Source organism: Pinus tabuliformis, chromosome 2_2, assembly GCF_031772625.1.
Source record: "Pinus tabuliformis cultivar Carrire ecotype Pingquan chromosome 2_2, CPIR1, whole genome shotgun sequence".
NCBI classification, from domain to species: Eukaryota; Viridiplantae; Streptophyta; class Pinopsida; order Pinales; family Pinaceae; genus Pinus; species Pinus tabuliformis.
In genome coordinates, this window is record NC_142300.1 from 1,294,021,544 (window position 1) to 1,294,093,632 (window position 72,089).

The 72,089-nt window shown below is 38.2% G+C and overlaps 1 protein-coding gene and 1 pseudogene across 1 annotated transcript; both read left to right on the forward strand.

The window, feature by feature from the left end:
• The first annotated feature begins 35,323 nt into the window (after nucleotides 1–35,323).
• Nucleotides 35,324–36,547, forward strand: LOC149198241 (reticulon-like protein B12 pseudogene; annotated as a pseudogene).
• Nucleotides 36,548–59,109: 22,562 nt separating this feature from the next.
• On the forward strand, nucleotides 59,110–59,697 carry LOC149198242 (FRIGIDA-like protein 3). The gene has a single exon (XM_089408966.1). It carries the CDS (start codon nucleotides 59,110–59,112, stop codon nucleotides 59,695–59,697), a length of 588 nt encoding a protein of 195 aa, XP_089265092.1.
• Nucleotides 59,698–72,089: the final 12,392 nt, after the last annotated feature.

Consider the following 72,089-nt stretch of genomic DNA (forward strand, 5'->3'; position numbering starts at 1 on the left):
TTCATTAATCTGCTGTAATCGATTGATTTGTGCCTCACTCAGATCTAGGCCAACTTCCTGTGCAGTTCGTAGCGTTTGGATTTCGAATTCTATGGGGAAAATTGGCTGCTTTCCAAACACTAATTGATAAGGTGAATAGCCTGTAGTACTTCTCCATGTGGTTCTGTAGGCCCACAGTGCCTCGGGTAGTCGAGTAGCCCAATCACGCCTATGCGATGCAATGGTCTTTGTTAAAATTGATTCTATTACCTTATTACTACTTTCTACTTGCCCATTTTCCTGTGGATGGTATGGGGTAGTGATCTTATGTTGGACATGATAATTGTTAAGTGTTGCAGCTAATTTATTTCCAACAAATTGTGGTCCACCATCGGTGATTAGTTCTCTCGGAAGTCCATAACGTACAAACAAATGGAACAAGAATTGTATCACAGAGTCTTCTGTAGCCTTAGGTAATGATTCAGCCTCGACCCATTTAGTAACATAGTCTGTCGCCACCAGAATGTATGTCCTCTGATTTGATGATGGATTAATGGGCCCAACGAAGTCCAGAGCCCATCGTTCAAATGGCTCAATGACCAATTGTGGTCTCAGAGGCATTTCATCAGCTTGGCCAGGTCTTCTTGCTCGCTGGCAGCTGTCACAGGCTTGTGCAAATTTTTTCGCATCCTTGAAAATTGTAGGCCAATAGTATCCCGTCTGCAATACTTTATGTGCTGTTCTCTTTTCAGCGAAATGTCCCCCGCATGGTCCGTCATGGCAAGCTTTTAGAATGTCGAAGATTTCGTCTTCTCGAATACACCTTCTGATTTGCATGTCTGCCCCTGTATGGAACAAATGGCCTCCAATCCACGAAAAGCGAGTGCTCTTCTGAACAATCTGCTTACGTTCCTGAGGGGTTAAGTGTTTTGGTAGCTTACCGACTGTGAGGTAATTGGCGACATCAGCATACCAGGGTGTTCGAACAGCAACAACAAACAGGTGCTCGTCAGGAAATTGATCTTCCACTGCTGCTGTTTCAATTGCTTTCGGTATTCGTGAGAGGAAATCAGCTACAGGGTTCTCCTTGCCAGGTCGATCCTTGATTGTGATGTCGAACTCCTGCAATAAGATCAACCATCTGGTTATTCTAGCATTCGTAACAGGTTTATTTGCCAAATATTTGATAGCAGAATGATCTGTATATAACACAACGGGATAGCCTGTGATATAATGTCTAAATTTGTTAACAGCATGTATTACAGCCAGGAATTCCTTTTCAGTAACAGTATAATTGAGTTCGGCAGAGGATAAATTTTTGCTGATATAGTAGATAGCATATGGTCTCTTATCCTCTTCTTGCCCTAGGACTGCACCAATCGCTGTATCCGAGGCATCATATGAGATTTGGAATGGCAAATTCCAGTTTGGTCCTCGAAGGACTGGGGCTGTTGATACAAGCTTCTTCAATTCCTTAAAAGCCTGGTCGCATTTTTCTGTCCACAAGAAATCAACATTGCCAGTTAAAGCATATAGAGGTGCAGCAATACGTGAGTAATGTTCTATAAATCGTCTGTAACACCCAAAAAATCCAAGAAAACTGCGTACCTCCATTTGAGTAGTGGGCGTAGGAATAAGCAAAAGAATCTGGATTTTAGCCGGGTCTACCTGGATGCCAGCTGCTGAGATATAGTGCCCTAGAATGAGCCCTTCTGTCATCATCATGTAACATTTTTCGTGGCTCAGACAAAGTCTGGTAGCGATACAACGTTGTAGGACTTTTTCCAGGGTATCTAGAGCTGGGTCAAAATCATCTCTATATGGTGTAAAGTCATCCATATACACTTCAAGTCCATCATTTATTAGATCTGCGAAGATACTAAGGACAACCCTTTGGAATGTAGCAGGGGCATTACATAGGCCGAAGGGCAAAACTCGATAGGCAAACGTTCCCCAAGGGCAAGTAAAGGTAGTTTTATCCTGGTCTTCAGGGGCGATTTGGATTTGGTTATATCCGCTGAAGCCGTCCAGGAAAGAAAAGAATTTCTTTCCTGCCAAAGTGTCCAATACTTGATCTATAAACGGGAGAGGGAAGTGATCCTTCTGTGTGGCTTTATTTAACTCCCTGTAATCTACGCAAATCCTCCATTTCCCATTTTTCTTGGGTACCACTACCAGGGGAGAGACCCATTTACTGTCGGAGATGGGATAGATAAAATTAACATCTAAAAGTTTCTGAAGTTCGGCTTTTACTACCTCTTTTAGATGGGGGTTAAGTCTTCTTTGTGGCTGACGAACAGGTCTTGCATCTTTTTCTATATAGATGTGGTGGTTGCATAATTGGGGATCGATCCCTTTCATGTCAGGGTAATCCCACGCAAATGCTCCTTGATATTTTTGTAACAGATTTACAAGCTTTGTTTCTTGGTCTGGTGTAAGGTTGGCGTTGATATTTAGGGCCTTACCAGGTTCAATTTCCACGACTTTACTATTGGCAACAACAGTCACTGGTATTGTTTGGTCATGTGCGTCTTTCAAAGGGTCTTCCTCTAGCTCACTATCAAATGCTGCCTCTATCATAAAACACTGTGTGTGAGATCTAGATTCAGTTTGACTAATGAAGTTATTGATGGCATCATCTTCTATTTGATCTTTAAAATCTAAAGCCTTCTGTACAGTCAATGGGGATCTGATATTGTTAGTAAAGTATGACACAGGATACTGATTGGTTTTGATCATTGGCAGGCTTGGCTGTGCTGGAGGATATAGAACTAGATTTTTTACATCTGGTCCTTTAGTTATGGTCATGTTTCCCTGCCGGCAACCAATGTAGGCATCGGCAGTAGCAAGCCAAGGTCTTCCTAGTATTAGCGGATGTCCATCCAGTCAGGTTTTTGGATTAATTATCAGGAAATCAGTTGGATATTCCCAGGAGTCTACAGAAACCATGACATCGTATAGAGTGCCTTCTGGTCGAACTACAGATCGATCTGCCAATTCTAGCAAAGTAGAAGTAGGTTCTACTGATGTGATGCCAAGCTTTTGGCAGGTAGAGGTTGTCAAAATATTGATTGCAGCTCCTAGATCAACTAAAGCGTTAGTCAGGGTTTGGCCATAGATTTGGACAGTTACAATTGGATTTCCAGGATCTTCGTATTTGATAGGTGTCTCTTTTCCCGATAATAAGTCAGATAAGGTGCCGACTACTTGGACTCTTGGGTTAGTGGTTGTATTCCTCCTTGATTTTTTATGCACAGTTCTTTTATAGTTTTTGCGTATATAGGAATATCTTGAATGGCTTGGAGGAATGGAATTTTTATGTACAGGTTTTGTAACTCTCCCAGAATGTCAAAGTCTGGATGTTGTACTGGTCGTGGTATGACTAATCGTTCCGGGAAAGGAGGAGAGGATGTATTTACTTGTTGATGGGTCTGTTCTTTATTTACACCCTCTTGTTGTGGTGGTTGTTCTATTGGTAAGTGATCTTCAATGTGAACTGTTTTGTCTCCCTCTGTTTCTATGATACGTCCAGATCGTAACTGAAGGTCATTGCACTCCCTTAGGTCAGGTCCAGTTTCTGATGTTTCTATAATTTGGAGGGATTGGACTGGTCTATTATTAGGATTGGGATTGGGTTGGGCCGGGAGTTGCGGCCTTAGATTAGACTGGGGGTTTTGTTGTAAGGCTGGCAGAGTCGGTTGAGGGAGTGGAATAGTTCCTGTTGACTGATATGTCGATCTTGGCCAATTTGTCTGCCAGGGTGAACCTTGTGAAGTGGGGGGAATCCATTGTGGAGGGTATGAGTTATTCTGCCAATATGGTGGGGTGTAAGGAAAATTTGGCCAGCCGAATTGGCTTGTCTGATTCATCCATGGATTCGGAGAAGGAAACGGCTGTGATGACCAATTCGGGACTGGGGGTGTAGATTGGTTTTGCCACATACCATATTGCTGAGTATTATACTGCGGAGGCTGGAAAGAAGAAGTTGGGTCCGAAAACATACCAGATTGCCTAGGTTGCCATTGGCGATGTTGGTTAACAAAGTATGCTGGTTCTGATTCTTCTTCTGCTTCCTTGTATACTGCCTTCAATCCAGGAAGTGAGGGGCAGCTCTCAGTAAGGTGGTCTTTCGTACAGATAGCACATGTTTGAACTGTATCTAGCGGACATTCCTTGTGGCTGTGTTTTCTTCTGCATCGGGGGCAGAAAATTGCCAGATTTTGCTCCGCCTCCATTTGCTTTTGTTTAGCCTGCACAATATCAAGCTGTGTAGTTAATGTCCCCAGAATATCAGTTTTAAAATTTTCTAATAAATTCCCTAGTTCTACACGTGTTACTCCTTCTGTTGATATTTTGTTATCTCTAACAAACCTATCATATTCTGTTGATTTTATCCTTGTGCTGCCTCTTGAACTCCTGATGCATAAATTAATGATATCAGCAAAATTCTCTTGGTAAATATACCCTTTTCCCATGATATTCAATGTTTCAATCCACTGTTCTTTCATTCCTCTAATCAATGCAGTTTTCAACACATTATCAGGCAGAGGTAGTGATGCATAGGGGGATCTCTGTAAATTATACTGGAAACGTTCTACGTATTCTTCTAAAGTTTCATTTGGTTTGGCCGTCATTTGGAAAATTTCATCTTTTAGCTCTCTCGACCTACAATAATCCTGATATTTTTTGAGAAAGGATTCTTTCATTTGCTCCCAGTTGTTTATGACTCCACCACCTAAACCCATGAACCATCTCAGAGCTGCTCCTTTTAAAGTGGAGGGGAACAACTTTAATTTCTGGGGGTCAGTGGTGTAATCGTACCCTCTACATAGCACATCGAATTCAAATAAAAATGCATCGGGGTCTTCTGATGTAAGTCCATGAAACGTCGGGATGTGTTGAAGAGGTATTGCTTTCATGGGTGCATTTGCAGCAGAATCTACTATAGGATATTGCAATGTAGAAGTTTGAGTATTTGGCTGATTCTGCGCCATTGGATCAAATATGTGCCAATATCCTTCCGGAATTTCTAGGAGGGTGTTCCTAGGTTGAGAAGGGACGGCCTTGGCAGGAACTGTTTTAATGACACTTCCCTTATCTGGGATTTCTGTCTGAGGGAATGGGGTGCCTTCAATGTTAACTTTGGCCGCGCTCCCCCTATCTGGGCTGTTTAACAATTGGATTATCCTAGAAGGAGACCTTGGTTCCTCTATTTCCCCTGTTTCCCCTTCTCCTTCACAAAGATTGCTTAAATTCCCTTCTTGCAGCCGTTTTAACACAGAATTTTCAATTTCTTGGAAGTCCTGTTCATCAGTCTGCATTGCACCTCAGCGTAGGCTCCAGATGGTGATGCTGTATCCTGAAGGGAACTAGTAGGCTGCTTAGAATGAATCTTTCTGAGGCCTACTGACGGCTGAGATTCAGTTTTCTTATAAATTTCGTCTATGAAGGTTGTTCGGCCAAGGGTCACCGGTCCTTTGGCTTTTTCAGGTTTGACTGGAGGTTTGATATTCTTTTCTAGCTTTTTCTGCTTAGTCATGCACTCTAAAAACTACTAAATCCTATTCAACCAGCAATTCTGCTAAGAGAGCGGACGATGGAGCAGGGCTTTTACATGCTCCGTACGCAGGTTCTTACCTTCTGTTTTTAAAATCCAACTCCCTCCTAGCAGATTTGCGCACTACTCTACAAAGGGCAAATGGCTATACTCCTTCCCCGGCAACGGCGCCAAAATGTAGAGCTATAACTAGGGTCTCTCACACCGCTAATTATTCCACATTAATAAGTCAATCCGGGAACGTTTTGTTATTGCAAGAAGTAGCTCAATCTGAGGCTATTTGTCCGAGTAATGCTTAGTAGTACAGTGTTCAGAAGATTCAAAGGAAAACAGATGCTAAGCTGTAACTAAACTAACCCAAAATATGGAATCACACAAAACTGTTGATCAGTCAAGGGTACGGAAGCAATAACCCATCCCTCTAGAAACTGATTAAAGAAGGGAAATTAGAGCATGGACTTATAGGTCTGGGAGCTAAGCAGCGTCTTGCTGAGGCTCACTACAGCCTTAGGCCTTCTCTCACACCAAAACAACAAAGGCAGGTAAACAAATCAACGGAAAGTAAAATGGAACAGCAAAACGGAAATGGAACAGCAGTAAATGGAACAACAGTAAAATGGAATAGCAATAATCAAATGGAACAACAATAATCAAATGGAACAACAATCCTTAATGATTTATAGAACAACAACCATCACCTGTATGTACATGTTCTACACTAATATAGCAATCTGAGAATATTGAATGATATAACTATGTTTCTAAACAGAACGACGCTACTCTCAAATCCCACAAATATTGTTTCACATAAATCCAATAACAGTAACATTCATACCAGCACTCGGTTACAGAAATGGCTGAATAAAGATACAATTCGACCCTGTGTGAATCCAATTATACAGTGCAGAGTCCTTACATGGAGAAATCATTCATTCATTGATCATAACAGAGCATAGCGTATCATATAAAGAATTTATCAGATTGCTAAGTAATAAAGATAAACAAACCACACACAAATCACCGTATAATGATACAAAAGCAAGTGTCCTTCGGAGCCGGGCCCTTAGCTGCCAATGGTACACCGCCTTAGATTATTCTCAGACGCAGAGACGGAATAAACACCAAGTCTTTTATATTAATCGCATCCACAAAAGTATAACAAAATCAGGTCTCAGTGAGACTCAATGATTAAAGTTTGTTCTGGAACTGTAAAATTACAAAAACAGTCGTCCTCTTGCTTAATGATGCTGTGCCATTATATAAAAGAAATGACGGAGATATCTAGATAATCATAGATAAGTAAAGCAGCGATCCCTCAGGATCGAAGATCCTGAGGGATTCGCTAATCGTTCAATCTTTCTTGCGTTCGCCGAGCCGGTACCCCGCATTCTTTTCCTAGGCTATTCAATTCCGATTTTGCTTGATCGTGTCCGCATCCAGTTCCCCACTGGAGAAACAACAGTTATTTTTCCTCGGCTTCTCGCTTTTGGACGGGAACTCCTTGCTTGCACGTCTTCCTGCATAGAAAACGTCAATTATTAGCACTTGAGCTTCCTTTGTCTATTTTTGCACATTTTATCAAAATCCTTTATCTTCTTTGAATTCCTAATGCAGAAAAGGTTACAATTATTATTGAAAAACCACTAGATTTCTTGTCAAAAGCATACCTTCCAAGTGCTCCACAATTAGTTAGATTGTAGGGCCTATTTTAGGGGTAGTTTTTTATTGGTGATTTGGGGTTAGAAATCTTTCAGAGTCAATTTGAGGTATCAAATGACACTTTTAGGGGTAAAAAATTTGTGAGCACAACTTGAATCCCTTCATGTTGTTCTATAAATAGAATATTGTCCAATGATGTGACACTCACCTCAATTGGAGTTCATATAAGTTATATCTTTCGCAAGTTGACCTACCCTATTCATCACCATGATATTGAGTTGCCACATCAACCCCAATTACTTATACATTTGGGTCTAGTAATTTTTGTATTTTCAGGAAGATTCTAAAGATTCCAAAACCATAACCTTACATATGGTTAAGATAGGACAAACCCCTAAACCTAGTCCTAGATAAATATTAGGTTATGTTAAATAATGGACCATTAACAAGAAGATGGTTTCCTCAATTGGAGTTCATATAAGTTATATCTCTCGCAAGTGGACCTACCCTATTCACCACCATGATATTGAGTTGCCACATCAACCCCAATTACTTATACATTTGGGTCTAGTAATTTTTTTATTTTCAAGAAGATTTTAAAGATTCCAAAACCATAACCTTACCTATGGTTAAGGCATGCAAAACCCCTGAAGCTAGTCCTAGATAAATATCAAGTTATGTTAAATAATGGACCACTAGCAAGAAGATGGTTTCCATTCTTTTTCTATTCTTATTGTTCCATGGTCCAATAGTTATTGAAGCATAACAAAAATATAGTAGATTTTGTGACAATCATTCATACCATAGTGTTTAGGGAAACTATGTGAAGAGTGCCATATTCTTTGTACTTTCATTACTTAATTGAGGAAAAGATAGTAGTGTTGGATTCACAACTATACTAAGAGGCTCAGGTGGGGGTAGGGGTTGGGGGATGTGACTTAGTATAATGAAAATGTGTACTTATTTAAAAATTCAAACATCCTAAAACAACAATCTCATAAACTAGACAAGTAAGTACACAAGATATATGTGGAAACCCTTATGGAGAAAACCACAAAAATTATTTATATAAAATATCTTGTAGGAACCAACCTATTATTACATAAATTTGTAGGCACCAACCTACAACAACAGCAATCCCCTCTACTCCTTTGCAAGTGTCAACCTACAAGATACACCAATCCCCTTTGTTTCTTTATAGGAACCAACCTATAGGATATACCAATTTCATATGTTGATTTGTAGGCACCAACATATCGCAGACACCAATTGCCTCTGCTACAAGATTTGTAGGCAGCAACCTATAGGAAACACCTATCCCCTCTGATGGAAGGTTTGTAGGCACCAACCTACGGGAGACACCAATCCCTACTGTCTTCTTTCTAATTTTTCCTTCACTAAGTCTCTTAATTTTTTTTGCCTTAACCAAGTCTTTTTTTTTTTCCTTCACCAAGTCTACTTGCTACTTCTTGCTTCTCCAAGTTTGTTAGCTTCTCTTGCCTTCACCATGTCCAATTTCCACTTCTTCCTTCACCGAATATGCTTCTCAATCCTTTTTCTTTTGGATTCTTCCCAAGAATGATCTTACACAACATGTCATATATCTAATTTTGCAAATATGGTTCTAAATTTTTTACCACATGTACCTAGATATCTCTTATGTGTCACTTCTGGATTTCACATTATATGGTTCTAAAAATTTTACCACATGTACCTAGATATCTCTTCTCTGTCACTTCTGGATTTCACATTTTGAAACATTTCATAAACAAATTTATAGGAAAAATGGCAAGCTGGCCTTTTGAAATATGTATTAGGAGCATTCAAAAACACTCATTTACTAAAATCATATCTCCAAAATGACAGTGAAACAATGATTGAAATTTCTATCATAGGATATCATCTCAGCCTCCCCCATATTTTAGAATCCAAAACATCTTAGAAAGAAAGTTATATAAAAAATTTCAAGCTAACTTTTTTGAAGAACGTTTCTTCAGGAGCATTCGGAAACACTGAATTACTTAGATCATATCTCTGAAATTATAGCTAAACAAGGTACAAAAATTCTGTGACAGGTGCCTTGATATATTTCCTCTTTTTCCACCAAATTTCACAGTATAAAACATCAAATAAATAAAGTAGCTAAAATACCAATTCGACTTGTTTGAAGCAAATTTCACGAGCATTCAAGAAGCCTAACTTACTCACAACATATCTTTGAAACTATGGAAAAACAAGGTATGAAATTTTAACCATAGGTATGTGTAGATTTTATGTCTCAATCCTTCAAGTTTCATGGTATAATAGATCCAATAAGAAAATCTATAGAAAAAATGTCAAGCTACCATGTTTGAAGTAAATTTTGGGAGCATCAATCCTTCAAGTTTCATGGTATAATAGATCCAATAAGAAAATTTATAGAAAAAATGTCAAGCTACCATGTTTGAAGTAAATTTTAGGAGCATTAGGAAATCTAGCTTTGTGAGAGCACAATTGAGAAATTATAACAAACCAAGGTTTGAAATTTTAAACACATGTAAATGAATACATACTCTCTATAACCTCCAAGATGACTTGTTCACCCCATAAATCTGATTTTTTCTTCAACCTTTAAACTCCAAGAATCACACCAAAATATTCATGGGCTCATTTCAAAGAAGTTTTTTCTTAGATACCCTTCAAATGAACTCATCTATATCCATTTTACCATATACATTAAAATAATGATTTCATATGTATATATAAATTTAATTAATAAATACTTAAAAATTTATTACTTACAATATCACAAGATTCTTAACCATAAATATTCACCCCCACATACAACTTAATTTTATAACGTATTTTTAATTAAATCTAAAAACAAAAACTTCTAATTACTTTACAGATTTCTTAGATATTCCATAAAAATTAAATCAAGGTTTTAATAAGATTAAAAATTGAAATACTTTTATGAAGAAAGATGTGAAATTTCTCTAAAAAAATATAGAGATGTGAAATTTTATCAAATCTCCATTCACTTTATAAGATATTTATTGAGTCAGAGACTCATTCTACAACCGGGCATGAAGGGATGTGTAAGTTTGTTTGTCCATAATTAAAATTAAAAATTATGTTCTAAATAGAAAAATAATGTCAGCTATAATTAAACAAAAATGAATATGATGTAGTGTAATTAGAAGTAAAAAGATGTGTGAATAAGATGTTTAAATCTTATAATTTTCAAAAATATTTCAACAAGAAATTTAAATAAACTATTTGAAGATCTATGTTAACTAACTTATGTCGATATCAACTTCATATATATTTATATATAGAAGAAGAAAAAAATTAAGTTTTTATGGGTTAAATTTTTATTTGGTCCTATATATTCTATTTAGCTTTCAAAAATACAATTTAAATAATGAAAAATAACATATTAAATTTTGCACTCTAAAAAAGTTTGCAAGTGAAGAAATTTGATCCCTCATCTATGTTGGTTCTATAGCCCAGGATGTTTAAGTTTGTTCGTCCATCCTTCTCAATTTAAAATAAAAATAAAAATTAAGTTTTTATTGTTAAATTTTTTAATTAGTCTTATATATACTCTATTTAGCATTCAAAAATACAATTTAAACAATGAAAAATAACACTATATTTTGCACTCTAAAAAAATTTGCAGAATAAAATATACTTTGCATTCTAAAAATTTTTGCATAATTGAAATAGATGTATTAATAAAAAAATAAAAAAAAAAATTAAAAAAAAATCCATATATGAAAAAAAACACATTACCTAGAGAATTAACGCCATTTGTCGTGAACATGGGCTTCTCCCATTGTAAAACATAATATATACGCTGAAATGTCCTGTCATAGGGAAACTGGCATGTTTTCTACCACGTTATGAAAAGCAAATGGTAAAACCATAAATACCTTTTTTTCGAAGAATATGCTATAAAATGGAATATATAACGAATAAGTGATAATGAGACACTCTTCAACAATTAATATATAAATGAGATCATTTTATGATGCGAGTTTATATAGGAGTTTCTTTGTTACGTTTCTGTGTAGTAGTGTGATACTTTTTTTTTTTTCAAAAAGGTGGAAAAACTTATCAAATTTAGTTGTCAAACCAACAGTGAGGATAGCCATCTCTGGCCGCTATCCGCGAATGTCGATTGACGCATCACTGTTATCAAGGAAAACCACGCCACTTGGAATAACCCGCTGGTGGTCCGTAAGGGAGCAGGGTTTCACTCCTGCCAGATGCCTCTGGGTCTTGGGCCGTTAACCTGTTTCCTTACGTCCGAGGAAGACGAGCTCTTAGCCAAGCAGAAGCAGTTTTAGGGCATACTCCAGGCCCGTAGTAGCGTGATACTTAATCGTCAAGGAAAGCTGGAAAAAAACAATCCAGTAAATTGTATATTATTATTTATAATAATAAAATTATATTTTTTAATAAAATTATTATTATTATTTTAATTAATTTATTATTAATTTTGTAATATCTATATATATTTATTATTTTTTAATTATTTATTTTTATTTTAAGCTATGGTTCAGGGACTAACGGGTGGCGCTATCTGGGTTGATCGACCCGAAAGGAATTTGGTTGGGTGGGGTTTTGGATGGCGTTATCTACGCTGATCAACTCCGAAGGGAATCTGGGTGGGGGGCTCTGGGTGGGGCTATTTGGGCTGATCGACCCCGAAGGGAATCTAGCCCCGCAGGTGGGGGGCTCTAGGTGGGGCTATCTAGGCTATCAACCCCGAAGGGAATCTAGCCCCGCGGCCCACTAGCAAACCCTGACCCCAAGGGCTTGGGGAAATTGGACCCTGTGACCTCCCGATAGCAAGGCACTGATTTTAATCCAGTGAGCTAACCCTTGAAACTTATTTTTTAATTATTTTAAAGTAAAAGTAATTGAAATATTATATCAACACATACTATATTGTTATATAAAATCCCTTGGATGTGAAACTAAAAACAACCCACACTAAATTAAAACTCGTTTTCTTATAAAAAAAAATTTAATCAATAACTTAATTAATTAATTGGTGATCCCAATGACTTTTAATCGGTAGCTTTATTGGTGATCCCAATACTTCATGTAAACCATGAATATGAATGAGATTCAAGTTCTAATATTATGACGTTAGTATCAGGCTGCTACGCAGCAGCACACCTAAACAGCAAAGAGACTCACATCATAGGAAAAAATAATATGAACTATCGTCATGTCACACAAGCTGGGAGGAATGGAGGGTTCCATTTCTTGCCTGTTCCTTCCTGCACTGGAAAAGTCATAAACTCAAATGGCGGCGTTCAGGACTTTCAGAAGCGAATAACGGCGGCAGACCTGATGCTGGACAATCCTCAGCACTTTGTATGCCACGCCAATGGTTTGCACATTGGGCGTCGGATTAATCCTCTGACGGCAGACGAAGAACTAGAATTGGGGCATCTCTATTTTCTTCTGCCAATGCCCAAGCTGCACTCCGTGCTCTCTCGGACAGATATGGCCTCCCTGGCATTGAAGGCCAATTCCGCCATGAAAGCTGCAACCAGACATAACTCCTCCCTGGCATTGAAGGCCAATTCCGCCATGAAAGATGCAACCAGACGTATCTCCTCCCTGGCATTGAAGGCTAATTCCGCCATGAAGGCTACAACCAGACATAACTCCAGCGCCAGAATACCCTCCCGGCCATTTGGACACCTCATGCGTCCCCTCCAGTCAGGAATGAAACAGGACGTCTTATTATTAGAGGATGGTAAACAAATTAGTGGGGAACAGGAAGAGCAGTTGAATTGAGAGGACGATCCAGAGCTGTCAACGGCGTTTGCGCAACTGAGAATTAACGCAGGCAACTCTTGGAAACAAGCGATGGAGACCATTAACGAGTTGCCGACACTTCGGGAACTGGTGCAGGAGGAGGAGCTTTCGGTGCCGATGCTGAATTTGCAGGACGATCCATTGCAGTCAATGGTGTCTGCGCAGCTGAGAAAGAACGCAGTCAAATTTTGGACGGAGTGCTTATCTCGATTGCCGATTCCCCGAAGATTCGGCAATCGGATGGACATGGGCGCGGAAAATTTTTTACCGCGCCCATGTCCGTCGGATTGTCGAATATTCGGGGGAATCGGCACTGGAGATAAGCTCAGTGAATTTTGGAAGCCAAAGTTGGAGACCGTTAACGAGTTGCCGACACTTCGGGATGTGATGCAGGAGGAGGAGCTTGCAGTGCCGACGCTGAATTTGGAGGACCGTCCAGAGCTGTCAACGGCGTCGACGCAGGTGAGAATGAACGCAGGCAATTCTTAGAAACCAAAGTTGGAGACCTATAACAAGTTGCCGACACTTTGGGATCTGATGCGATTGAATATTGAGGAGCGCAAGAGATAACCAGCCTACCATAGGGTATTTAATGCCCGTATGGAGGCCCCACTTACCATGCATGCCCATGCCCTTCCATCTCGCATCATGCATTTTTCTGGGAGCCCCGACCCATCATGTCAAATTTTCTCCGGTAGCGGGTGACCCACCCCTTCCGCGCTGGCACCCGCCATGCTGGCGCATTTTCAAACCAAGAGATCGCGCCAAAAACTCATTTTCGTTGCTCTATTGCTCTATTCGCGCTCCCGTTGCATTTCTCCGGGAGCCCCGACCCATCCTGTCAAACTTTCTCCGGTAGCGGGTGACCCACCCCCTCCGCGCTGGCACCCGCCATGCTGGCGCATTTTCAAACCAAGAGATCGCGCCAAAAACTCATTTTCGTTGCTCTATTGCTCTATTCGCGCTCCCGTCGCATGTCCTCTGCAACCCTGATTAGCTCTTGCCCTGAAGAACGCATGTGTTGGATTTCGCTCGGAGACATTTCGGGAGGTTGCGGGATTGTAACGGTGAGAAGCCTTGCCATATAAGATTCCATTGTTGAACAACATTTTGATAAATTTATCCTGCGCTTGCTCCATCGCTTGCCCTGTTTGTTCGTCTGAACCAAAAGAATCAGTTTTCTGACTGCAAAATAGTGATTTTACTAGCGATTGTGCAGCGGCAGATTCGAGTTCGAAACTCCGGAAGAGGTATCTGTCTGTAATTTTGGGGGAGGGGCGAGGGCTAGCTGAGAAATTATGTGTGAATCGCAGCCTCGGGAAGTCTGGAGATCGTCCGGGGAGCACTGAGAGGCTCGACATTCTGGATCAGGAGCAGCATATTCTGAGCTTCAGCATCATTGGGGGAGATCACAGGGCTAAGCAATTATCGATCCATTACCAATCTGCAAGAAACGGTCATAAATGGAAAACCTTGAACCAGTGCCGCATGGGAATACCAATGAGGAGACATGTTTATTCGTGGACACCATCGTTAAATCCAATCTGCAGTCCCTGGCTCACGTCTCCAAGCACTTGAGCGCACAGCGTTGCTGAGCGCAGGATCGAATCTCATGCCGCAATGATCAAGCTTCGTTTTTTCCCTCTTGTTTGTGTTTCTGCTTTTGTTGGCTATACAGTTTGAGAATTTGTACAAAGGCAGTACCGATTGAAACTTGCAGAGGCATTCGTGATGTTTATTAATATTTGATTCTTTTGACGGATTTTTCAAGCTTCGAGATTAAATTTCTTCAGGAATTGATGCAGTACCAGGTTTTTCTGTGCCCGAGGCTTTGAGGCTGTGAAAGACAAAAGAGGGATGCAACTATCTCCGCTCGCCGGCAAACACCATAGTTTCATCATCACAATGTCCATATGTCATATGTAGGATTGGGCTTGCAATCTTTTCTTTCTAGACAATATTGCAGGATGGAAACTTTTTTGAGTGTGATTTTCCCAAACAGACACTTCTTGGAATTTTATTGTATGGAAATCGATCTCATGGCTGCTCTGTTGTGGTTGCACACTTTATCAACTCTTATACAATTCCTCCAATTTTATTTTGGTTTTCCATTTCAAATGGTTCATTGTGTTTAATCAGGTATCTGAGTTTTGTGCTACAAAATTTACAGCGGTCAAATGGGTCATTGTGTTTGCTCAAGATGCATAGGCTTGTGCTAAAGAATTTCAGTGTTAAAAGGGTTTGAGGTTGGATCTGAATTTTTAACAGCGTGAAGGGAATTCAGATGGATCTGATTTCATTGAGATTGATCTCTTTGGTTAATTTTTTCAAATTCAAAGTATGAATATGGTTAGATGTTGAGAAATAAATTTTGTCTTTAAATGATTATTTAAATTTTAAAATATAGAAAAAACTAGTAAATAAATAAACTTAAATTTTAAAATTTAGAAAGACCTAGTAAATAGATAAATCTAATTTTATTTTAATTTATGTAAGGACATTGTATGAATGGAATTTTGATTATGGAAGTTTGTTTTCACAAAAATTAAGCATGTTAATAAATGAATAAATTTAATATATGTTTTTGTTTTTTAAATTTAATAAGAACTTTGTGACAGAAGAATTTTTTAGAATTGAATTGTGTAAAAGAAAAATGTTGAATGTAAATATATAAAAAAGCCTCAAATGGTGGTTTAGAAATTAATAGTAGTAGATATTGAATTAAATTGGATGGTTGATTTTGAGACTATTTTAAAATTGGATTAGATTAATTGTTATCGGTCAGTAAAGTTTAAGTTTTATGGGTAGTGATGTAGGAATTGTCAATGTTTAATTATGAATTTTGCAGTAAAGTTTTATGGGTAGTGATGTAGTAATTGTCAATGTTTAATTATGAATTTTGCAGTGTGTTAGTCTCCGCCGATCAAGTTTTATGGGTAATGATACAGGGATTGTCAATGCTTAGTTTTGCACTATGTCAGTCTTGTGATTAAGTTGAAGTAAGAAGTCGTTTAATCCCGTTAAAATCAGATCTCATTAATTACAATTTAACAGTTCTAAAATTCATCTCATTCTTATTAGTTCAATGTTAAAATATTTTTAAAATTAACCATCAAAATAAAAATAATTGAATAAAACAAGCTGACAAAATTGACAATCAGTATAAAGAAGATGACACAAAAAGTTTAAGGGTTTCCTACCATCTTGTTTTTCATCGAAGGAGTAGACAAGAAGGCTATTGGTGAAAGAATAACAGAAACAATTGTTAGTTGGATCTAACAAAACATTGGACCTATTATACCCAATCTCACCACCAAATAGGATGAATAAACTTAATAGATTCAGGATCCACAGTCGTTGTGCTTCCAAAGTATTTTGGAGGACAAGGGTAAGAAATATCAAGATATAAAATTAAAAAGAACAAATTGGAATAACATTTTGCAACGATTATTTTAATGTGATATTTTGAGTTGTCTATGATAGTAGTCACTGGAAAAAGAACATAACATATTCATAAGTAATGTTGGCGATCTGAAAAATGAATATAACATATTCACAAGTAATGTTGGTGATCTTGTTTGATTAACATTACATGAATGGGTGGAATGGTGATGATTATTTCATGTGGGTGATTTTTGTTTGATTAACCATCAAATGTGACATTGTTGGGAAGAATGATGATGTTTGTTGAATGACAATGTTTGGTTGATGAACATGACATTATGAAAATGAATGTTGTATGTGGTAGGGAGTTGGTAATTTTTTTTTTTAATTTATTTGATTGGTTTATTAAAATAATGTAAAGTGAATAGTTAATGAATGCAAAATTTAATTTTCACATGTTTGATAAATGTTTACATTTGAAATAATTTGCAATTTTTTTTAATATTATAATTTTTTTATTATTTTCATAAGAGGATTATTTTAGACTTTATACATAAGTTGAAAATATGATAAGAAGTAGTTTTTATTCTTTTTCTTTAAAATTTATATATTTTTTATTATTTTCTTTAAAAGTGCTATTTTAGATCTCAAAATTTCTCCAATAATAGTGAGGATTTTTTTCACTTATGATGGACATAGGTTGAAAATGTGATAAAAAGTAGATTTGTTTCTTTCCTTTCTAAAAATTTATTACTATTTTATTATTTTTCTTTAATATATCTATTTTAGATGGTCATGGGATTTTTTCACATATCACAGACATAAGTTGAAAGCATGATAATAAGTACTTCTTTCTTTTTGAAAATTTACAACTCTTTTATTAATTTTTTTAAGAGGCCCATGTTAGATCTCAAAATTCTCTAATAGTTGTGAGGTCTTCTTCATATATTATGATTTAGAAGGTTGTTTGGTCATAAATAATGAAATCAAGTATGGAGAAGTGGAAGTTACAAAATGACATATTTCTAAGATGAAAAACTATATGGAGGAAGGCAATCAAAATTATTTATTTGCATCAAAGATACTAGATGTATGTAGGGAAATGCATTCCGGTTTAGCAAAGTTTAATGCTATCATAAAAGAACCTTGAGAATGTGATAACTCAAATAATCAACTAGAGTTGATGGAAAATGACAGAAGACTACAAAATGTAGAGAAAAGGAGTGGACTAGGTAATTCAAGACAATATGTTGCAGATAATAGTTTGACTATGTTGGAGGAAAGAAGTGAACAAAATGTATTTGTTAGTATGAATAGAAACGAAAGCTTGACGTTGAATTGCTATAGGGTCGTCTCCAACCATTGTCAAATATTTTTCTAAAGTCATAGATACTCATGGTCAAACTTTGGGGCATGACATCATTAATATATTTGGATTGAAGGATTGAGAAGATGGGATTGGTCAAACATAAAAAGAAGAAAGTCCAAATAAGATTTATAACTAGAAATTATGAGAGTGGTTCACATGGATTACTTAAAGAAATGTCTAGAGAATAGAGCTCTAAAAAGAAGAAGAAAAAAAGAGCATATTCAAGGAAGGTGATTCTAATAGTGACAATAAATAATGCAACTTGCTTGATGAGTTTGGGAGGGATTAGGAACTGACTTGACGAGACGCTATAACAAATTGTGGCAGAGAATCATAAGAAAAGAAATACGCAGTGAAACATTTTGCGAATATATTATTAGATAAAGAAAATGAAATCAATCATTAGAAAAAATAATAGTCAAACCTTACTTACAAAAGTAAAAAGAAATAAAAATGTAAGTTAAGTGGAGGAACCTATTGGAAGATGAAGCTATTTGGGAGTTTGGATCGACTCGACACTCATCCTTACTAATGCTTTGAGGTTGGATCATTTTAAGAAGCGATGCCTTGCACCATACTTAGATTAGGATACATGCTAATGTTGGCATTTAATTTAAGATAGTTAGATGTTATATCCTTTTGTAACAAGTCGATCTTTATGAGGAGCAACACTCATGAAGAGTCATGACTCTTAATTCTACATGTATTAATCTTGTGACCATGATCCATTGTAAATATGAATTTGAATTGATTTCACACACAGATAATTGATTCTTTTCAAACTTGTCTAATTTCCATATATAACATCTACACTCAGTGGTAATTAGTTTATGTTGGTTCTTTGCCTCCCTTTCTTTCTATACATTTGTTGGCATGATTTCCTTTATGTTGGAACTTGAAATATTTCACATGAGTTAAATCCTTCTTATCTTAGTTCAAATAAATTAATTCATGTTTCCCTTTCTTGAGCATTCCTTTGTTGCCTCCATTACACATCCTCCTAACGAGGAAAGATATTTTAATTTGATCTACTTCATTGAAATAGTCTTTGGCTTTGTTTCTTATTACACAACATAATCTCAAAGCCTTACAAAGGTGGGAAAATTATCATCAGCATGGATACCCTAGAGAAAGAGTTCCCATGATGCTATAAACCATTTGGTGTAACAAACACCAACTCTCCATCTTCATTCACCCTTATGGCAACAAATTGAGCTCCCAACTTTGTGATGTTCATCATGGAACTTGCCACAATGTTTGTGTTAGTCATGCAAATCACATAGACCTTATTTCTTAACATATTTAATAAGAAATGTTCACACTATTGTACAAAGCTATCAAAACATCATATATCTCTTTAATCGTATTCTTTCTAATGTGAGGGACAAAAAGGTTTTTCATTGAATCAAGAATGGTTCACTTTTCCTTGGCCACCTCATTCTTGTAATCAACCAATTTGAATAAGATTAGTAGAGACATTAAACTTTTTTTTAACAAACAACCAAAGCTCTACCTATTACACTCTCCAAGATTGAGACATCATCCTTGCAAATCTTGAAGAACACCTCAATCAACATGTCAAGGAACAAGCAGAGTAAATTAGAACGTATCCCCAATGAAAAATACAACTCCAATCTCTAGAGCAAATAAGGCAACAAATACAACTCCTTGTCATTGAAATATTGAACTTCCTCTTTCGTAAGAAGGGAATTTCAACATAATAAGCTTCAATACCATATAGAATTTCATAAAATCTCCCCATTTGAAATTTCCACATCATTTTTATGAGGCTATTGATATATTTCATAAAAGTTTCTAGTGTTAGTATTGAAGTTATTTTTTTCCAAACCCTTACAAAAACTGAATCTCGAAGCTTGAAAAACCCACCAAAATCTGTCAAAAGAATCAGATATTAATAAATATCACGAATGCCTCTACAAGTTTCAATCGGTACTGCCTTTGTACAAATTCTCAAACTGCATAGCCAACAAAAGCAGAAACACAAAAAAGAGGGAAAAAACGAAGCTTGATCATTGCGGCATGAGATTCGATTCTGCGCTCAGCAACGCTGTGCGCTCCAGTGCTTGGAGACGTGAGCCAGGGATTGCAAATTGGATTTAACGATGGTGTCCACGAATAAACATGTCCCCTCATTGGTATTCCCATGCGGCACTGGTTCCAGGTTTTCCATTTATGACCATTTCTTGCAGATTGGTAATGGATAGATAATTTCTCAGTCCTGTGATCTCCCCCAATGATGCTGAAGCTTAGAATATGCTGCTCCTCATCCAGAATGTCGAGCCTCTCAGTGTTGGTGGCCGCAGGGAGACCAGAGACGACTTGAACCTCTCTGAGGCAGCCAACCTTTACCTTCAGATCCCCTCACCTGAATCTGCCGCTGCACAATTGCTAGTAAAATCACTATTTTGCAGTCAGAAAACTGATTCTTTTGGTTCAGACGAACAAACAGGGCAAGCGATGGAGCAAGCGCAGGATAAATTTATCAAAATGTTGTTCAACAATGGAATCTTATATGGCAAGGCTTCTCACCGTTACGATCCCGCAACCTCCCGAAAAGTCTCCGAGCGAAATCCAACAGATGCGTTCCTCAGGGCAAGAGCTAATCGAGGGTTGCAGAGGACCTGCCATGGGAGCGCGAATGGAGCAATAGAGCAACGAAAATGAGTTTACGAAAATGAGTTTTTGGCGCGATCTCTTGGTTTGAAAATGCGCCAGCATGGCGGGTGCCAGCTCGGAGGGGGTGGGTCACCCGCTACCGGAGAAAGTTTGACGCGATGGGTCGGGGCTCCCGGAGAAATGCATGATGCGGGATGGAAGGGCATGGGCATGCATGGTAAGTGGGGCCTCCATACGGGCATTAAATACCCTATGGTAGGCTGGTTAGCTCTGCCATGGAGGAGGAGCTTGCAGCGCCGAAGCTGAATTTGGAGGACGATCCAGAGCTGTCAACGACGTTTGCGCAGCTGAGAGTGAACGTAGGCAAATGTTGGAAACCAGGCAAATCTTGGAAACCAAAGTTGGAGACCATCAACGAGTTGCCGACACTTCAGGATCTGATGCGGTCAAATATTCAGGAGGAGGAGGTTGGGCCAATCAGATATAAAGTAGTTTTCTTTTCATTTTAAAGCAGTTAATTGAATTATGTTACTGGATAAACAATCAAATATTTTATTTATGGCTCTGAGAGTGAGTAAAATATTTTATATGGGTTAATATTAACCATGAACCAAGTTATTATTAATAATGAATGTGGACTGCCCTCTGGGGGCAACTGAACAACATAGGCCTCTCAGAGCAATTCATATGGGATTGTAAAAAGTATTTTTTTAAGTGTATTTTCTTATTATTTTTATTAAGAATTTATTGAATTATATATGTTTTTTTTAAAATATCTTTTAGTGTATTTTTTTAATATTATATATTAATTTTATTAAGAATGGAATGAATTATATATATTTTTGTACGGCAAAATATATTTTTTGGTCTATGTTTTCTAAATGATATATTAATTTTATTAAGAATTGAGTGAATTATATATATCTTTTTTATTAAGAAGTAATTGAAGTTTTATTGTTTCAATTATCTTTATTTAGACATTAAAATATTTTGTTATGGTGTTCGTATAGTGGTAGTCTAAACATACTGCTTATTTGCCTTGAGAATCATTGAAATTTTCGCAAGATTTTGATCAAATTTGATAGGGATTTTTGTAAATCTAGGTTACACCCATCAAACTTCAAGATTTTGGGTGCCCCTGAGGTTTTTGATGGGGCTGAATCTATTTCCACCATCAAAAACATGATTCAACCACTGCTATGCAAGATTTTTTGAATTTCTTTTGACCAGATTCCGACCACTTTTGACCCTCCGGGCAATTCCTCTGCTTCGATATCCTTCTTCATGTATATATATATATTCTCTATATACATATATAGAGAATAATTTGTTTCTTTAGGTCCGATAGACCAAAGTTTGGTCTCAGTGGACGTTAACCATCATCATCATCATAAAAATTTGAATATTCAAATACTTTATTTCAATTTTATGATGATGATAATGATGATGGTTAACGTCCGCTGAGACCAAACATTGGTCTATCGGACCTAAAGAAACAAATTATTTATTTTGATTTAAGATTTTATTCCTATGCTCAAAAAGCTTGGAGAGAAGCCTCCCGAGCTCACTATAATTTTGACATTGTAAAAGGCTAGGAAGGTCAGTATTGTAACAAAGATTGTGAAACTGAGATCTAATGTGGTTGTACGCGGGGCACTCTAAGAGGAAGTGGTTTTCATCCTTGATGTTCCTATTCTCACATATATGGCAGATCCTTTCCATCCATGGTGTTTTAGGAACTGCCCAATGACCTGTTTCACTATGGAGCTCATGAGAATTCATTCTAATCTTTGCTATATTAGTTTTCTTCTTTGAGCTAGTTAAAATAGAAAGATACTTTTGATCTTCTAGGGTGGGGTTGATGACCTTCTTATAATAACTTAATTTTCTTTTAGCCGCTAAATCTTCACACCACATTTTTTCTTTGAACTTAGAAGTAACAATATCTTTAATGTTATTTATGTTTTGCAATGCATCATTCTCATTGATCTCCCAAATTTTCTTTTAGGCGCTAAATCTTTCTCACACCACATTTTTTTCTTTGAACTTAGAAGTAACAATATCTTTAATGTTATTTATGTTTTGCAATGCATCATTCTCATTGATCTCCCAATAGTTTAACTAGGCCTGTGTCTTTATGCCACCCCCGATTGAGCCTTAGGTGGTTTTGGATGGAATTTAAAGCTAGCTTAGGAAGTTTATGATCGTCTATGTTATTGAGTTTGTGCTTGTACAACAGAAACCTAATGATAGCTAGGCTCTCAATAGGGGAAAGACCTTCTTCTATAAGGAGAATAGGATAGGGTGTATTACTTTTAATTTTCAGGTTATAAGTTATAAAACACTTCTGGATTTGCTCAATCTTTCTCCATGATTGTCTAGAGATGATGCAACCCCAAACCTCACAGCCATATAAGATAACAAGAGTGACTAAAGTTTTAAAGAGGAACTTCTTTTTATCCCACATTACGAGTTTTGTTGTTTTACAATTATTTTCAAGACCAAAATAAGCTTTCCACCCCCCATTAATCCTTTTCTCAATGCTATGGTTCCAATTGAGCTTGTGATGAATATCAATTCCTAAGTACTTGTAAGAATACACTTCCTCCAAGTTATTATTGTCATACATAAAATTAGCGTAAGTGTCCTTCTTGGATTTGATAATCATAACTTTTGTTTTGTTAGTGTTAACAGTCATACCCATGGTAGAGCATAAATCCTTAAGAAGCTTGAGTTTCTTATCAAGATCAGATGGGCACCTTGCGAAAAGAACAATATTGTCAGCATAGAGAAGAAGGATGACGACTATCCCAGCTAAGATCGTGCCATCACATCCTGCTTCCTCTAAATAGCCTTCGAGCTTATCGATGTAAATGCCAAATAGGGTAGGGGAGAGGGGGCAACCTTGTTTAACTTTGATGTTACACTTAATATGTTTCGACCACCCCTCGTTGCTCTTTAGTTTGGCAATTACATTCTCGTATAACCTTATAGCGGCAGCTCTCAACTCGATAGGAACCTTTAGCTCTTCTAATCTATTCCAAAGGTTGTATCTAGGAACCATATCAAAAATATTTCTAAAGTCCACAAAGAAACAAAATAAATTGGATTTATCATTACGACATTCCTCCATAATGATCCTAAGTGTAACGAGGTGGTCTGTTGTTGAGTGATGCCTTCTAAACCCTGCTTGGCCTTTAGCCCGCTTACCTTCACTTTCAAGCCATATGCTTAACTTCTTTTCCAAAATACTACCATATAACTTGGCTAAGAGAGGGCTGATCATAATTGTCAGATAATTAGAGGGGTTATTTATATCCCCACTTTTAAAAATAGGGATAATGAGGTTCTCAGTCCAAGCTTTAGGGAACCCTTGCTTGACTGTTTGATTGAAAAGCTTGTGGCTGTGGGGGATGAGGACAGGACCTCCAATTTTTAAGATTTCCGCCTGGTAACCTTCAATGTCCTTAGCTTTCCCATTAGCGAGGCGATTAACCCCAAACTTAATGTCTTCTAAAGAGAAAACTTCTTTCGTTGTGAGCAGGGTTTCCAAATTATCCATGACATTTGGAGATTCATAAAGCTTTTTAAGATAGGAATTCCAATCGTGAAGAGAAATTTTATTATTATCTTTAGTCTTCCTAGTGAGAATCTACCTCCAAAATTTCTTAGGAGCTACCTTAGAGAGGTGTAAGAGCTTCTCCTATCTTTGAAATAACTAAGCAAATCTTCAAGGTTGATTCGATATAAATTATAATGATGTTGAAATTAGATATTACAAGTTTAAGAATTGCTAATGGAAAATGTAATGATGTTATAGGAAACTCCAACAAAATGGATTTCACTAAACATTAATACCAATTTTTTTAAAGTGTAAATACAAATTATTGGGAGGATGTTTTTGAAGGACATGATTTACACATTATTGGGTGGATGTTTTTGAAGGAGATCGTGTATTCTATATGTGAGTGTCCAAAATAAATAAATAAACCAATGTTATGGTATTTTTATTTTCCTTTAAATTTTATTTTTTTTCCTAGCTTCTAATTTTAGTGATAAAGGTTGGGTTTTTCCACTGATCATCAAAAATTTTGAAGATCTTTTCTATTGGCAAATATTATATTATTGAAATTTTAGTTGATTGTAAATTTTTTGGTATTATTTTTGTAAAAATAATTTAATTTCTAAGGATTTTGTGAATTTTTTTTGGTGATTTTTAGTTGTTTTTAGAGTAAAATATTTATTGAATTATTTTAGAAAAAAATGGAAATTAGTAAGTCTTTTTCCATAAAAGAATCTTCAAAATTAATTCAAAGTAGAAATTTAGTCCCCATATGATTCAAAATGGGCTTGTAAGGCCCAGTTTAGAGGCAATCTTTATTTGGTGATTTTGGGTGCAAAACCTTTCAGAGCCAATTTGAGGTATCAAATGCCACTTTTGGGGGTCAAAATTTTATGAGCACAATATTAATCTCTTCATTTTGTTCTATAAAGTAAAAAATATCTAATGATGTGAAAACCACCTCAATTGGAGTTCATGTAAGGAAGTTATACCTCTCTCAAGTTGACCTACACTATTCACCAACATGTATTGAATGGATGCCACATCAACCCCCATTACTCACTCAATTTGGTCAAGTGATTTTTGTATTTTAAAGAATATTTTAAAGCGTCCAAACCCATAACATTAGCTAATGGTTAAGGCATGCAAAAACGCCAACCTAGTCCCAAATAAATATCAAGCTACGTTAAACAATGGACCACTAGAAATAAGAGGGTTTCCATTCTTTTTGTATTCTTACTATTCCATCGTTGACTAGAGTATTTAAGAGTATATTATTGAAGCATAACAAAAAATAAAATAGTTTTCTAACAACTATTCATACCATAGTGTCTAGAGAAGCTACATGAAGGGTGCCCCATTCTTTGTACTTTCATTTTTTAATTGAGGAAAAGATAGTAGTGTTGGATTCATAATTATACTAAGAGGCAGGGGGTGGGGTACGAGTTGGGGGGATTTGAATCAATAAAAGGACAATTTTTGTTTATTTAAAAATTCAAGCATCAAAAAACAAATATCTCATAAAATGAACAAGTAACACAAGATATATGTGGAAACCCTTATCAGAGAAAACCATAAAAAATATTTATATGAAATATCTTGTAGGAACCAACCTATTATTAAATAAATTTGTAGGCACTAACCTATAGTACACACCAATCCCCTCTACTTATTTGCAAGCACCAACCTATAGGAGACATCAATCCCCTTTTCTACTTTGTAGGCACCAACCTATAGGATATACCAATCCCATATGCTACTTTATAGGCACCAACCTATAGGAAACATCAATTTTCTTTGCTACAAGATTTGTAGGCACCAACCTATAGGAGACACAAATCCTCTCTGTTGGAGGGTTTGTAGGCACCAACCTACAGAATACACCAATCTCTACTAATTTCATTCTAATTCTTCCTTCACCATGTCTGTTAGGTGCTTCTGCTTTCACCAAGTGTATTAATTTCTTTTGCTTTGACCAAGTAATTTTTTTTTTTTTCCTTCACTAGGTCTACTTGCTACTTCTTCTTTCACCAAGTCTAGTAGCTGATTTTTCCTTCACTAGGTATATTTGTTGCTTCTTTCTTCACCGAATCTTCTTCTCAAACTTATTTCTTTTGGACTCTTCCCAAGAATGAACTTGCACTACATGCCATGTATACAATTTTTCATATCTAATTCTACTTTTTTTATTTTCAATCTCTGGTTATTATTCACACTTGCAATTCACTTCAGCAAGAAGATCACTCTGATACCAAACTTGATCTAGGATATCTCAGTTACCAAAATTAACTAAGATCTTTTCTTCTATGATGTATTTAGAATTGAATGGAAAAGAGTATGGAAAACCACATGTACAAAACACTTAAAGAAGAGGAAAAATAAAGGAGATCATAAGAAAATGCACACATCAATATTTGATAACAGAGTTCATCCAGTGTGGACTATGTATCTGGGTAATGGGTCAAGAGTAGGGAGGTCGCTTCATTAGTCTCTGAAAAAGAATGATGTGTACATGAAAAATTAATTTTCAACACAAGGAATAAATTCTTATCTCGAATGACATATCTCTCCAAAGAGATGTTCTCATACAAAGAATTCTCACTCACAAGATGTTCTCCTTCAACATGACAAAGGAATAATCTCTCACAAAGTGGCATGAATAGGCTCACACAATTAAGTGGAATAACATGGACCTCTTGAATACGCTGATTAGATTCAAGGAATACTCATCATCATCACATTCATCACAAAAGTTTGAGAGTAATGGTTGTAAACACAACTACTTTCTAGGAAAAACAAGAAAAGTGTCCAAATGCATCAACATACCTCCAAATATGGTGATGGACTGAAAATTGGCTGCTTAAATGCCAAAACAGGCTGCACCATCATGATCCTTGCGAAAAATCATGAAATTTGAGTATAAAGTTGACCTTGTTTTGAAACTGTCAAATCTAGGTCTCTAGGGAATCTAAAAGATTCCTTGCAAATTCTTGCATCAAGGTTCCACCTTCATGGTCCCACTGATCAATGTTATGACTCTATAAAATTGGTTGCTCATATCAAAAAACTGTCCACACCACTAAATTCCTGGCAAAATTTCAGTGTATATGAGTATGAACATGACATATTTCTTACAACATCAAAATCTGGGCCATACGGAACCTTTTAGATTCCTCAAGATTTTGCTACACAAATTTTCCCTTCGAATATGGAATATTCTCCTAAAATATTCTACATAATATTTTTGTAGAATATTCTACCTCAAAAATTGTGCCTATGCAAGACCCCTATAGTCTTGGCCTTCACACTCTCGATTTCGCTCTGTCTTTGTTGGTTGAATGACAAGGACAAATTTTTAAATGTTTACTGGGTAGTCATTTCGATGACAGTTTGTTGGGACATTGGTAGACACGTAAAATTGATGGGGGCAGGCCTGGGTTCCGACCTCACAACCACCCTAATCTGCCACGATTTGTTTTCTTTGGTTTTAGCATTTTTGCGATTGCATGTTTTGAATTGGGGGTTGCCCATTGGGTAGGCTAGTTTGATCCCCATTGACCCCATATTATATATGGTGGTTCGTTGGGTGGTGGGTCTGCCAATGGCATACCGCCCCCATTTATAACTTATGTTTAATGAGAGTTAGAGGGTTGGTGGGGGTGATGGCCCGTTCAATCGCCACTGACCCCATATTATATATGGTGGTTCATTGGGTGGTGTATCTCGCAATTGCGACCCGCCCCCATTTGTAACTTATGGTTAACGAGAATTGGAGGGTTGGTGAGGGTGATGGCCCACCACTTGTACATACATACATATATATATATATATATATATATATATATATATATATATATATATATATATATATATATATATATATATATATATATATATATATATATATATAACAACTAGTTATAAACCATTCGCCAAATTTTTAGGGTCACTGGAAAAATTAAACGGGCGATGTTTTGACCAGTTATGGTTGTCGATAAGATTTGTCAAAGTGTTGCACAAATAGCTGCAACCAATTTTAGTGGATTTTGCCGAATTTAGTCGAACCACCTAATTTAGTGAGCCTCCAAATTTAGCTAGCAACACAAGCACTCCTCCCTTTGACTTGAACTCTGACTGTCAATATCTTGTGCATAAGAAGTCAGATTTGAGAGCCATTTGCATCGTTGGAATCATAATGATGACCTCTTCGTTCTGGTCTTGATTTTGATGAAATCCAAAGACTTCAGTTTTTTAGCCTCTCCAAAGCCACCTAGATTACTTATGAACTACATTACTTATGTTAAAATGTTTTATTTAGTTTAAGATATTAATGTATTTTCAAATCCACATCAATATTACTTAATATTATATAATGAGATATTTTATTTATGACATAAATTGAGTATTTCCATTAATAATACTATTTTTTAAATATTACATATCAATTTTATATTAATATTTCATTGGATTACACATCTCCCTCTTTTTAGAAAATTATTTTACTTTTAATCTCATACACACACACACACTCACTCACTTACTTACTTTCTCTTTATATATGAAGTTAATATTGACATCCAAATAGTTTATACAAGTTTTTGAAATATTTATGAAGCAAATATAAAGGAGTATTTTTGTTTTTGTTGTTGTTGTTATTTTATTATATTATGTAAGATAGATCTCGAAATATTTTATTTATGGCTTTGAAAGTGAGTAAAATATTTTTACCGCATCTTTTTCACACTAGGTTGTACAATTAACAATGAATTGAGCTAGTGGAGTGAGAGTGTGATTATTGATCTTCTATAATGTTTTTAATTAAAACTAACTAAATATGTAGGTTCATTTCTCCTTTTATTATAGTTTACATTTCCCTCTAATTTAGGATATGTTTTATTTTTATTTTAAAAAGAATATGTGTCAACTTCACAATGCGACACTTCACACCTATACTAGAATGTAGAATTCATATCTCCACACAACTCATATTGGACTGTAGAACATGTCTCTTAGCGCAACTCATACTAGACTGTAAAAAGCACCTATTGGCTCAATTATTAATTTTTTTTAAATACCATATATTAATTTCATATTAACAATTGAATGAATTACAAATGTGGCTAAAGAAATAATTGAAATTTTATTATTTCAATAACCACTATTTAGACATTAAAATATTTTTTTATTATATATATAAGAAAACATATTAATTAAAATGGATATTTAGATGGTTTATTTCAATTCTAAATTTAAATATTTTTAAATGTAGATCTCTCTCTCTCTCTCTCTCTCTCTCTCTCTCTCTATATATATATATATATATAAAATTTTAAATTTAAAATAGACATTGGAATATTATATTGGATTATAATATTAATAATAAATCTATTGACCCTGGTGAAAGTAAGACTATTAATATTTGATAATGTTTTTAATTAAAATATATATATATATATATATATATATATAGATATATATATATATATATAGATATATATTTTAATTAAAAACACATACACACACACACACACACACATATATATATTTATTTATTTATTTTTGTTTTTCTATTTCCTTCTCGGTCGTTGAATGGCGCTGACATTTCCCCTCACAATTTTGTGGATAGCGATATATTGAGTTTCTTTTTTTCAATCCCTCTCTTGATTTGGCATCTCTCACTGTCCATAAGGGACCCCTTTGTTTCACTCCTTTTCCTATCTATCCTAACTCTGCTTGCAATGTCACTATCCATAAAAAGGGGAAGCGTGGACCTTAGATTCCAAATCCACAGGAGTCAGAGGGTCTACGTGATATTGCCATCTCTTTTGTTTTCACGCAAGTTCTTAGAGCTATATCGCTTGATGTCACTCTTGTGCCATGAACTTTGTTGGGAAAGGAATCACCCCATAGTATGTTTTGGGGCTTAAAGACCAAGTTTTGATTTGTTATTATTGTAAAAACTCTGCGAATTGTGGGCACAGAGCGTGAATGGTATGTTAGAGTCATAGGGATGTCCGCCTTAAGTTTTGAATGTAGTGCTAGCCTACCCATGGTCCGCGGACCATGGGATTGTATAAATAGAGCGAGGCTCTAAGTTTTAAAGGAACTAACTAAGTTATGGAATGAACGGATGAAGTCTAGATGGTAGCGAAGCAAGAGTCTAAGTGTCTTAAGTCGTAGTAGTAGGAAGAGGCTCTGCAGCTGAGTGTGTAGAGGCCTAGTAGAGCCCGCAGCTGAGTGCGCAGACCCCTACAGCTAAGTGCGCAGGGTAGTGTCGAGTCTGTAACAGAAGGAAGAAAATAATAAAGTGAAGTTTTATCTGAACACTGTGTATCTGTTCTGAGTTATTGCATGTTTGATGTTACTTGCAATTATACTATTTATTTATTGCGCGCACTTACTTGAATTGTGAATATTGTTCAGAATAAGTAAACTTATATAAATAAGTAAACTTATATAAATAAGTAAACTTATATAAATAAGTTTAGTTAATCACCTAATATCGGCTTCGAAGAGGGACTTGGGTAATAACACTGTTCAAGCCCCGGGCAGGGCTGCGAAGACAACATCTCAAGCTGCGAGGTACGGGTAAGCGCGCGTAGCGACGTGCACACAAGATCGAACCATGGAACACTTAAAATCATCAAACATCTCTAGGGTGCGGAAACCTGGTTCTAGCACCCTCCCATACTACTTCGGGCGAGACCTCAGTCCACGCTTCGCGGACTGTTGCCAAAAGGGCCAATAGTACTAGGATTTGTTTGGCTAAATCATCTTTGAACCTAGGTCAGGCTCCAACAAGCCAACAAATGGTTTCGTTGCCGAGACCAGGATCTGCATAAGGGATGTCTGATGTCATGTCACTGGAATCCAACAAAGTACGAAATTGAAGTGTGGTTGGACAAGAAAATTCATGAGTTCACGACACAGGAAAACAGGAATCCGCGAGTATCAAAGGAACAATAGTTAGAGCGCTACTTATATACAGAAATCCATGAAGTTTTCTTTGCATCCTTCCCCTCTGAGATGTACGAGTGGATTGTGGAGCTAGTCGACAGTCAGGGAAGGTGTAGGCTCGACAAACCGATTGTGTGGACTCCGAAATTAGTACGCAGACTGGAAGCGTTAGAAGATAAGATCATGTGCACTGTGGACCATTGGATTGATCGACACTTAAGAAAACTCCTCATCACTTAATTGTCAACCCGGGGGATTTGTAAACTTAGAGACGAAGCACAGGCAATGCCAAAGATGGTATGAATATCTCTAATATCAATCCCTACTTTCTTTAAAGGAAAGATTGCAGAATCAAACTAAAGAAAGAAAAAGGCAACTTGAACCATCAAAATAATCTAAGACTGGAACAAGGAAGAATGCATTTGCAAAAGAGATTTAGAGATAAAGGCAATCACTCTAGCTAACTATTGATTAACTACTGAGTGTGTGTTTTCTTCAGCAGAGACACTTTAGCAGTCTCAACAGATGGGCCCCTTAAACCTGCTCATGTAGAGATTTCCTTCTTGCATTAACCTATCTTGCACTAGTGCAGTCTGCTTGCACTAGTGAAAGAACAAAAATTTACGCAGAGGGTATAAATGGTGTATGTACTAAATGTGTTTTCCTTCATGCAAGGGCTTGAACTTTCTCAAGTTCAGAGCACTCAGATCTTGTGACAAGAAACTAGTTCTTGCACCGGGTCAGAGCTTCTTACACTTAGTATTTAATTCTTGAAATAAGAGCTTTAACTACTGCAAGTGTTGTGAAATCAATTTTCACACATAAAAATGAATGTTTCTGATGTTAACAGAGTGCAGAAATAAAGAAACAATCCTTATAATTTATCCTGTCGTGAAGCATTTATGAAAGAAAGAAAACTATTGGAAGCTAACTAAAAAGGCTTGGTGCATCACACCAACGTGCATTGGTGCAGGTTCATTTCTTCTGCTTAGACCAGGCGAGAAAACCAAATCAAATAGAACTGCAGAAAGTGAATAGCACACCAACATGCACTGTTGCAGGTTTATTTCTCCTGCATGGACTAGGCGGGGAAAACCAAATCAAACAAAATTGCAGGAAATGAATAGCACACCAATGTGCACTGGTGCAAGATTATTTCTCCTGCTTGGACCAAGCTGGGAAAACCAAATCAAACAAAGCTGTAGGAAATGAATAGTACACCGACGTGCATTAGTGCAGGGTTATTTCTCCTGCTTGGACCTGGCGAGAAAACCAATCCAAAATCAGATGTAGGAAAATGAATTCTAACTACTTCACACTGGGGATCCACTTTCACTCAACAAGAATTCATGTGCTATAAATTAAATCACACTTGGCAATATAAACATAAATTACAAGAACAGAAAATAGGGTAAATGTGCTGGGTTGGCTGGGCCCTAGCCAACCAGCGTATTTCCCTTTCAAATAGAAACGCTGCTCAACACTTTTATCAATTCATCAACTTTCAAACAAAAATATGATTCATGAAAACATAAGGCAGAGCTCCCTTCTTATTAATTCATAGAGGAAAATACAGTGTGATTACATAGTCCTGCCCAGATTTGGGTGATAACAAAAATACGAGCCTGTTACTGCCTTCCTGGTTATATCTCTGTTCTGTACAAACTTATCAAAAACTATTTCATCCTATTTACATTCCTCGTTATATAGATCCTTGGCCGAAGGCCAAAAGGATCGTTTAACCGATTACATAACTGATATGCAGAATTTAGCTTTCGGTTTTCAAAATTAGGCAGTTTAACAAAATTGGTCGTAGCCAATGTCCAGTTGTTCGTTCTTCGTAAATCCGATCTCATCTACCTTTGGATTGCCTTGCTATTGTAGCTGGAGCTCAGCTACCTTCGGATCTAACCTGTTGTCATGGCTGAAGCAACACAAAACAAGGCGGTGATCAAGGAGGTCCGGATTTGCTGCAAAGATTCGTTGTGTTGGCAGCGATGTGAGATCTGATCCTGCACTAGGATCAGCGGTCACGATAAGCACTTGACTATCAAACCACATTGGAGATATTGATAAGTTACAAGAGTTATTATAATCAAGAAATCACGTAATAAATAATTAATGCTAAGTTAAGTTAAAAATATGAAATATAAAGTTCATGCGAAATATGTCATCGTTCTTGGACTAGTGCAAGATAAGGGTGTGTTGGGACTCAGAAATGTCATATTTTCATCCACCTTTTTCTTCACTATTCCTTACATTTCATCATCCCATTAACCTTTTATCATATCATTTTCATACATACATTTGGGTTTCACCTTCTTATTTTCCATTTTATTCATTTTTGTATTACAAGTGAATTTATGATTAAATATTAGAAAATATAAATATTTTTATATATATCTCAAGAATATGTGAGTTTTGTGATGTGTAGGAAATATGTGAAGAATTAATATCTCCTCCACCATATTAAGGAGATAATTATGCAAGCCTATTCCTAAGGAGAAAACCATGGAGGATTTGGTTCGCATATCTTATCCAATTCCTAAGGAGAAAATCATGGAGGATTTGGTTGGCATATCTTATCCAAGATATGTGAGAGATTTATGGAGGATTCAAAGGGATCATATTTTGTAATAATGGGAAAGTAGTTAAAAATGCTTGAGAGATTTGTGGGATCATATCTTGTAATAATGGGAAATTAGTTGAGATTGCTTGAGAGAATATTGGATATGTAATTATGAGAAAGTTATCTTCCTCATGTATATAAGAGAGTGCTCTCTCTTCATTTTAATAAGGAGGAATGGATACTAAATAATGGAGGATGGAGATTAGCTTTAAGAGATAGTTTTGTAATCATGATTTGATATTTGGTTCTTGTAATATAATTTAAGATATTTTTGTTGTTGTGAGCTCACATATGTTGTTTGTCATTCAATTCTTCACATGTTGTATTGCTTTTCCTTTATGCAATTTCTTGCTTTCATAGTTAATGTTTCAATGCCTTCCTAGATTAATTTGATTTCAGTAATTTAGATTAAATTAGTTCCACTTCAGTCCTGCATATATAGTGCATGTTCCTCGTAAGTTTACGAACCTCGGATTGACAAATTAAATAGTTGGGCAAGTACTACAACAAAATTAAACGAACATATTTTCACCCAACATTTTGGCGCCGCTAGTACTACAACAGAATTAAACGAACATATTTTCACCCAACATTTTGGCACCGTTGCCAGGGACGCACGATGGATTGAAGTTTAGTTTGATTTTTCATGCAAGTGTGTTTAGACATGTTCCTAACTCCGACGTGTTAAGGCCGTAAGACGTGGGGAACAACCTACACATCGCATTCGAGATACCGTAATGGGCTCGACCTCTTATGGATCAGGGCATGTAGGGTGTGTTTACATTTATGCAAGTGTGAATTTCAATTTCTGCACGTGTGTTTGATTTTCGCAACTATGAAGAGTGTTTGATGAATTCATGGTTCATGGTTGTAATTGAAGCATTCGACTACTCAATTAATGAGTAGTCCTTGTAAGAGAGTTTAATTGAGTATTGAATTCAAGATTATTTCTGTGGTCCTTTTGTTTTTAATTCAATTTTTTTTTAGTGTGCTGATTTTTTTTGTTTTTAGAATCTCTTTCCACATGGTTTTATAATGAGTTTCAGCTTGGAACTACTCACTCAGATCCTTGCAGAAGTCGGAATCTCTTCTTCCCTGGAAAACGAGATCTTGACAAGAATTGACAGTTCAACTACTCCCCAGAAATAAACGAAGATTCAACATATGAAGAATCCTGCATATCTGATGGCGAACAATCATTCAAACAAGAGATCGAGGAAGAAGAACAACAGATCAGAGTAGAAGAACAAGAGTTACAACATGATCTAAGTGAGAGAAATTGTGCTTATCAAAGCTTTATCGAACAATGGTTCCAAGTAAGTATTAGATTATATTCGTCTTTTTATTTATTTTTAGTTGATTTGCAGTTGCAGCAACTAGACTCATTCACTTTTGAATATTTTCATCCATCATGTAAAAAATTGCTACTGGATATATTGTTGTCACTGCTACGTGAATGGCTTCATTGGAAGTTTAATTACACGTAACTAATTTTTTTTCTAATTAGTATAGAGTAGGTAGGCTTTCATTTGTATTTTTTGCTTTCATTTTCAGTTTTGCTTAGAATAAGTACACTCTCCTTCGCGCTTAGTGCGATCGCGAGGATAAGAAAATAGGGATGATTTAGACTAATTTTAGGAAAAAATAAATTCATGTTTTGCAATATGCTTCATCAAAAACATCTTTCAATATGCAAATCATTGTGTCCATTTGTTAAAAAATTAAGTCTAGACTCTGTGCATTGCCGATCTCCTCTTCCAAGGAATCCAACCTAATAATAACAGTACAGAGGGAGACAGCCAGAAATCCAAGCAGCCAGCCAGCCAGCCATTTCGATTTTCCTTTTAGAAGTTAAATGTGATGGTCTCCTTTTACTTTTTATTCATTTTGGTATGGTAATCGATTTTTCATGTATTTTAGAAAGCAAAAGAGGAAAGAAAAAGAAAAAACATGGTACTGCAAAACTTTATCATGAAAGAGAGGATTCTTAATATTTGAGCGATCTGCAACCACAATTCGTTCCCAGTTGAAGTATAAACCAAGTAATTTCAGTGAGAGATCTTACTGTCAAGCTACCCGATTCAACTTGTCTTCTCTACCATTTTGATCCAGGCAGAGGAAACAACTCAGATCTGTAAGATAATGTCAGAAAATTCTGCCAATGGTAAGATGGCAACCTCCACATTGCCCACTGATGAAAAGAACCCATCTCGGCTCTTCAACAGACAAAAGAGCGTTCATGAAATTCTCAGAGGAGGAATCGTGGCTGATTTGATGTTATGGAGGCGAAGAAATACATCACTAGGTATCCTTGTTGGTGCTGCTGTGGCATGGATTTTATTTGAGAAATCTGGGTACACGCTATTGTCACTTGTAGCCAATGTGCTTCTCCTTTTGGTCACCATCTTGTTTGTCTGGGCAACTGCCGCAGCTCTCATAAGCAGGCCTCCCCCTCCCCTGCCTGAATTAGAATATGGTAAATGACACAGCTGCATCAATACGTTCCCGGATTAACTTTCTGCTTACAGTAGCACATGATATTGCCCTCAGAAAAGATCCCAAGCTCTTCCTCAAGGTGGCTGTATGTCTGTGGCTTATCTCGACTATTGGGGGTTGGTTCGACTTCCTCACACTCGGGTACACGAGTCTTGTTATTTTGCTCTCAATTCCTGCTTTATATGAAAAGTATGAAGATCAAGTAGACAGATATGCAGATATTGCTTATAATGAATTCCGGAAGCTTTTTTTTCACAATTCAATGCACATGTTATAAGTAAGATACCCAAAAACTTCTCGAAGGGCAAGAAGATGCAGTAAATTAATCTGTATTCATTACAGCTGGGGTAAAAGTCTATTGAGATAAACTTGTCTTGTTCATTTGAATAGGTGAACCTGTATTTTTGAGGTTCTTAACCAAGCCCGTTTTCAGGTCAATGAGATCAGTTGTAAAGCTGAGGAATTTGGATTGTTACTTCTAGGAGTTGCAGCATATGTTTTGAGGCTGGATCACCATTAGACTGCTCCAGAAATGTAAAATTGGCAAAGTTGCCTTACCATGCACCAGTATCCGCCCATCTCTCCGCCCACTGTACATAAACATGCAATCTTTCTAGTTGGGGGGGAATAAAAGTATGTTGGATTTTATCATTTATTTTAAAGTGAATTTGTGGGCAAAAGTTAGGATGCATATACTAACAATATAAATGAGATTGGTGTTGTGTAGGTCAAAGAGAAGCTTATGCAGAAAGCTGAATATTACGATGCGAAACCTTTTTCATCCATGATTAGTGTAACTTATAAAAATAACTAAAAAAAATGGACATTTAATAAATTCTTGAAAATGAGCTAATCTGTTTTTGAGTCACTTCATACAGGAATGATCGATGGAGATGGCACACAAAGGTGACAATTTTTATGCACGAATGGTGCTAAGTTTTTCAGAGTGAAGACAATCTAATGCAAAAGTGATTTTTCAGAATCACAATGAAATATGCATCATTGGATGCTTGAAGGAACTAATTCTTCATTGCACATATCATGACATTCACCTTTTTCCTTCCAAATACCTAGACCATCCTTGTGTTGCAGCCCATCTTCCATTTCCTTATCTTTCACGACTTCATGCACGCCTATTTTTCTGAATCGCATACATCCCTTTATCCTTTTCAGTTTATTTTTGCCTTATAGTTTGCCTTCTGAATAAAACTCATTCCCTTTCCATGATTACATTGCCTTGATTTCCTAACCATACTGATCCACACTGCTTGTCCGTGAGTTCTTTCCATCTATAGTCCTACCACATATTTTTGTACAAACTCGCGTTGACTGTTGTGGGATTCCTTAAGGCCCACCTTTAAACAAGTCTTGCCCCATTGACATCAGCACCTTATCTGGGAAATAGATTAGAGTTCCTTTTGAGTACCTAGAGGCTTGCATGCCTTAATGGCAAGTTCTCTCGCTGACGATCATGGGAATACATAAATGTCCCTTGATCTTCAGATCTTGCAAGTGGCTCGACCTCGACACATCCATTCGCACTTTGCAAGATGTACTCCGGTACCTTGGCACTCATTGACATCAATGGTGAGTTGCCTCGCATTGGTTAACGGCATGCGTCAATGGCCGGTAATCCAATGATTTCTTTTCATGCTTGACAACAACACATTCTTTCGCATGATTAGAATTGTACCAAGAAGTTTTGTAGTATATGAAGACTATACACTTTTTCACGACTCTCTCAACAGTTATAGCAGCATGAATTTTGATCTATGAGAGTACCACAGTTCCACTTTCAGCGTTTATCTTTTCCATGATTCAGCATCAGTAGTTTAGATTCCTTCATTTCCCAGGATCCAGTTACAACAACATCAGTCACATTTTCCTGATTTAGCAACAACAGCAGTTACATTCCTATTGCATAATTCATCATTCTTGGGTAAGTAGAGGTATGTTGTTTTCTAATCTTTAATCATGCAATTCCTTATATACTAACTTGAATATTTTGGAAAATTCCCTCACCATGCTACATTTCCTTTCATGAGCCATGTCAAGTTGCATGAGGACATGCAACCAATTTAGTTGAGGGGGGGAGAACTATATTCACTACATATTCACTTCCATGATTCCATTTCTTCACCACTATCACTCCATTTACCATTCACCAACATTTATTTTCCAATGATACTTTGTTGCACTTTGCTTAATACGCAATATTGGCATGCTTCATTAATATTACAAAAGGGCTTTCTTATGCACATTATGATTTCGAGTGAGTGTTTACATTATTATTGAAGAAAAGAGAACAGAAAATGAAATGAATGTTGTTAATACAAGAACCAACATTCTTTGTATTCATGGTTGTCACACAAGAACCAACCATAAGAAAATGTAAATTGTTACTCATGTCTTTCACATATCTTAGGTACATTCATTATTAAAAGACATCATCATGTAAAGCCAAAGTTCAAAATGCCAAATGTTCTTAAAGAGACCCATTCATGGTTGCATGAGGACATGCAACAAGTTCAGTTGGGGAGGATGTTGGGACTCAGAAATGTCATATTTTCATCCACCTTTTTCTTCACTATTCCTTACATTTCATCATCCCATTAACCTTTTATCATATCATTTTCATACATACATTTGGGTTTCACCTTCTTATTTTCCATTTTATTCATTTTTGTATTACAAGTGAATTTATGATTAAATATTAGAAAATATACATATTTTTATATATATCTCAAGAATATGTGAGTTTTGTGATGTGTAGGAAATATGTGAAGAATTAATATCTCCTCCACCATATTAAGGAGATAATTATGCAAGCCTATTCCTAAGGAGAAAATCATGGAGGATTTGGTTGGCATATCTTATCCAAGATATGTGAGAGATTTATGGAGGATTCAAAGGGATCATATTTTGTAATAATGGGAAAGTAGTTAAAAATGCTTGAGAGATTTGTGGGATCATATCTTGTAATAATGGGAAATTAGTTGAGAGTGCTTGAGAGAATATTGGATATGTAATTATGAGAAGGTTATCTTCCTCATGTATATAAGAGAGTGCTCTCTCTTCATTTTAATAAGGAGGAATGGATAATGAATAATGGAGGATGGAGATTAGCTTTAAGAGATAGTTTTGTAATCATGATTTGTTATTTGGTTCTTGTAATATAATTTAAGATATTTTTATTGTTGTGAGCTCACATATGTTGTTTTTCATTCAATTCTTCACATGTTGTATTGCTTTTCCTTTATGCAATTTCTTGCTTTCATAGTTAATGTTTCAATGCATTCCGAGATTAATTTGATTTCAGTAATTTAGATTAAATTAGTTCCACTTCTATCCTGTATATATAGTGCATGTGCCTCGTAAGTTTACGAACCTCGGATTGACAAATTAAATAGTTGGGCAAGTACTACAACAGAATTAAATGAACATATTTTCACCCAACAGGGTGTATAATAGAGGTAAAACAATGGTAAATGGTTATGATTTAGGAAGGGAAAAATGGTCAAAAGGGAGAAAATTAGGGGGCTAACATCCTCCCATACCTAAACTGTTGTGTGTCCTCACACAATTCTTTACCTCTGCAAAAAACTTCAAAACTTTAAGCACTCCAGCTCAATCCTACTCTGGCATACTGTCATCACCCTGCAATGTTTTAGACTTCTTCTTTTTGATGTTCTTTAACTTTTTGGTCACCTTTTTAAGTCGCCTAAAACATTGTGCAGCTCGGTACTTCCAGACTTTAACTTCCCTTTTCTTCTTCTAGATTTCTGCCATCAATTCTCCTCTGCTCTGTTCTTTGTCCTCCTGTGCTTTGGCTACAAGCTGCTCTAAATTCTGTACTTGAAGCTTTAACTCAATTACCCGAGCAGCAGGAGTTACCAATTCCTTCTCTTTCTCTGTTTTGGTAGGAGCTATGTCTTTCTCAGGGACCTCCATATCCGCCATGGTTACATTAGGAAACTCTTCTCCCTTTGTCCCCTTTTCTTCCGGTTCTTCCTCCCCTGGTTCTTCTTCTTCTAGTTCTTCCTCCTCTGGTTCTTCTTCTTTTTCGGGTTCCCCCTTTTCTTCTTTAGATTCCACCTCTTCTTCTTCTGTGGGATCTTCGTTGTCTGGTTCTTCTCCCTCTATCTCTTCTTCTTCTGCTTCTTCATTTTCTACTTCTTTCTCTGGTTCTTCTTCTCACACTGGTGCTTCTTCCTGTACTGGTGCAAGAGGGGATTCCATGCCCTGTGGGCACTGTGGTTCTTTTCCTTCATCATAGACTTTACTCTTTTTCCGAGGCTTCTTGATGAAATCGGCCAACAGAGCATCGTCCTCAACCTTTGCAAACTTTTCTACATCTGCAAGGACTGACAGATTGTCATTTTCGGGGGTTGAAGGGGTCTCTTCTGCTAGTGCGCTAGCCATCCTCTCATTTGAAGATGAGGCCTTCTCTGCTTGGTCAGATCGCTTCCTTTTTGCACTGGTGCAAGAAGGACTTCCCTTTTCATTTTTTCTCAGGCCCTTGCTTGTGCTGGTGGGGTCCTCTATCCCCTTTCCAGCGACTATCCCTTTGTGCAGCTATTTTAACAGTGATTCCCATGTCATACCTTTCACTTCTAGCTATTTCAGGACCAAATTTTTTATCAGGTCGTGATAATATAGCCTTGTGTCGGCCTCGTCTGCCCTACCGTCCTATATGCTTTTAGCCATTTTCTCCAAGCTTTTGAGCAAAAAATAAGGGAAATTCATCCTCCACCGAACGTGTTGGCTGACTTCAAAATGTTGCAGCATTCTAAAGTGATATACCAAGGTGCGGGTGTATCTTCCTTCGCAGGTCACAAACTTTTGTAAAATGAAAAGGAGGTCTTTCCACTGACCCAGCAGGGCGCTGTGCGAAATTCCTACTTTCTAGTCTACCTCCATCCTTTTATCAACCATGAAACACTTCCAGAGCTTCCTTTCTAGCTTTTGATTCTTAAACCATTGTTCGTCAGTATTCTCTAAGCTCGTCGCTGCTGCTATGAATTCCTCTGTGACTTTGAATTTGAGAGGCCCAATAAAAACTCGGCCGTTTCTAAAACTCCTTGCGAATTGTAAAGCCACTTCCTTATCATACCCGTCAAACTTCTGCAGAAACGGAAGAAAACCCGAGTCTCGCAATAGTGCAAGACTATTGCGATACTTGGTGGTCTGCTCTATTTTGCTGAGAGACAGGGGTTCATTCCGAACAGGTGGCATTGCTGCTTCACGACTATGAATAGTCGGGTTCTGAAATTTTACATGCAATACCGGGGAAATCGGTCCTTATAAATAGAAATCTAACTGTCCACCGTCCTTTCCATCGGATCACCGGTTCATTCGCCGTAGATGCACGTCATCTTTGAGGTCAGGCCAGATTGGTACTTGCGGCGGCAGTTTAACGGCTAGGTGAGGTAATAATTATGAGTGAAGGACGTTTAGGATTATGGTGGAGAGGGGTAATCATGTCCAAGCAACAGTTAAAACATTTCCACATTCCTTCATAATTCAAGAAAAGAACTTAGCATTTATTAAAAAAGATCATGATTTCTAACTTAAAAACACCTTGTACTTTAAATAATTTTCTCCTAGTTAGTATGATAGCATAAGTACTTCGTCGGTTAAGTGAAAGGACTTCATATAAATTTCATGATGACCACTTTCCTATGTCGTATGCTATAAAAATAACTTGTACTATGTTGCTGACAAGGTGCATGCTTGCACTGATTTTCTTGCACCGCTTAAATCATACTATTCTGCTGCTACCTTTCTACTTATTTTATCATATAGTACAACACGCTTGCACTAGTGCAAGCATAATATCTAAAATAGAGAATTTAAATAAAATATAGGCTGGATTTTCACATGAATTCCTCAACTTATACTGAAAATTTGCTTCGCCCTTTCTTGATGCTTCAGAGCATATCCTTTTGCTCTTTGTGCAAGATCCTGCAATAAATTCATGAGGGAATAAAGAAGTGGGAAAGGGGAATTTTCAGAATGGGAAGGAATTCTGTTACAGGGATTCTAGGAACAGTACCAAAAGAGGGAATAAATAGAAGTGGGATAGGGAAAACAATTCGATGGTAAAGTGGGATTTCTTCGAAGCGGACAGGGTAAATTTAGAAGAATGTGGGAAGGTTAATCATTCTGGGATTGAGGAAGAAAACTGAGGGAATATTACGAAAGTGAAATATGAATAAAGGCAAAAAAATTTCTGGAAGGTCTGCTTGCACTAGTGCAAGAAAAATAACTGCAGTGAAAATTAAGCGTTACTTGAGTAAAATATCCATGCTAATTACCCCAACTATATAAAGGTTGGTTCTGCTGAACCTGCTTTTACTTGGTGGTAGCTAGCATATCTAAAGATCAAGCAGCATTTTCTTTTTATTAGAGATTTTTGATCTTCTTGCCAGCAAGCTGGTTTTCAGGTTGATCCCTCTGTAATCATGTCAGCGAACTGATTTTCATAATTATAGGAAAATATTTTTTCTTACTTTTCTTCTTAATTTTTTTATTTTTATTTTTAAGAAGAAATAGAATTCATGTTTTCAAAAGGTTGGTATTACCATTCACCACTACCATCCCAAATTGCTGTTGGACTTGTTGTGTAAAATCTTTCCTGGTAGGTGGTTGAAAATACTTCTTTAACCTGTGTCCATTTACCAAGAATACTGAATTTTGTCCATCAATAGTTTTAACTTCTACTGCTCCATTCTCAAATACTTGGATCACTTCATAAGGTCCCATCCAACATGTATGGAATTTCCCTTTAAATATTTTAAATCTAGAATCATAAAGGAGCACCCAATCACCTGGTTGGAACTGCTTTTTCTGAATAGACTTGTCATGCCACCTTTTACATTGCTGCTGAATTAGTATGTTCTGTTGAACAACATCCCTACGAAATTCATCTAACTCATTTAATTGGAGAAGACATTGTTGTTGTGCTTCAGAGAGATCTAGTCCTAACTGAACTGCAATTCTGAAAGTTTTGATATGGAATTCAATTGGTAACAGAACCTGTTTTCCATATACTAGCTCATATGGTGTATGTCCCATGCTATTTCTCCAAGTGGTTCTGTATGCCCACAAAGCCTCTGGTAATCATTTAGCCCAGTCCTTCTGATGCATATTGACTGTCTTTGTAAGAATGGACTCGATTACTTTGTTCGTGGATTCCACCTGGCCATTTGCTTGCGGGTGATACGACGTGGATTTCCTATGCTGGATCTTGTATTGCTCCATCGCTCCCTGTACTAGATTAGAAATAAACTGCGGACCATTGTCAGAAACAATTTCTCTAGGTACATTGAATCTAGTAAAGATTTCAATAAAAAGAAAATCAACAACAACTTTTTCTGTAGCAAAAGAAACAACTTTATTTTCTACCCATTTTGTAACAAAATCCGTACAAACCAAGATATGATTTTTACTTAATGATGTTGGATTTATTGGCCCTATAAAATCAATAGCCCACTTTTCAAATGGCTCAATCATAACTTGAGGGCATACAGACATTTCATTGGTTTGATTAGGCTGGCCCATTTGTTGACAACGATCACAATGCTTGACATAGTGTTTGGCATCCTTAAACAAGGAGGGCCAAAAGTAACAAGCACACAATAATTTATATCCAGTCCGCTTATCAGCGAAGTGGCCTCCACAAGGTTCATCATGAGCAAATTTTAATATGTCAAACACTTCCTCCTCTCTTACACACCTACGGATAATCAGATCTGGACCGGTGTAAAAGAGATCTCCTTGAATCCAGGAATATGTAGCAATTTTTTGAACAATACTACGCTTTTCACGGGCGGACAAGTGGGGTGGTGTTTTCCTAGTAACCAAGTAATTAGCAATGTCAGAAAACCATAGGGAATCTGTTGACATAGCAAAAATATGTTCATCTGGAAAATCATCATTAGCAGGGGTTGCCTCACCAGGATTATCTAATCTAGAAAGAAAATCTGCTACAATATTAGATTTTCCTGGTCTATCAACAATATTAATGTTAAATTCCTGCAACAATAGTAACCACCTAGTCACTCTACTGCTAGTTAATGGTTTATTCATCAGATATTTAATCACGGAATGATCAATATGTACAAATACTTCATATCCTGTAATATAGTGCTTGAACTTATTAATTGCAAAAATTACAGCTAAAAACTCTTTCTCTGTAACTGTATAATTAATTCAGCGGAAGAAAAATTCTTATTGATATAATAAATAGCATAGGATTGTTTATTTTCCTCTTGTCCTAAAGTTGCGCCAATAGCCAAATCTGAAGCATCATAGGAAATATGAAAAGGCAGAGACCAGTTAGGACCTCTTAAAACTAGTGCATGCACTAAATTTTCCTTCAATGTTTCAAAAGACTGTTGGCAAGCTGTGGTCCAAGAAAATTCACTATCCTTAGCTAGAAGTCAAAAAAGAGGAGAAGCTATCTTAGAAAATTTTTCAATGAATCTCCTACAATAACCGGCATGTCCTAAAACACCTCTTACTTCCCTTTTGAGTTTTGGGTGCAGGAAGATGCAGAATGATTTCGATCTTTGTTGGATCAACCTGGATACCTTTACCAGAAATCAAATGGCCAAGTACCACTCCTACTTTACACATTAATCTACATTTCTTGTCACTCAAGGCGAGATGGGCTTCCTGACAATGAAGAAGTACTTTTTCTAGATTTCCAAGAGCTTCCTAAAAATAATCACCAAACACAAAAGAGTCATCCATATAAATTTCTACAAATTCTAGATCAACAAAAATGGCCAAGACTGCCCTTTGAAAGGTAGCTGGGGCATTACATAAACCAAAGGCCAGCACTCTATAAGAAAATGTACCCCATGGACATGTAAAAGTAGTCTTATCTTGATCTTCGGGTGCAATATGTATCTGGTTATAACCACTGAAGCCATCCAAAAAGGAAAAGTATTTCTTTCCTGCAAGGGTATCAAGCACCTGGTCAATGAAGGGGAGAGGGAAGTAATCTTTGAGAGTGGCTTTGTTTAATTCTCGATAATCAATACAAATACACCATCTTCCATCTTTCTTAGGTACTAGCACTAATGGAGAGACCCACTGACTGTCGGAAATAGGATAGATAAAACCAGCATCCAAGAGTTTTTGTACTTCTTCCTTCACAATATCTCTTAGAGCTGGATTCATTCACCTTTGGGGTTGTCGGATAGGTCAAGTTCCTTCCTGAATATAGATGTGATATGTACAAATTTCGGGGGGGATGCCCTTCATATCTTCATAGCCCCATGCAAAGGCACTAAGATGGTTTTGCAACAAATTCACAAGCTGCTCTCGTTGAGATGAGTCCAAATCTGAACTAATATACAAGGATTTGCTAGGGATAATCTCAACAAGAGTAGTATCAAGCTTAGGAGTACTCAAGGGGGTGGCCGAATGCAGCCACACAAAAGATTGAGAATCATGGTTATCTTGGAAATCTGGGCTGAAGATCTGGCTCAATAGCTTAAAATTAGGCATAGTGTCTAGATTATTCAAGACATCTTGAATCTCATCTTCTTGTGAAGACCCAGTATGCTGATGGATAAAGGAAATGGGTTGAGTCTCCTCATCACTACTCTAGTCTAACCATAAAGTATATTGAAGGTCCTGAATGGATCTGGAAGGGGGGTATAAGGTAACTTTCTTCGTAGATTCCCCATGTGAAATATACATATCACCGGAGTGACATCCAATATATGCATCGGCTATAGCAAGCCATGGTCGACCCAAGATCAAGGGATGTCCTCCTACTGGATTCTTTGGCTGAAGCACAATGAAATCAATAGGATATTCCCAAGAATCTAATGAGATGATCACATCATCCAATACTCCTTCTGGCCTAATTTTAGATCTATCTGCTAATTCAAGCACAGTGGGAGTAGGGCGAAGATGAGATAATCGAAGTTGATCCATGGTTTGCTTAGTCATGACATTAATGTTTGCCCCCAAGTCTATAAGAACATTATAGACAAGGACATTACCAATCTGAACTGAGACAACAGGGTTTCCAGGATCAATATATTTTTCCATAGCCACACATCCCATCATCAACTCTGCTGCCCTACCAACAAATTGAATGGTTTGGGGTTCCAATCTCTCCCCCCCAGGTTTCTTGAGATAGAGTTCCTTAATAATCTTAGTGCAAATAGGGATCTCTTTGATGGTTTGGAGCAAAGGTATCTTAATGAAAAGATTCTAAAGCTCTAATGCCAAACAAGTCTCAGAAATAGGTTCACTTCTTTCCTTTACTAGCCCCTCTGGGAAGGGAGGCTAGTTGGAAGAAGGTGGCAAGGATTCAGAGGGTAAGGGCTGCTTAGTGATGGCTTTTGGAGAATGATTAAGAGTTTCCTCTTCTTCTTTCTCTTCATCAATCACTCTAGGTTGCTTCTGATTTTCTAATGTTACAGTCCTTCCTGATCTTAATTGAATATCATGAACCCCAACTAGAATAGACCGGTACTCGAATAAAGGTGGGTTTGTTACATAGATCATTTCTACTACTTTATTATTGTTAGGATTGGGCATAGGCTGAGCATGCAACTGAGGAGGTTGAAAAGGTGGAGGTAAGGGTAATGGTGGAGTAGACTGACTCAAAGGTTGAGGCATTGGATAAGGTGCATGTGTATATGTATATGATTGCATGGGTGGCTGGTAGGAATATGGAGAATGAGTTGGTCCTCTCCAAACTTGTTGCCATGGTTGAGAATGTTGCCTATGCTGATATTTGTTTCCATACTGCCAATGCTCATTAGTGTTAGGATAAGAATATGCAAGTGAATTATAACCAAAATAGTGTGGAGAAAATTCAGGAGCCATACCTGGACCTACCTGACGCTAATTTCTTTTTGCTCCCATAGCATACAAGCATTTAGCTTTAGGTTGTCCCCCTGTAAATACAGCATTAAGTCCTAGTATAGAGGGACATTTTTTTGTGATATGGTCTTCTGCACAAATAGCACACTTATTAGTTTCTTTCAAATTAAGAGGACATTCTTTAGGAGGATGCTTGTCTCTACATTTAGGATAGAAAATACTTAATGACTCTTGTTCCTTCCAAGGTAAAGGCAGTCCGCGAAGCGGCATAGGAAGCTGCGGAGCAAAAGAAGGCCACAGAAGTAGCAGCAGCAGCACAGACAGCAAAGGTCGACACAGTACAGGCAGAGGAGGGCCAAGTAGCGTCCTCAGGGCAGGAGGCAAAGGATACAAAAATAACAGAAGGAAGTGCGGACCCAGGGACCACTTCCACACAACTCAAACGGCTACGCATCGCAAAAAGAGAGGGTCCAAGAAATAAGGTCAAGGCCTCGAAGCTGACCATCGACCTGATCACGTTAATTGAAGGTGATCTCCATGAAATTGGTGAGACGGTCTGCGATGTCACCAGTGAAGCGCTCCAAAAGTTTATGACGAAGCACCGGAGTGTGTTGGGGGCCCTCAGGGCGCAACTGCAGGAGTTAAAGGTACAACCCCCTCAGGAAGGTATCTTGTCTACCCACGTCATAGCAGGCACTTCAACAGTAGAGAAAATGCTGCGTGAGAGGATGGCAAACACAATAGTGTTGCCAGAGGGAGCGTTAGTATCAACAGATGCGACGGACCAAATGACAGTCGGCATGATGAAAGGCCTTGGCCTTAATCTAGCTGCCCTTCCAAGGCAAATGCTCTATCAGCTACAGGATGGAATAACAACATAGCTGCGTGCTAGGGAGAACTATGCAATCCGAGTTCTTAGTGAATAGAAGATCAATATGGAGCAGCTCAGCGTGTAGCGCAATGAGTTGGTGTCACAGAACCAAAGGTTGGTGTAGAAGATAGATGACGCTTGCCGACGCATCCCAGAGCTGGCTATCACAGTAGATATACTAATAGAGGTGCGGATTCACAGTTTGGAAAGTGAAGTCCACGATGCAAGAGAAGAGGCAACAAAGGTTCAGTTGGAGCTGAACCTTCAGATTGCCAAGCTGCGGTTAAAGGCGCAGCCTTCCGGTCCCCCATATATTAGAGAAAAACACACCAGTGCTATTACAGCAGGGTTGGAAGAGATTGGAGGTGTAGTGTGTGCTTGTACCAACATGTTGAATAGGCGCTTGAGGTCCTCACGACGCTACAGGAGGACCCCAACATCCAACGACTGGAGACAGAGGCACGTGAACTCTAGCAACAATATGACAACATTAGAGGGACTGTACAGAGAGTAGTCCTTACTTAGCGGCTTGCAAGGATGCAGCAAGCCAAGGCATTAAAGGAGCAGGTGGACATGACGCGCCATAAGGAAGCAGTTCTCAAAGCGCGCGTCCAGCCATGGATCGATGAAGTCTTCACAATCACAGCAGATATTGAAGGAAAGCTCGTGCAGATTCAGGGGATGCATGAACAGATGCAGCGCAACATGCTGGAAAAAAAGAGTTCAGAAGGGAGAATGCAGCAGGTTCAACAAGCAGCATCTTAGTGTGTTGAAGACATCACGACTATTCGGGACCAGTTGGAGGGACTCTGTGCCAATAGAGTGCCTCAAGGACAAGTCATGATGTTTGTGTTGGGGGCCTATTGGGCAAGGAATCCCCCCACAGTATGTTTTGGAGCTTAAAGCCCAAGTTTTGAGTTGTTATTATTATAAAAACTCCACGAATTGTGGGTGCGGAGCGCGAATGGTATGTTAGAGTCATAGGGTTGTCCGCCCTAAGTTTTGAATGTAGTGTCGGCCTACCCATGGTCTGTGGACCATGGGATTGTATAAATAGAGCGAGGCTCTAAGTTGTAAAGGAACTAACTAAGTTGTGGAATGAACGGATGAAGTCTAAACGGTAGCGAAGAAAGAGTCTAAGTGTCTTGGGTCGTAGTAGTAGGAAGAGGCTCTGCAGCTGAGTGCGCAAAGGCCTAATAGAGTTCACAGCTGAGAGCACGGACCCCTGCAGTTGAGTGTGCAGGGTAGTGTCGAGTCTGTAATAGAAGGAAGAAAAATATAAAGAGAAGTTTTATCTAAATACTATGTATCTGTTTTGAGTTATTACATGTTTGATGTTACTTGAAATTATATAGTTTATTTACTGCGCGCACTTACGTGAATTGTGAATATTGTTAAGAATAATTAAATGTATATAAATAAGTTCAGTTAATAAACTAATATTGGTTGCGAAGAGGGACTTGGGTAATAAAACTGTTCAAGCCCCAGGTAGGGCTGCGTGAAGACAACATCTCAGGCTGCAAGGTACGGGTAAGCGCGTGTAGCGACGTGTTCACAGGATCGAACCATGCACCACTTGAAATCATCAGACATCTCCAGGGTGCGGAAACCTGGTTCTAGTACCCTCCCATACTACTTCGGGTGAGACCTCAGTCTACGCTTTGCGGACTGTTGTCGAAAGGGCTAGTAGTACCGGGATTTGTTTGGCTAAATCATATTTGAACCTCGGTCAGGCCCCAACAAGCCAACAAACTTCCTCTCCTTGAACTTATGTGGACTGGGGGACCACTCCAAACTCCTATCCGTCAAACATCTCTTTCTCTCTACTCACCATGACTTCAACTGAGAAAGTTCTCAAATACTTCTACAACATCTTTTTGGAATGGAATATGGTTACTATTAATTCTCATGGTCTTTCTGGTCGTATGGTTGCTCTTTGGGATCCTAGATAGGCCACACTTTTGACCTATAAATGAATTGGAGGAGTTATCCTGTCGGGGTACATTCAGGGTTTTCCTACTAGACTTCATTTCCTTAATTTGTATGCTTCGTATAATGATAGATATACTTTCTGAAAGTGCATGGATGGCTGTGATATTCTCAAAAATTGGGTCTCTTATTCTGGAAGGTGATTTCAATGTTGTTTTATCTGGGGATGAATGTTGGGGTGTCAAATGTAGAGTGGATCCTCTCCCTGACCATCTTTTCCATTTATTTAATTTTAATCATCTTTGGGATATTAGACCCCTTACTCTGTCTCTAACCTAGAACAATGGTCGTGCGGGTGATGACCATATCGGTAAAAGATTGGACCGGTTCTCAGTCCAAGAAACCCTGTTGGAGAGGTTGGGTTGTGTACAATCATGGGTGGAAGAATCCCTGATCTCTGATCACATGTTGATTGTTCTGCAATGGAGAGTAGAGTGGACGCATTTGCGCATTCCCTTCAAATTCAATAGAATCTGGTTGGAGGATGGATAATTAATTTCTTTGGTTGGAAATTTTTTGAGGGCTCATCCTCGGGTGGATGGTAAATCCCAAATGATGCATCTGTCTGGATTACCACAGGCTCCGAAAAGTCATGTTAGGATACGGAAAAGGGAGAATAAAATAGAATTGGCTAGAGATATGAAGAATATTTTGGAAGAAATCGAGCATCTCTATAACCTGGTGGAGAGGGGCAACACATTTGGAAACATTTGGGACTCTCTCAAATGCTCAGAGGCAAGAAAGTGACAGATCCTCTCCCAACAGGAGGTGTCCTTGAGGCTCAAGATCCGAGACCATTGGATAAGGGAAGGTTATAGTAACACAAAGTTTTTTCATCGATATGGAACTTTCAGCTATTCTATTTCGAAGATCCAAAATGAAGCTATTATAAATTTTCAGTCCTTATTTCAGAAGTAGCCTCAAAACTATATCAAACATCAGTTATTGGGTTTGAATGAGTATCCTCCTATGTTCAATGATGAATTGAATGTGGAATTTTTCAGACCATTGAAGAAATTATGCATGTGTTGAAAAACTTTGCTAAGGATAAGAGCTTGAGTCCAGATGGATGGACTGTGGAATTATTCTTACATTTCTTCAACTTGGTCGGGAGGGACTTGGTAAACATGGTGTAATACTCTCGGTGATAGGGACGTGTCTCGAGAGAAATAAACTCCACTTTCATTACTTTGATCCCCAAAGCTTCTGATACGACCACTTTCTTTAACTACCAACCCATTTCACTTTGCAACTTAACCTATAAGATCATCTCAAAAGTCATTGTAGAACACATCAAGGGAACCCTCTCCAGCTACATATTCAAGGAACAATCAGGTTTCCTCCATAATAGATTGATCCATGATGTTGTTGCCACTACTCAGGAAGTTATTCATTCGATACACACGAGGAAGATGTCGGCTATAGTAATGAGGGTGGACCTCTAGAAAGCATACTACTATGTTGACAACTCTTGTCTTAGACTCATTCTTACAAATATTGGCCTATCTACTACTATTATAGAATGGTTTAATGGTTATCCTTCCAATTTTTTCTCTGTTAGCAAGAGTCTCCGACAAGGCTGCTCAGTTTCACCACTGTTGTTCATATTGATGATGGATTGCCTTAGTATCAAGCTAAGAGAGGAGGTTTTGGAGGGAAATTTTGATGGTATAAGATTGGCAACAAGCATCAAAATCTCCCATTATTTATTTTTCGATGAATTTCTTTCTTTCGGTATGGTTTCCCGCCTACAATGGAGGTTGTTCCATGACATATTATAGTGCTTTGGGGAAGCATCTCGAATGAAGGCAAATGAGGGAAAATATTTCATATTATATTTTGTTGGAGACCCAGGAGTTATCAATGAAATCAGTTATATGTTCAATTTCAGGAATGTGCATTTAGGCTAAGGTCTCACATATTTGGGGTTTCATATCAAACCCAACAAATATAACGCCTTGGATTGGCAGTGGATGTTAGACAAATATAGGAGGTAGATTAATGGTTGGGCACATAGGATTTTATCTTTGGGTGGTATATTTATTCTAGTACAAGTTGTATTGCAACAAATGGTAGTATATTGGGAACACCTATACATTTTTCTTGTATTCGTCATTAATAATATCAAACAAATCATGGCACAGTTCATTTGGTCTGGCAAGGAAGGTCACCACAAATACCATCTGTGCAAATGGGATAAAATTTCCACCCCTAAAGCGCTGGGAGATTGGGGTATTATTGATATCAAACTTTTTGAAAAAGCCCTCATCCTCAAATCTATGTGGCGTGCGTTTTTCACAGTTGGTATTTGGAGAGACATTGTTGCTACTAAGTATCTTCATAATAGGGGGATTGAGTATTGGATTATATTGGGCCATATTGGAAATAACAAGGGCTCCTATATTTTGAGATGCTTTCAAAAGGTGGGAGACTATCTTCTATAGAGAATCTGTTGGGCTTTTGGTAGAGGAAACCACATCTTAATTGGTATGGATAACATAAAAGTGGTGGAGGCTACTCAAGCCTTGTTGGAAAACTTGATTCTACACCTCTAGAAACAAGGCATTTTTATTCTTGAATAGGTTATTGACAAATGTAATGACTACTCGCTAGTTTGGAAAAGTGTGGATTTGATGGGTTTGTCTAACATGTATGTGACCGAATGGGAGGGATTTATTTTTCGTTTAAGGCACGTTGGTCTCTGTAGATATGAAGAGTGTGACTCCCTCACACCCTCACCTGGGCGGGGAAGCTTCACGCAAATCACATCGAGGTGGCAGATACTTACAAGTATCTCTTTCACTTACATCACTCTATACTCCAACCATGTTGGTCTTCACTTATTTGGAAAATTGATATTCCCACAAAAATCATACTTTTTAATTGGCTAGTCTAGAAAAATAAGAACCTTATCTGGGAGAATCTTTGCAAGCGAGGTTGGATGGGACTAGGGAGATGTCCCCTATGCAGGAATTCCATTGAGAACAATTATCATTTATTCTTAGACTATAAATTTACATCTTGCATTTGGTATGGTATATGCTTAGATCTAAATGTACAATTCAGAAACTTTGACAGCATGATTGACTTCTTTTTGTGGTGGCTAGAACGTGGAAAAAATATAAAGGCTATTCCTTTTCTCACCACTTGGGAATTTTGGTGTGCTAGAAACAGACTCACTTTTGAAGAGATTTTGGAAACCCCTTCCATCATCATACACAAAGTACTTCTCAGTCTACAGGATGTTCGGATCTCGCCCAATGTGATAAAGGATAGATCACTCAAATTTTCTCCAAATGAATTACAATTCCTAGTAGTTTATTTTGATGGTGTTGCTCAGAATTATGTTTGTAGATGTGGTTTTTGTCTAAGGGTGGACCATATTTTCCATTATAAATTCCATTGGAATGGGCGACATGGTACAAACATGAGGGCGAAAACTCTAGCTCTATGGGGACTGCTGTGGATTTCCACGTAGCCTTGCATTGATACCCTATTTGTGTATGGGGAATCACAAGTCATCATCAATGGTATTATGACAAATCCTAAATTCTCTCCCCCACACCTTTCTACATGGATTTCCTAGATCAAACATCTCACTAACACCTTTTTTGCGGTTACTTTCCAACATATATACCGTGAGAAGAACTAGGTTGCAGATTTGTTATCAAAGCATGGGATTGTTGATTCATATGGTAACATCCATTACACATACATGGAGGGTGTGACCATTTCAGTGTTGGAAAGATAGAGGAGACAAAATAAAATTCACACATAAAACATGAGATGCTGCTCTTCTATTGATCACACAAATCATGATGATTACAATGAACCTGGTGAAGGGTAATTAAACCTTTTTGACTAGCTAAATGCCTAAAATATCTTGACATGCAATCACACATTCAAAGTCGTTTATCACTTAACTTGACTTGACTCAACGCTCAAACACTCAATCACACAATCACTCAGTTAATTGACTTTCCATTTTTAGCTAACTCCTCATGCAGGAGAAATTATCTTATTTTAACACTCCCCCTTAATTACGACTGCTAAAATAAAACATGACTCATGACAACTCAAACATGCCTGTTGGTCTATGTCTCAGCTAGGCTTACAAAACCCAATTTTCTTCTATGAAACTCAAATACATATTTTGCTAATGACTTAGTAAATATATCGACAAATTGATCACTAGATTTACAAGGCTTCAAGTGAACTTCTCCATTTTTCACAAGTTCTCTAATAAAGTGATATCCAGTATCAATATGATTGCTCTTCTGATGAAACACACTATTATTGGATAGTGCAATCGCTGAGGTGTTGTCACAATATATTGTTGTTGATCCTTGTTTTTTCTGCTTGAGTCCGTCAAGTACTCTTCTTAACCACACTTCTTGACATGCTATTGATGTTGCTGCTACATATTATGCTTCTGTTAACGAAAGTGTCATAATGGGTTGCTTCTTAGATGCCCATGGAATCACACTTGAACCAAGGTGGAACACAAAACCAGAAGTTCTCTTCTTACCATCCAAACTTCCTGCAAAAGCACTATTTGTGTATCCAATCAAATCTTTCTTTTTTGTGCTTGCAACATTATGCCACAATCTCTAGTTCCTGTTCTGTATCTCAGAATTCGTTTTCCTACACTCCAATCTGTGTCTTTGGAGTCTCCATAAATATGGAAATCAAACTCACTCCTTACATGATATCCGGTCTTGTAGCTGTGAGATACATGAGGGTACCAACGAATCTTTTGAATAAATTTGGATTGAAATCTGATCCTTCATCATCCTTGCTTAACTTTGTACCTGTGTGCAATTGGTGTAGGGACAGGTTTGCAATTTTCCATCTTTAATCTTTTCAACAAAGCTTTGGAATATTTATTTTGACAAATAAAAATTCCTTTTTTAGATTCCTCAACTTCTATGCCAAGAAAATATTTCATGAGACCAAGATTTGTCATCTCAAATTCTTTCATCATGGTTGCTTTAAATTCATCTATGTCAAAATCACATGTAAAAATCATGTCATCAACATATAAGAAAACAATCAAAATCTGTCCATGCTCATTTACCTTTGTGTACAAGGTAGGTTCAATGTTGCTTCTGCAAAATCCATTCTTGATCATGTAACTGTCAATTTTGTTATACCAAGCTCTAGGCACTTGCTTCAGTCCATAGAGTGCTTTCTTCAACCTGTAAACTTTATCTTCGTTACTTTCAACTTCATATCCTGGAGGATGCTACACATAAATTTCTTCTTCTAGAATTCTATTCAAGAACGCTGATTTCACATCCATCTAATATAGTTTCCACTTGTTCTGAGCTGCTCTAGCTAGAAATGCTCTTACAATATCTAATCTCGCTATCAGAGCAAACGTTTCTCCAAAGTCTATTCCCGGTTACTGCGAGAATCCTTTTGATACAAGTCATACATTAAATCTGTCAATTTCACCTTTCTCAATAAACTTTTTCTTGTACACCCACTTCACACCAATGAGATTTTTGTCCTTTAGCAAATCAACCAAATCCCATGTGTCATTCTTTTCAATAGCTTCAATTTCTTCATCCATGGCTTGCACCCAATTTTCATATTTGATTGCTTCTTCAAACGAAGAAGGTCGGAATGACAACAATGCAAAATTTGAACTAACATCCAAATCATCATAAATATCTTTCAAACTTCTCATCTTTATCTTACCATTGCTTGATTCATCACCTAATTGATTGCTGGTAGAATCTTGATCTGTTGATCTACTTGAGGATCCATGCTGCTCCGAAAATCTTGGAGTCCGTGTTTCTTGTGTCTCTGTTTGGTGTCTTCACCTGTGATTCTTGTTGCTTCTTTTCTGCTACATCATCTTCTTCCATCAATGGCATGTGTGCATCAACTATTTTGTCTATAGTTCCATTCCATGACTCTTGTTCCTTGAACACAACATCTTTGCTAATTATGGTCTTCTTTGTGATAGGGTTATACAATTTGTAAGCTTTTGATTGCTCACTATAACCAATGAATATGCATTTTTCACTTTTATCATCCAATTTTCCTCTTCACTCCTTAGGCACATGTGCATAAGCTACACATCCAAACACTATGAGATGAGATACGCTGCAATACATACCTGATCATGCTTTTTCTAGTACTCTGTTCATCACACTCTTTGTAGGAGATCTGTTGATCACATAAATAACACATGCAACTGCTTCTGCCCAATACTCATTAGACAAGTTTCTTCCTTTCAACATGCTTCTTACCATGTTCATAATTGTCATGTTATTTCACTTTGCTACACCATTCTGTTGTAGTGTGTACTTGGTTGTAAACTGTCTTCTGATCCCATGTTGTTTGCAGCAATCATGGAATGCCTTCGAGTCATATTCTCCACCATGATTTGACCTCAATACCTTGATTTGTTGATCACTTTAGTTCTCTGTTAAGGCTTTGAATTCTTTGAACTTTGCAAAAGTTTTGGACTTCTGCTTCAAAAAGTAAACCCAAGTCTTTCTGTTGTCATCATCAATGAAAATTAGGAAGTAGCAACTTCCACCAATTGGTTGTGTCCTCATAGGTCCACACAAGTCTGTATCCACTAGCTCAAGAGGTTGCTTTGCTCTGTATGCAACTCCCTTTGGAAAAATTTCACGGTTTTGTTTTCCCAAGATGAAACACTCACAAGTACTAACAGGCTCTTTGATGGGAGGTAATCCTCTGACCATCTATTTCTACTGCAACAATCTTAAACCAGATAAGTGCAAGTGTCCAAATCGAAAGCGTCATAACCAATAATCATCAGAACATGCAACTGTAAAATAGCTCACCTAACCACTGTAATTCAAAATGAGAGGAAAGATTCTGTTCCTCGACATCTGCACCTTTGCTATCAGCTGCTTTCTTGGGGGCTTGTCATATATAACAACTTCTTGACCTTGAAAAATAACTCTGTATCCTTTCTGTGTCAGTTGACCAAGACTTAACAAATTATATTTGAGACTAGGAACATAATATACCTATGAGATTGTCTTCGGCTCCCCCTACTTGGGTCATAATGTTGACCACTCCTTTGCAATCTACTTCCACAGTCTTGTCAGTCCCCAACTTTACCTTTGTTTCACATATTTATCGAAATTTGCAACCAAATCGTTGTCGCCTGTCATGTAGTTACTGCTATCCAACAGCCACACACTAGCATAAGGTTCATGCATGGTATAGGAAGCTAGGAACATTGAGTTAGTACTCTCTATAGTGACATTAGCTCTCTGGTTCCCTTGATCAGCTATTTTCCTCCCACAATCACGAGCATAATGACCAAATTTATTGTAGTAATAACATCTCACCTTTGATTTTTTAACTCTTTGATTATTGTTGAAGCTTTTGTAGTTGCTTCCACTTGCATATTCATGCTCTTCTCGGTCATCGCTCATACCACTATATCTTCTGCTTCATCCTCTGCCTCTCGTTCTACTTTTGCCTCGACCTCTGTCTCTTGAAATAGAAACCTGACTTTTGAAAGCAATCTTTAAAGTGGAATCCTTATTTATGTCTATGCTTGCCTCGTGTGATAGAAGTGATCCCATCGGCTCATCAACTGCCAATGATGCCAAATCATTGCTTCTTCTATGGCTGCTACCATAACATAAAATTTGGTAGACAAGGATTGGGGGACCTTCTCAACCACTCTTTGATTGTTTATATCTTCACCATAAATATTTAACTGATTTATGATAGTTATGACCCGATTCATGAAAGAATTGATGTCCTCTGTCTCCTTCAGCTGCAGACTTTCAAAATCTCTCCTAGTATTCTGCAACTTAACAATATTGACTTTGGCCATACCTTTATAGTTTGTCACCAAAGTATCCCATGCTAATTTTGCTGAAGATGTGGTCATAATCTTCTGGAACACTAGTAGATCCACTCCCTGTTGAATAAGCTACAACGCATGTGCATTCTTCTTCTTGTCCTTCTTTCAATGTTCCCTCTCTGTATTACTGAGAGCTTGTTCTTCTTCTTCATTCTTAGGTTTTGAAAACCCAAACTTGACATAATCCCAAACATCATGTGCCTGCAATGTGGTCACCATCTTAATGGTCCACACATCATAATATTTCCCTATAAATGGTGGGAACTGGGGTTGGAAATTTGGGAAATCCATCTTTCTCCAAAAATACCTTTTTTGAAAAAAAAAAAACCTTAAATTTCTTCTTTGTAAAACTCTTTTTTTTTAAAATACCCCTTTCAATAAAACCCTAAAAAAATAATTCTTCAAACAAATTTTCTTTTATATAAAAAAATTTCTTTATATATAAAAAGAAAAAACTTTCTAATAAACCTCTTTTCGTAATATCTCTCTTTTAAAAAAAAAATCCTTTTTGTTTTGCCACACCTCTATACTTTAAATGACAACCTTATGGATCACTGTGAACCTCATAAAGTTTTAAATAGAAAACAATAATCTAAACATTCACGTGATATTCGTAATTTTTTTTGAATAACATAAACCTTCCTACTGTTGGAATATCTAATTCCTACTTGTCTCAGTTGTGATTCTTACTGAGCAAAGGAGCATGTTCCTAGTAGTTAGGATCTATTTCCTACATTGGTGTGTGGTTGAGATATTCCCTCAACCAATAGAAAACAATAATGTAAGCATTGACGTGATATTCGTAATTTTTTTTGAATAACATAAACCTTCCTACTGTTGGAATATCTAATTCCTACTTGTCTAAGTTGTGATTCTTATTGAGTAAAGGAGCCTGTTCCTAGTAGTTAGGATCTATTTCCTACATTGGTGTGTGGTTGAGATATTCCCTCAACCAATAGATTGTGTGTCCAAGATAGTGTACCTATCTTGAGACAACACTTCTTGTATATATGTAATTACATTTGATTAATAAAGCAATCTGGATTCTCATATTTTATCATGGTATCAGAGCCCTGAGGGCCTGGCCCCTCATGGGCTTGGCCTCTCCTAGGCCGAGGAAATAAAGAGTATATGTATTTGTTTATATTTGTCCATCGACTATGGTGCTACGATATTTAACATTGTCCTGTGTAAATAGAGGCCACGCTGCGGGTTTATGAAACAGAGGAATTGACGGTGTTGCATAAAGAATCAAGGCAGTGCAAGTTTGGAGATATGTTTGAGATCTATTGGCATTGTTAAAGAGCCAACACCTGTTGGAGAAAAATTCTGCCGCAGAAAAGTAGCACTAGCTACCCTAATGAGACCACAGAGAAAAAGTCCACTGCAGAAAAGAGCATCGGAAATCCTACTAAGACCTCGCCTGCCTTAAATGACGACGTGAAGCCACCACCGAAGCTGATATCTCTATGCGAGGAAATGGACGGTGAGGGCCTCATCAATTTATTGGCCAATTCCCACACTGGCATCAGCAGACACGAAGTCCCCGCGGCGCTGAGATATGCGGCGGACCCGGCCAAGCTGGTTCTACAAGCCCTGGGGTGTGTTTATGTGGACGGTAATGTCCAGAAATCATATACGTACCTTTTGGGGCAGAGAAATGCCTGTAATTTGCTCTTGGACTCCCTTCGTTCTGTTTTGACCGCAGACAAGGTGTCGTCAGAGGCGAAAAATGACGCTCAGAAAATTGTTGCTGCATGGAAATCTAAACTCAATCTTGATGCTGGATCCGAGATCACTATTGTCGAGGCACGTGCGTTCCTGAAACTCTTGGTTTCTTACGGAATTTCGAAGGAATTTAAGGATGATGACTTTTGTGAGCTAGTCTTGCGCATTTTCCGTCACACGGAGGTTTTCGAGCTCTGTCATGCCCTTTATATCAGTCACAAGATACCAGATGTAGTGGAAAAATTGAGTAGAAGTGGAAAGCAAATTGAGGCTATTCAGTTTATCTATGAATTTGACCTTGTAGAAAAAATTCCACCCGTGCCTTTGTTGAAGGCATAGCTCAGAATTTGAGGGATTCTTTGGTAGAAGCAAAATCAGACATTGTAGTGAAGATTGGCTTGAGTAAAGGCTCCAAATCCTTTGCTGAGGCACGTGCAGCAGGATTTTCAGAAGAAAATGGAACTCTTGGTGAAATTATAGAGACTGTATCTAGCAGTGACCATGTAGTACTCCTCATATCTGATGCTGCACAGGCAGACAATTACACAAAAAATATTTTCTGCCATGAAACCAAACAACATTCTCGGTCTTTATCATGGATTTTTTACTAGGACATTTGCGGTCCTGTGGGGATGACTTCCCGAAGAACATGAGTGTGATAGCCGTGTGTCCGAAGGGCATGGGGCCATCTGTGAGGCGCCTGTATGTGCAGGGCAAGCATATTAACATTTGCAACCATTCTGGAGGATGAGTACATGAGGGAAAAAGCTAACCAACCATATATTGGGTATTTAATGCTTTCAGAGCAGCATGCGACTTAACGCGATAATACGGGAGCGGACAAATTCGGCATTAAATAATATTTGCCCGCTCCCGTGTTATCGGGCTAAATGGCGTGCTGCTCTGAGAACATTAAATACCCAATATATGGCTGGTTAGCTCTAGCTGTACAGGAGTGATATTTTTGGGGAACGTGGGATCTTATTGGGAACTGTGTCAAATTCTTGCCTGAGAGCGTGGTAAACATGCTCAAGCTGCTCTCTCTTCCAGTAAGTTTGAATCAGGTCTCCATCTATGGGAAGAAGACCATCTTGGAATTTCCTTGAAAGAGGTGATTTTGTGCATAGCTTAATAGGTATGGCCAGCCTATTGGAGCTATGACAATATGTTAATATGAGAGTAAAAATTTTATTTTATTTTATTTTGTCATTGGAATCATGAATTAAATCATTGCACCTTATTGAGGCTAGCTAGCTCAATTTAGGTAAGGTTATTTTGTTAGAATTCGCTGACTCTAACAAATGACAGGTTAAGCATGGAGTTCCAATATTTAATTGACAAAGACAAAGATGCCCAAGATGTGATCAAAAGATGAGGTGCAGGAGAAGGAAGCGATTAAAGGATGATGGACAGCCAAATTTGCTTGAGTAGTTTGTTTGAGTTTGTAGAATAGACTCATGATTGTGATAAAGTGTGAGTCACACATTGTAATCATAGCAAATATACATTTCATAATTTGTTTTTTGGTGAGTTGTGGTCCCTAAAATGCTTTATGTACATAGTATCTTCTTAATCTTGGAGTATATTAAAAGGGCATATGACTGTAAGACCTAGATAGGCATGCATACCCCTTTGTTCCCTAGTGACATCAAGGTGTGGAATCAACCACTAGGCAGGTACGAGGGTGGTAAGTCTACTCGTATCTAAGCTTGATATGTAATCGGAGAATTGAGTCTTCGATTAATGGGGAATTGAGAGATGGAACAAATCTCATAGCGTAATGGACCAAGTCAAAGAAAGTTCATTAAGAGGTTGGATGAACCATGTATCTGAAGGACTTCCAAGTAGACTGGCGGTTGCAGCGGTTGGAACCCATGTATTCCGGTAGATGGTTGTTACTTTATATGGACACCTATAGTTGCATGAACAAGGTACAAGGTGTGATTACTAGATTGGACCAAATGTAGACTTGGCAAACTGATATCGAGACAAGTACTCATTAAGGGGGAGTGTTGGAATATCTAATTCCTACTTGTCTCAATTTTGATTCTTACTAAGTAAAGGAATCTGTTCCTAGTAGTTAGGATCTATTTCCTACATTGGTGTGTGGTTGAGATATTCCCTCAACCAACAGATTGTGTGTCTAAGATAGCGTACCTATCTTGAGACAACACTTCTTGTATATATGTAATTACATTTGATTAATAAAGAAATCTGGATTGTCATATTTTATCACCTACTCCCTTATCAGTCCCACGTGACTTTTAAAAACTTTGACCTTGCAATTTTTGGTTGATTAACGCGTATCACGTGATGACCGCATGTGACTAGCCCCTTGCACGATCGGGAACATGGTGTTAATGGTTAATGCTCCAAAACTTCACGGAACCACAAGAAAAAAAAATTAGATTTTTCCTTTCAGATGGACTAATGCAAATTTGTTTTTCTTCGCTCTGTGTAACCTTGCTCTGATACCAATTTGTTGGAAAAGCAAAGGAGACAAAATACAACTCACACATAAAACATGAGTTGCTGCTCTTCTATTGATCACACAAATCATGATGATAACAATGAACCCGATGAAGGGTATTTAAACCTTTTCGACTAGCTAGCTGCCTAAAATATCTTGACATGCAACCACATGCTCTCACACACTCAAAGTCATTTATCACTTAACTCAACTTGACCCAAACACTCAATCATGAAATCATACAGTTAACTGACTCTCTATTTTTAGCTAACTCCTCATGCAAGAGTAATTATCTTATTTTAACATTCGGCTCAGGGATCTTTTCCTTTCCCTCAATTTTTTCCTGTTTGCAACATCTCTCATCACATATATCTATTTGTCTATTCTTTATGACATATTCTATTACTTTTGGTATGACTATATGGTTATATTTCACAACTTGGGTTCATTCTAGTTATGGTAGAAGCCATGTATCTCATTATGGCTATTTTTCACTTTTGATAGCCATCTTTGATTATGAAAGGATATTTGGACTTTTTCTTATACATAAATAGAAACATTTTAAATATGATAACCCAAATGTACTTTTTTTTTATCTCAAAAATATGCATTAGTACATTATACAAAACCAACGTTTTTTATATGAAAAAAAAAAATCTTAATAAAAATTATATTGATGTTGAAATTCAATATTACAAGTTTTATAATCACCACCAGAGGCGAAAACCACCTCAGATGAAGGTGGGGATGTGTACTTGGCTTATTCAAGTACACATGTAGATCATGAGGCATGGCTGATTGACTCAGGTGCATCATTTCACTTCACTCCCCATAGAGAGTGGTTCTGCGAGTATGAGAAATACGATGGTGGTGATGTCTTCTTAGGAGATGATAGGAAGGCTAGAATCATTGGTCGCGGAAAAGTAAAGTTGAAGTTGCAAGGTGGAAGGGTTAGAACACTTCCGGGTGTTCTTCATATTCCTGCATTGGCCAGAAATTTGATTTCTGTAAACAAGTTGGATGATGCAGGTGTAAAAATAGTGTTCGAGAAGGATACCTGCAAGATGGTTTGAGGAGCACTGGTATTGATGCGAGGAGTTCGGACTGGAACTCTGTACAAGCTGCAAGGTAGCACTATTGTTGATGGGTGCAACAGTTCTGTGGTTCCTGAAAGTGGAGCTGAAAATCTAGTGGTCTCTGGAGAGAAGACCATGTTGTGGCATCAAAGGCTTGGACATATTGGAGAGAAGGGCCTTTGAATACTTCATGGTAAAGGTATGGTAGAAGGTATGAGTAATAGCTCTCTGGATTTTGATTTCTGTGAAAATTGTGTATATGGGAAGCAGAATTGGGTGAGTTTCCCCTCTGGTGCTAAGAGGGCGAAACAAATATTAGAGCTTGTGCACAGTGATGTGTTTGGACCTGTGAAAGTTCCATCACTGGGTAAGCCTGTGTACTATGTATCATTTATAGATGACTTCTCAAGGAATACATGGATATATTTCCTTAAGAAGAAATCTGAAGTCTTTGACAGGTTTAAAGAATTTAAGGCTCTGGTGGAAAATCAGACAGAGAAGAAGATAAAGGTGTTGAGGAAAGATAATGGTGGAAAGTTTTGCAGCAAGGAATTTGAAGAATTTTGTAAGAAGTGTGGTATAGCACGACAGAAGACTACTCCATATACACCTCAGCAAAATGGAGTCGTAGAAAGAATGAACAAGACGTTGATGGAAATGGCAAGAATCATGCTCAGTGGTGCCGGGTTAGGATAGGAATTCTGGGCAGAGGTGGTGGATACTGCATGTTACTTGTTCAACAGGTCACCTTCATCAGCATTGGAGGAGAAGACTCCACAAGAAGTATGGACTGGTAAGAAACCCTCTCTTTCACATCTGAGGGTATTTGGATGTGATGCATATGTACATGTTCCAAAGGAGAAAAGAACCAAGTTGAATAGTAAATCTGAAAATTGCATCTTTATTGGGTATAAGGATGGTTTAAAGGGTTATAAGCTTTGGAACCCAGTCACACGGAAGGTTGTGTACAGCCGAGATGTGGTGTTCAGAGAGGTAAAATACGTTATTAAACATGAAGTTCAATCAAAGGAACATGAGAAGATAGAGTTTGAGCTAAAGGAGGAAGAATCAGACTCTACAGCAGAGGAGGAATCAGAAGATGAAGAGCCACAAACTCCGGCTGTGAGAAGATCAGTTCGAGAAAGAAGGCAGCCAGAAAGGTATAGTCCTTCTGCTTTCTGTTCAAATTTTGCTTTGTCTGTTACTGATGATGATCCCAGAACTGTGAAGGAAGCAGTAGATTCAGAGGATGGAAAACTATGGAAAGAGGCCATGGTTGATGGAAAGGCATCTTTGCACAAAAATGAGGCTTGGGATCTGGTGGAGTTGCCAGCTGGAAGGAAACCCATTGGCAGCAAATGGGTGTTCAAAAAGAAGACAAATGCAGAAGGGAAGGTGGAGAAATACAAAGCTTGGTTGGTAGTGTAGAAATTTTGAATAATATGACACATATTCACAGAGATTATCCTGATTATACACTTATAAGCGGAACAGGCATAATACATAACCTCCTCTTCGTTGATAATCAATTTACAGAAGTAGAAACATTCACAGGCACACATAGAAGCATCAATCACACATATCAACACAGTATTTTCCCGGGGAAATTATCTCGCTAAAAACCCCAACTATCTGTATATTATAGTGATTGAATCATGTAACATTACAAAGTACAATACTCCTCACAAGTACTCAGTACTATCTCCACATGTTACACACAATACAGCTCAAGAATTGATGAGAATGGTTTACCAAACTCATATTTCACCTGCAAATAATCACTCACACTGTGTTGGACGTGAGCACAGGCTACAATTTTTGGTATTGGCCAATTCATTGGCATACTCAATCCCTCTGATTGTGCAAATCATCATGCACAGCTATAGTCACAACTGATAGCAATCTGATCCTCTAACACCTGTCCCTGCTGAACTGAACATGCACTGACATGCAACTAAGTTAACTCATGTATTCTATAGTTGCATTATGAGTTAATAACTTGTGAATTAATCAATAACTAATTCACCCAACTCATATCTAGTCTATTAATCAGTTAGACTAAATACAACTAGTTTAACAAAGTTAAACTGAACACAACTCCATCAACTGCACCTCCAGTCCACTAAACTCAACTCACTTGAGTTCTAACTGAAGTCCTGCATGCAAATATTAGTCATCCCATAGGTAACCACGTATTTCCTTTTGGGATCTGCATGTACCACATCCGTAGCTCATCCTGAAGTGCTCCAAGAGAATAAGATGAAGTTTATAGTCTAAATATTATTATGAGACAATAATATTTGACTTTTCTATTTTTGACAGCCAGTCTAAAAATAGACTTTGATCACTCATACTGTGATCACTCATACTATGATCACCCATACTATGATCACCCATACTGTGATCACTCCTGCTGTGATCATCCCTGTTGTGGTCACTCCTGCTGTGATCATCCCTGCTGTGGTCACTCCTGCTGTGATCATCCCTGCTGGGATCCAAAAATAGAACTTGCGCCATAATTTGCCTGCGGGCCTACTTAGTGAAGGCGACTCCTTTCCACTAAGCTCCATCATCTTGTTGCAATCTCAACAAGCATTTCTTGTTGCACACTTTTCAACACTCCCTCTCAACAAGAAAGGCTTCCTCTCAAACCCGATCCTGTAACTCTGGAATGTTCTCCATGCAACACATCTGGCCGGTCCACTTGCTCTATCATCAAAGTCTCTGACTGCTATTGCCTCTGTCAACTGAAAACTCTCCATCTCTGTGCTCTTCAGTATCTGACTGCTCTAGCCTCTGTCACTTTGATCTCTGACTGCATCTATGCTGCTGCTAGTTCTATCTCCCAGCATTGCATCCGCACTGCACCTCCCAACTGACCTCCGTGTTAGGCTAGAAACACCCTCTGATGCTGAAGCTCTACCTGCTGCTGACAAGTGCTCCCTCTCTGACATCTGCGCTATTGCAACATCTCCATGCATCTCGCACCATTGCACACCTCTCTATGCCACCTAGCACTGTGCAAAACACTTGTGTCTCTCGCATTACTGCAGCCTGCTAGCTATGTGCTGTCCTGGGATTCCCTGCACTGTCGCTCTCTCTGCTGCTCCATCCGCATCTGTCTCTACCCAATCAGTCAGTTCCTGCTACTACAAATTGGGGCTCCCGTAGCAAGGTCTCATCTAAGAGGTTGGGTACCTCAAGGATCTTGCCCCTCCTCTTTGGGACGATCAATCCACATCACCCCACCTCCTACCTGGAGGTATGGCTGCATGCGATCCCTCAGCCCACCTGGCTCGAAGTTTCCCCCTATTGGAGCTCTCTGCATGAGTATATGTCTCTACTCGATCTCCTCTCAGCTTCCCCTGTTGTGGCTCCTCCACAACCTCCTGAAGTTGCTGCACCAATCGTGGCTCCTCCACAATCGTCTGAGACTTCTTCTGGCTCTGCATGTTGAGAGGTAATATACGCTCCCTCTCAACCACCAAGTCTCCATCAGTTGCCTCGCTGCTCAAGGCTTCGCATGCATCTTGAACCTTAAGAGCATATAGGTTCCTGACCCGTGAACCAATCTCATGACAACGAAAGCATCTCACCTTCAACTTGTCAACCTTCTTCCCATCATTGGAAGAACTGGATTCGGAAATAGAAACCTTCCCCTTACCCTTCTTTGCCTTACTCGCTAAGGCACAGTTCTCCTCATCCTGCCTGGATGAAGAACTGTCTCTGGTGCTCCGTCTAATCTCCTCTTGCACAAGATCCGACCAAAGTCTCTCCCATCCTGGCAGTTTCTCCCTTCCATTCACCGAGTCCTGGTAGCTATGCCAACTCTTAGGAAGGTCAAGGAGTCTTAGACTCACCCTCCCCATCTAACAGTCACCCCCACACTTCCCAGCTCATCCCGGCATTGGGTGAACTTCGTGAGATACTGGGGCATACTGTCTCCATTCTCACACTTAATGCTTTTGAGTTTTATCCTTGAGCGCCATTCCACAGATAAAAAACTCAACCACTTCTGATCTAAAATTCGTGAGAACAAATTATTTCTTGTACAGAGATCGACTGTATGGGCATTCACCAGATATCTCACCTTCCAAAAGAAGGATGAATCCAGAGGCTACCTGGCCCGATTACAGACTCTGCCTGAAGAAATAAAATGTAAACACCTTCTGAATAATAGATTTGATGATCAATCCCGCTTTGATATCCTGTAGAACTTTTTCTACAAATCAACCAGCTCTGATACCATGCAGATGAATAATATGACACATATTCACAGAGATTATCCTAATTATACACTTATAAGTGGAACATGCATAATACATAACCTCCTCTACGTTGATAATCAATTTACAGAAGTAGAAACATTCACAGGCACACATAGAAGCATCAATCACACATATCAACAAAGTATTTTCCCGGGGAAAGCATCTCGCTAAAAACCCCAACTATCTGTATATTATAGTGATTGAATCATGTAACATTACAAAGTACAATACTCCTCACAAGTACTCAGTACTATCTCCACATGTTACACACAATACAACTCAAGAATTGATGAGAATGGTTTACCAAACTCATATTTCACCTGCAAATAATCACTCACACTGTCTTGGACGTGAGCACAGGCTACAATTCTTGGTATTGGACAATTCATTGGCATACTCAATCCCTATGATTGTGCAAATCATCATGCACAACTATAGTCACAACTGATAGCAATTTGATCCTCTAACACCTATCCCTGCTAAACTGAACATGCACTGACATGCAACTAAGTTAACTAATGTATTCTATAGTTGCATTATGAGTTAATAACTTGTGAATAAATTAATAACTAATTCACCCAACTCATCTCTAGTCTATTGATAAGTTAGACTAAATAAAACTAGTTTAACAAAGTTAAACTGAACACAACTCCATCAACTGCACCTCCAGTCCACTAAACTCAACTCACTTGAGTTCTAACTGAAGTTCTGCATGCAAATATTAGTCATCCCATAGGTAACCACGTATTTCCTTCTGGGATCTGCATGTACCACATCTGTATCTCATCCTAAAGTGCTCCAAGAGAATGTTGTAGATCTAATACCACTTGTTGTAACTTTGATACCACTTGTTATAGCTCTTATACCACTTGTTATGCTCTTAACCTGCAAAATGATACCCAAATATAGAATATGCGAAGAAAAGATACCCAGAACACATAATAGCAATGATTTTATTATTCATAGAGTAATGTTCACTTGCCTCTTCGAGGGGGCAACCTCCAATAGAGCAGAGCTCGACTACAAAATAAGACACGATGCTCCTCGCAGGGAGTCTCTATCCTTTATATATGACTCATACATGCAATACCACGGGCCAATACCATGGGTTTTATTAATACCATCTATCTAATATTACGGCCCATTTGCAACTAACTGTGGTTCCGTCATTAATTGCGGATTAACCACTTACAATTATTAATATGGGCTTTATTGACTCTTGACTATGACGTGATCCCATTACATAAATAAGGGGGTTAGGGTGGGACCCTAGCATGCCCTCCCCCTTAAGACTAGCCTTGTCCTCAAGGCTGAAGCTGCGGAAACTGCTGAAGAACAGTGGCTGGTTCGCAAGTTGCATCTTCCGGAGAGGTGTCTTTCCATTTGACGAGGACTTCCTTAATCATGCAGCCGCGCAGTTGCTTGTCTCATGTGTCTAGGACCTGTTCGGGTTGAAGCCAGATGGACCCTTCTTCGTCCAATTCAGGTAGACTAGTCTGAATTCTGCAATTGTTCCCAATCACTTTCTTGAGGCATAAGACATGGAAAACTGGATGGATTTTTGCAGTAGGTGGCAAGGCCAACTTGTAGGCCACTTCTCCAATGCGCTGAAGTACTTGATATGGTCTGTAGAATTTGGGAGAGAGTTTCTGACACCCCTTGTCTTTGAGTGATGTTTGCTTATATGGTTGGAGCCGTAAAAAGACCTGACCCCCTTCTTGAAATTGGCGCTCTGAGCGATGCTGGTCTACCTGTTGCTTCATGCGGTTCTGAGCTTGATGAAGATTCTCTCGAAGATGGGCGAGCATGGTTGCGCGGTGTTGTAGGAGTTGATCCACTACTTGTACTTTTGAGCATCCCTTGAGATACGAAGTAGGTGAAGGCGGGAGTTGACCATATACTGCTTCATAGGGAGTCATTTTGGTGGTGGCATGATAGTTGGTGTTATACCACCATTCAGCCAGAGGTAGCCACTATACCCAAAGGTGTTGCTTTTCTGAAGTGAAACACCTAAGGTAGGTTTCTAGACATTTTTTGACGGCTTCGGTTTGACCATCTATTTGCGGATGATAGGAAGTACTGAGTTTTAGTTGAGTGCCTTGTATTCTGAAGAGTTCCTGCCAAAAATTACTGGTGAAGATCGGGTCACGGTCGGACACAATAGAAGTGGGCATGCCATGCAATTTGAAGATCTGATCCATGAAAGATTGAGCAACCAAAGGTTGTGTAAATGGGTGGGGTAGGGCGCAGAAATCCATAGAAACCTCTTTCCAAATTGATGCCAGAATGGGCAATGGTTGTAATGTGCCTGGTGTGTTGACGGTTTCCCCTTTGTGGTGTTGACAGACATCGCATTCTGCTACGAAAGTAAGGATGTCATTTTTCATGCCTGTCCAAAAAAATGATCTTTTGGTGCGAGCATACGTCTTCTGAAAGCCCGAATGTCCTGCAATGGGAGATGAGTGCAATTCTGCCAAAATGCGACTTTTGAGGGTGGATGTTGGTGATATTACGACTCTGTCCTTGTAGCGAAGAATATCATCCTGCCATGAGTATCCCTTGGTGGAATTTGGATCTACTTGCAATTGAGAAATGAGTTGGGAGAGCCCGGGGTGTGAAAAGCATTCCCTGCGAGCCTCTTCAATCCATTCTGGAATGGGGAGAGAAATTGCTAGCAGAGTAATTTCCTCCTCAAATTGGCGAGATAATGCATCTGCTACACTATTGTCTTTCCCTTTCTTGTAAATGATCTCATAATCATATCCCAGCATTTTGGCTAGCCATTTATTTTGTTGTGGGGAGGATAGGCGTTGCTCCAAAAAATATTTAAGACTGTGATGATCTGTGCGGATTTGGAAATGTCGCCCCAATAAGTAAGGTCGCCAGGTCTCGACTGCATGTAAGATGGCCATCATTTCCTTCTCGTAGGTAGATTGGCCCAGATTCCTCCCATTGAGTTGTTGGCTTGTGAAGGCCAATGGTCGCCCTTCCTGCATTAAGACCGCCCCAATACCTGTACCCGAAGCATCACATTCAATGACAAAAGATTTGGTGAAGTCAGGTAGTGCTAAGACTGGAGTGGAACACATGGTATTTTTTAGAGCTTTAAAGGCCTGTTGTGCTTCCTCATTCCATAAGAATGAATTTTTCTTTAGGAGTTGGGTGAGGGGCTTCGCAATGCAACCATAGTTGCGGACAAATTTACGATAATAGCCTGCGAGACCCAAAAATCCTCTCAAGCTCTTCAAGGTCTTAGGTTGAGGCCATTCCTGCATTGCCTGGATCTTTTTGGGGTCCACCTTGACACCTTCACGCCCCACAATGTGGCCCAAATACTCTACTTCTGCCATGCCAAATGAACACTTGGACATCTTGACAAATAATTTATGCTTGTGGAGCAGTTGCAAGAGTAGATCTCCATGCTGAAGATGTGTGGCCCAAGTGCAACTATAGATGAGGATGTCATCGAAGAAGACAAGGACAAATTTCCTGAGATATGGTTTGAGAATGTGGTTCATAAGGCTCTGAAAAGTAGAGGGGGCATTACAAAGACCAAATGGCATAACCAGGAATTCATAATGGCCTTCATGAGTTCCGAAAGCAATCTTGGGGATGTCGACTTCCTTCATGCGAATTTGGTGGTAGCCTAAGCAAAGATCCAGCTTAGTGAAGAATTGAGCCCCATTGAGTTCATCCAGCAAATCATCAACCACTGGGATGGGAAATTTATCTTTGACTGTCAACTTATTGAGGGCCCTGAAGTCGGGACACATCTCCCACTCCCCATCTTTCTTGAGCACCATGACCACTGGGGATGAATAAGGACTAATGCTGGGACGAATGACACCTGCTTCCAAAAGTTCCTTGATGATTTTTTCTATTTCATTCTTTTGGGTGAACGGATATCTGTATGGGCGCACATTTGGGGGTTGGGCCCCTGGAACCAAGGTGATGCTATGATCATGTTCCCCTTGCGAGGGTGGAAGCTCATGAGGCTTGTCAAAGACCGACAGATGGTTATTTAAAATCTGTTGCATCTCAGGATGAATTGGCAGAGGCTTGGTTTCGACTGCTTGGATGGCATTAAATTGAGCTACAACTCCATGATTTCCCTTTTTTAACAATTTTTCCATCTTATGCGAGCTGTTGATAGAGGGGGCTCCCGCCTGGAGTCCACGGAGGGTATGTGTGTAGTTGTTCTGCTTAAAACTCATATATAACTCCTGGAAATCCATTGTGATTGGCCCAAGAGTGCGGAGCCATTCAGCGCCGAGGACAATGTCGCAACCCCCCATGTGTATGGCAAACATGTGTGTTTTCAACTGATAATCCCCCATTTGAAGTTTGACATTTTCACAGCGGCCTTCACATTTCATTGTGCCTCCATCCGCAATTTGAACTTGGAAGTTAGAAACTGCGCGTACAAAACAATGCATTGCTTCTGCGACTTTTTGATGGATGAAATTATGTGTACTTCCACTATCAATCAATACTACTACTGGGCGATGTTTAATAAAACCTCCGATTTTGAGAGTTTGAGGGGAAGAAATCCCTACCAAAGCATGCAACGAAATAACAGGTTCATCAGAGACATTGTTCTTTTGGTTGTCTTCTTCTAGCGGCTCATGTTCCTCTAGTGGTGGATCTTCCTCTGTTGAGCTGTAGTTAGTGACATCAATTTGAAAAAATTTGGGCTCCTTGCATTTATGACCTAGGGAGTATTTTTCATCACAGTAGTAACATAGGCCTTGATTTCTTCTTTCGTCCATTTCCGCAGGTGACACCTTTTGGACGTTAAGTGTTTGAGTCATGTTGTGAGCCTGTGGGGGGCGACCTTTAGCGAAGAAATTTGGGCAACTGTATTGGGCTGCTAATGCACGTTCCACGTTATGAGCGACCTTGCAAGCCTCCGTCCAT

Bases quoted from the DNA above. Each gene is read 5' to 3' on its own strand.
- LOC149198242 (XM_089408966.1), top strand. From the start codon at position 59,110: ATGGACGGTGAGGGCCTCATCAATTTATTGGCCAATTCCCACACTGGC.